The following is a 72,089-nucleotide window of genomic DNA, read 5'->3' on the forward strand; positions in this document are numbered from 1 at the left end:
GAAGTTGAGTGGGAAGCCTGGACTCTCATTTCTACTCAATGATAATGAGGTGGTTCCTCCATTTTATTCATCTCCTGGAAGAGTAGGGGTCTGCTAAAATAGAATATTTAAATAAGGTCCAGAGCTCATAACGCAATACAAAGAATACCTACGACAATTTAAAATCGCTCATCTTTCTAAAGAAAAAAAAACAGGAAAATATCAAATTCAATAAGAAAAGATACTTAAGGAGAGAGGACAAGATGGCGGAGGAGTAGGGGGACACGCTCGCCCTCTCCCACAAACACAACAAAAAAAGCACATCTACAGAAGAAATGACTCGCACAGAACAGCAACCAATCGCTGGCAGAGGAACCTAAACTCCAATAACGGCAAGAAGTTCGTGACATTATTGGGCAGAACGGGAGAAAAGAGGAGAGTGAGAGAAGGTGAATCCCAGCGGGACGGGCGCTCCCGAAAGGGAACTGCGGAGGAGAAAGGGACCCCGCACCCTGGAAAGTCACCTACCGGGCGAAAGATCAAACGAACCGGAGGAATCCCCAGATGCAGAGAAGAGTGTAGCAGTAAGTCGGAGTACGGAAAAACGGATCAAGAACCCAACGGACCATCTGAACTACGGGCACAGTCACCAAAAATTGAGACGCCTGGGTGGGGGCTGGGCACCGAATCCTCGGCTCCAGAGGTTAGTCCCCGGGAAAGGGCCGGGGGTCGCCTGGGTGGGGGCTGGGCACCGAGACCTCGCCTCTGAAGGTTGGTCCCCAAGAGGGGGCCGGGGGACGCCTGGGTGGGGGCTGGGCACCGAGACCTCGGCTCCAGAGATTAGTCCCCGGGCTAGGGGGGCGGGGAAGAGCGGAAACTGCTTGGGAGGTCTCTAAACCATTTGACGGGGCAGAGACTGCCTGGGAGACTAGAAAACAAAGCTGTCGCAGAGGAAGGGAGCAATACTCTAGGGGCGGGGAAGTGGAAAGCCACCTCAGAGGGAACCTGGGAGAAGAGCCTGGTCTGCGCCCGTGCTGGGGAGGGGAGAGAAGAATGGGTGGGTTCCCATAGAATACCCCCCACACCACAGCAAGCTTACAGGCCCGCTAGCTAGCAGAAAGCTGTGCTTCCCAGTGCATTCCCTGCCCCGACCCCCGCCACCCCCTACGCTCTCGCGGAACCTGGGGCTGCCTGCCATCCAGGAGGGCTGGCCTCAACAATTGCCTGAAGCCTACCACCGCAGGGGCTGTCCCTGCACAGGCCTGCTTGCCCTTTGGAGGGGCTACACTTCCACAGAGCAGCACCAAACACCACCAGCCCCCTAGAAAAGGCCTGCAGCCCAGAAAAGCTAGAACAAGCCTAGCCAGGCCGTGAATAGATCGGCCTAATTCTCCGACGGTTTTTCTGAGACGGGCTCCCCCGGGGAGGAGCCTCTTGGGTCTCCAAGGGCCTTGCTACCCGCCCAAGACCCCAGGGGGTTCTGAGACCTAGTGGACCAGCTGCATAGGACTGCCAGCTCCAGGCAGGACCCCCTGCAGCCCAGAAAAGCTGCAACAAGCCTGGCCGACTTGGGAAAAGATCTCAGAAGGTCTTTCTGAATCGGGCTGCCCTGGGGAGGAGCCTCTTGAGTCTCCAAGGGCCCTGCTACCCACCCAAGACCCCAAGGGGTGCTGAGACCTAGTGGACCAGCTGCATAGGACTGCAAGCTCCAGGCAGGACCCCCTTCAGCCCAGAAAAGCTGCAACAAGCCTGGCCGAATCGGGAAAAGATCTCAGACGGTCTTTCTGAGTCGGGCTGCCCTGGGGAGGAGCCTCTTGAGTCTCCAAGGGCCCTGCTACCCACCCAAGCCCCCAGGGAATGCTGAGACCTAGTGGACCAGCTGCATAGGACTGCCAGCTCCAGGCAGGACCCCCTGCAGCCCAAAAAAGCTGCAACAAGCCTGGCCGAATCGGGAAAAGATCTCAGACGGTCTTTCTGAATCGGGCTGCCCTGGGGAGGAGCCTCTTGAGTCTCCAAGGGCCCTGCTACCTGCCCAAGACCCCAGGGGGTGCTGAGAACCAAGTGAAATCTGCTACCATCGTGGGGTGGACCTCCCAGTCCTGTCTGCCCTCAGGAAGTCCTCCTTTGCTTCAAAGAAACACTGTTAGTCCCATCAACACTCCAGAAAAGCCACACTGCCTCAAAAAAGATTGACCAACAACGCCAGCCCTCAGGAAATATTCCACAGCAGTGACAAGGCAAACACTACCCGATAACGGAGAGTACAACTCCCTCAGGAGAAAGAAAACAACAAGCAAGATGAAGAAGCTGAGAAACCACCCCCAGTCAAACCAACAGGAGAACTCACCTAAAACAGTCAACAATGAAACAGATCTCTGCAGTCAGACAGACCTAGAATTCAAAAGAGAAATACTGAAAATACTGAAGGAATTAAGAGAAGATATGAACAGTAATGCAGATACCCTCAGAAAGGAACTAGAAAATATAAGGAGGAGCCAAGAAAAACTAGAACATTCATTTGCAGAGATGCAAACTGAACTAGGGGCAGTAAAAACCAGAATGAATAATGCAGAAGAACGAATCAGTGATATGGAAGATAGAATAATGGAAATCACTCAATCTGGTCAACAGACAGAAAACCGAATCAAAAAACGAAAGCAATATAAGAGACCTATGGGATAATATAAAGCGGGCCAATCTACGCATAATAGGAATTCCAGAAGGAGTAGAAAAAGATAAGGGAATGGAAAATATATTTGAAGAAATTATCGCTGGAAACTTCCCAAATCTAAAGGATACTGGATTCAAGATACAAGAAGCACAGAGGGCCCCAAACAAACTGAACCCAAACAGACCCACACCAAGACACATCATAATAAAAATGGCAAAAGTTAGTGATAAAGAGAGGATCCTAAAGGCAGCAAGAGAAAAACAGAATGTTACCTACAAGGGAACCCCCATAAGAATATCAGCTGATTTCTCTACAGAAACACTACAGGCCAGGAGGGAATGGCAAGAGATATTTAAAGTGCTAAAAGGAAAAAATATGCAACCTAGAATACTTTATCCAGCAAGAATATCATTTAAAATAGAAGGGGAAATAAAAATTTTTCCCAACAAACAAAAACTTAAAGAATACAGCAACACAAAACCCAGGTTCAAGGAAATATTGAAAGGGCTTCTCTAAACCAAAAAGAAAGGAAGGAAAGGAAAGAGAAAGAAAAGAAAAAAAAAAAAAGAAGATGAAGAAGAGGAAGAACCAGGACTGAGGAAACCACAATCAGAGAGCAGTCACTCAAATAAGCCAGCATACAGATTTAATCATGAACATGCTTCAAACAAAATAAAATTAAAAAGAAAAAAATAAAAGAGTCATCAAAACCATAAAATGTGGGCAAGGGATGTTAGGAGGTAAATAACCCTTTTTGTTTGTATGTATGTCTCTCTTCTTAATTTTAATATAATAATGAAGTGTTTGAACTTACAGGACCATCAGGCTAAAACACACAATTATGGGAAGGGGTTAGCATACTTAAAAAACAGGGCAACCACAAGCCAAAACCAAATATTGCATTTGCAAAAAATGAAAAAAAAATACACTCAAGCAGATAATAACAGGAGACCATCCAACCAAAAAAAAAAAAAAAAAAAAAAAAAGAAGAATGGAGAACCATAGAATCAACTGGAACACGAGGAAGAAATGGCAATAAATAATCATCTATCAATTATCACCTTAAATGTCAATGGACTGAACGCCCCAATCAAAAGACACAGAGTGGCTGAGTGGATAAAAAGGCAAAAACCTTCAATATGCTGCCTACAAGAAACTCACCTTAGGACAAAAGATACATATAGATTGAAAGTGAAAGGCTGGGGAAAAGTATTTCATGACAATAGACATGACAGAAAAGCAGGAGTCGCAACGCTCATATCAGACAAAATAGACTTTAAAACAAAAGACATAAAGAAAGACAAAGAAGGACACTATTTAATGATTAAGGGATCCATCCAAGGAGAGGATGTTACTATCATCAACATATATGCCCCAAACATAGGAGCACCCAGATAGATACAACAAATATTAACAGACATAAAGGGAGATATTGATGAGAATACAATCATAGTAGGAGACCTAAATACCCCCCTCACATCAATGGACAGATCCTCTAGACAGAAAACCACGAAAACAACAGAGATCCTAAAGGAAACAATAGAAAAGTTAGACTTCATTGATATCTTCAGGACACTACATCCAAAAAAATCAGAATACACATTCTTCTCAAATGCTCATGGAACATTCTCAAGAATCGACCACATATTGGGACATAAAGCGAATCTCAATAAATTTAGGAGCATAGAAATTATCTCAAGTATCTTCTCTGACCACAATGCCATGAAATTAGAAATCAACCACGGGAAAAGCAAAGAGAAAAAACCTACTCCATGGAGACTAAACAACATGCTACTAAAAAACCAATGGGTCAATGAGGACATCAAGAAGGAAATTAAAAACTACCTTGAAGCAAATGATAATGAAGACACAACCTCTCAAAATCTATGGGATGCTGCGAAAGCAGTGCTCAGAGGGAAATTTATAGCAATACAGGCCTTTCTCAAAAAGGAAGGAAGATGCCAAATGGACAACTTAACCCTCTACCTAAATGAATTAGAAAAAGAAGAACAAAAAAGTCCTAAAGTCAGCAGAAGGAAGGAAATTATAAAGATCAAAGAAGAAATCAATAAAATAGAGACTCAAAAAACAATAGAGAAAATTAATAAAACCAAGAGCTGGTTCTTTGAAAAGGTACACAAAATTGACAAACCCCTGGCCAGACTCACTAAAAAGAGGAGAGAAAGAACCCAAATCACCAAAACTAGAAATGAAAAAGGAGAAATCACAACGGATACAGCAGAAATACAAAAAACCATAAGAGAATACTATGAACAACTATATGGCAATAAGTTTGACAATCTGGAAGAAATGGACAATTTTCTAGAATCTTACAGCCTGCCAAAACTGAATCAAGCAGAAACAGACCAACTGAACAGACCGATCACTAGAAATGAAATTGAAGAGGTCATAAAATCACTCCCTACAAATAAAAGCCCAGGACCAGATGGCTTCACATGTGAATTTTATCAAACATATAAAGAGGAATTGGTGGCCATCCTTCTTAAACTCTTTCAAAAGGTTGAAGAAGAAGGAATACTCCCAAAGACATTCTATGAGGCCACCATCACCCTCATTCCAAAACCAGGCAGAGATACCACCAAAAAAGAAAACTATCGCCCAATATCATTGATGAATATAGATGCAAAAATTCTCAACAAAATCTTAGCCAACCGAATCCAACAACATATCAAAAAAATTATACACCATGACCAGGTTGGGTTCATCCCAGGTTCACAAGGATGGTTCAACATACGCAAATCAATCAGCATCATACACCACATTAACAAAAAAAAAGTCAAAAATCATATGATCATCTCAATAGACGCAGAAAAAGCATTTGACAAAGTTCAACATCCATTCATGATCAAGACCCTCGCCAAAGTGGGTATAGAGGGAACATTCCTGAATATAATCAAAGCCATTTATGATAAACCCACAGCAAATATAATCCTCAATGCAGAAAAACTGAAAGCCTTCTCACTCAAATCTGGAACAAGACAGGGATGCCCACTCTCACCACTGCTCTTCAACATCGTTTTGGAAGTCTTAGCCACAGAAATTAGACAAACAAAAGAAATGAAAGGCATCCATATAGGAAGAGAAGAGATCAAACTGTCACTGTATGCAGATGACATGATTCTATACCTAGAAAACCCTAAGGACTCAACCCCAAAACTCCTTGAACTGATTAATAAATTCAGCAAAGTGGCAGGATATAAGATTAACATTCAGAAGTCAGTTGCATTTCTGTATACCAGCAATGAAACATTAGAAAAGGAATAAAAAAATACGATACCTTTTAAAATTGTACCTCACAAAATCAAATACCTCGGAATACACCTGACCAAAGAGGTAAAGGACCTATATGCCGAGAACTATAAAACCTTAATCAAAGAAATTAAAGAAGATGTAAAGAAATGGAAAGATATTCCATGTTCATGGATTGGAAAAATCAATATTGTGAAAATGGCCATACTACCCAAAGCAATCTACAGATTCAATGCAATCCCTATCAAATTACCCATGATATTTTTCACAGAACTAGAACAAACAATCCAAACATTTATATGGAACCACAAAAGACCCAGAATCGCCAAAGCAATCCTGAGAAACAAAAACCAAGCAGGAGGCATAACTCTCCCAGACTTCAAGAAATACTACAAAGCCACAGTCATCAAAACAGTGTGGTACTGGTATCAAAACAGACAGACAGACCAATGGAACAGAATAGAGAATCCGGAAATAAACCCTGACACCTATGGTCAATTAATCTTTGACAAGGGAGGCAAGAACATAAAATGGGAAAAGGAAAGTCTATTCAGCAAGCATTGCTGGGAAACCTGGACAGCTGCATGCAAAGCAATGAAACTAGAACACACCCTCACACCATGCACAAAAATAAACTCCAAATGGCTGAAAGACTTAAATATACGACAGGACACCATCAAACTCCTAGAAGAAAACATAGGCAAAACACTCTCTGACATCAACATCATGAATATTTTCTCCGGTCAGTCTCCCAAAGCAATAGAAACTAGAGCAAAAATAAACCCATGGGACCTCATCAAACTGAAAAGCTTTTGCACAGCAAAGGAAACCCAAAAGAAAACAAAAAGACAGCTAACAGAATGGGAGAAAATAGTTTCAAATGATGCAACGGACAAGGGCTTAATCTCTAGAATATATAAGCAACTTATACAACTCAACAGCAAAAAAACCAATCAATCAATGGAAAAATGGGCAAAAGACCTGAATAGACATTTCTCCAAAGAAGATACACAGATGGCCAGCAAACACATGAAAAAATGCTCAACATCGCTGATTATAAGAAATGCAAATCAAAACTACCATGAGATACCACCTCACACCAGTCAGAATGGCCATCATGAATAAATCCACAAATAACAAGTGCTGGAGGGGCTGTGGAGAAAAGGGAACCCTCCTGCACTGTTGGTGGGAATGTAAACTGGTACAGCCACTATGGAGAACAGTCTGGAGATACCTTAGAAATCTATCCATAGAACTTCCATATGACCCTGCAATCCCACTCTTGGGCATCTATCCGGACAAAGCTCTACTTAAAAGAGACACATGCACCCGCATGTACATTGCAGCACTATTCACAATATCCAGGACATGGAAACAATCCAAATGTCCATCGACAGAGGATTGGATTCGGAAGATGTGGTATATATACACAATGGAATACTACTCAGCCATAAAAAAGGATGACATCATGCCATTTGCAGCAACATGGATGGAACTCGAGAATCTCATACTGAGTGAAATGAGCCAGAAAGACAAAGACAAATACCATATGATATCACTTATAACTGGAATCTAATATCCAGCACAAATGAACATCTCCTCAGAAGAGAAAATCATGGACTTGGAGAAAGACTTGTGGTTGCCTGCTGGGAGGGGGAGGGAGTGGGAGGGATCGGGAGCTTGGGCTTATCAGACACAACCTAGAATAGATTTACAAGGAGATCCCGCTGAATAGCATTGAGAACTATGTCTAGATACTCATGTTGCAACAGAAGAAATGGTGGGGGAAAAACTGTAATTGTAGTGTATACATGTAAGGATAACCTGACCCCCTTGCTGTACAGTGGGAAAATAAAATTAAAAAAAAAAAAAAAAAAAGAAAAGATACTTAACAGGCACCACATCTGAAATGAAACAGATGTTGAAATTATCTAACATGTAGTTTTAAAGAAATTATAAAAATACTTCAAAAAGAAATTATAAAATTTTTGAAACAAATGAAAAATAGAAAGTGTCAGTAAAGTAATAGAACATATAAATGGTAATTTTTAATTTTTTGAGATTTTTATTTTTTCCATTATAATTGATTTACAACATTCTGTCAATTTCTTCTGTAGAGCAAAGCGACCCAATCATACACATATATGTATATTCTTTTTCTAACATTATCTTCCATCATGTTCCACCACAAGTGACTAGATATAATTGCCTGTGCTATACAGAAGGATCTCACTGCTTATCCACTCCAAATGCAATAGTTTGCATCTACTAACCCCAAACTCCCAGTCCGTCCCACTCCCCTTTCTCAACCACCAGTCTGTTCTCCAAGACAATGAGTTTATTTCTTTTCTGAGATAGGTTCATTTGTTCCATATATTAGATTCCAGATATAAGTGATATCATATGGTATTTGTCTTTCTTTTTGTGACTTACTTCAATTAGCATGAGAGTCTCTAGTTCCATCCATGTTGCTGCAAATGGCATAATTTTGTACTCTTTTATGGTTGAGTAGAATTCCATTGTGTATATATACCACATCTTCTGAATCCATTTATCTCTTTATGGACATTTAGGTTGTTTCCATGTCTTGGCTGTTATGGATAGTGCTGAAATGAACATAAGGGTACATGTATCTTTTTCAATGAAAGTTTTATTCAGATAGATAGATGCCAAGGAGTGGGATTGCTGCATTATATGCTAGTTCTATATTTAGTCTACAGTGGTTGTACCAATGTACATTCTCACCAACAGTGAAGGAGGTTGCCTTTTTCTCCACCACCTCCAGCATTTGTTATTTGTTGACTTCTTAATAGATGGTAATTTTGAGCTGAAAAATAAAATAATCAAATGAAACCTTCCCTGAATGGACTCAATAACAAAATGAAACTGGCAGAGCAACATGTCAGTGAACATGAAGATAGATTGTAAAACAAAATTGTATGATAGAGACACTATAAATTAAACAAATATAATAAAATGGAGAGGGCCTCAGGAACTTGTGGGACAATAGTAAATAATATAGCACTTATGTAATTGAAGTCCCAGAATGAGATGAGAAATTGTGTGGGATAAAACAAATCTGAAAACATAATGTCTGAAAATTTCCTAAATTTTACAAAAATTAAAAATGTACATATTCAAAGAAAATAAATAAGTAAAAGTAAATGACTTTAAAACCTTGTATCACTAGAAGACTCCCTTGATGTGCTTTTTACTTTGACTCTTTTCCCTGTTACTTTAAAAAATGTCATATTTTACCCCAAATAAATGTGAGGGAGGATAAAAAAATGTACATATTCAAGAAGTTGCAAGACCAGGGAATGTAGAGTTGAGATAGAAAAAGAAAGAGACAGAGGTAACTAGTGTCTAAGCTCTTTAGAGATCAGGAACTCTGTGTCATTTTATTCTTCATTAATGCATACTGCTTAACAGAATGCTTTGTACAAAACAGGTACCTATGAATACTTTCCAGAGAGTAAAAACACTTTGATATTTTATATGACACCATGTTGCTTCTACTACCTATGGTAGTCCTAATTTGTAGAATCTGGGACTCCAATGAAGAGAGTTTATGTTAGAGTATTTCACACATAGTAGGTGTGTAACAAATACTTCGGAATTTAACTCTGGCCAAAAGGAATTTTATCATCCTGCCTTGTTGATCACACTAATGCCATTAAATAGCAGCCCTCTTATGTCAGTCATCCAGCAAAGTCCTTGAGGATGGAAGTTGTTCATCAGTCAGTGTTGTATCATCACTGAAAGAAGGTTATGGGGCTCTTCATAGTTGGCAGCTTCATACCCAACAGGGAGTCAATTCTGAATTGAGTAGTCCATATCAAAGTTAAGTGTATGGAAGAAGCATGCAATAAAACCAGGAAGACAACAGAAGATCTAAATCTGACAGCTGTTAGTCAAATGGAGACACAGAAATATCTGCCTAAGAAAAGAGCTCAGTAGAAGGGAGAGCATAGGCTAATGAATAATCACTAGGCACAGGGTCAGGAAATAGGTTCTTTCCAGGAGTTTTGTTGACTGGCTATGTGAATTTGGCCTAGTGTCTTCATCTCTTCAGCATCATATTAGATTTATGATGTGTTGTCATTGCAGTAAATGGTCTCCAATTATCCTCCCTGTCTTGTCATTCTGTGTTATCCAGTCTGACAAGCTGATTGAGGGCAAATTAAAAACATAGAATTATATTTTCAGATCTGACAAGGCCCTTTGAAGTCACTAAATATGATCTTTTTGGTAACTATTGAAAATGAGGTAACAGGTTAAAAGAGGGAAGGAAATTACCCATAGTCACCTAGCTGGTGGTAATATGAATGTTGTTAATTTCAAAGTGAAAACTAGAACACATGTCTTAAGGCTCTGATCTGGGATGCCTGCTACTGTAGCCTCTGCCTTCATAAGAAGAATCTGAAAAACAAAGGATATATGTGTATATATAACTGATTCACTTTGCTGTATAATGGAAACTAGAACAACATTTTAAGTCAGCAATACTCAACAAAACTAAAATTAAAATAAAATAAAAAATAGCCAGAAAAGTTAAAAAATAAAATAAATTAAAAACTAAAAATATAATTATTGAGTATGCCATTAGCCTGAACTTGGTTTGATCTCCTAGTCAAGACTCTTTGGCGACTTATCTCATTACCACTCCTTGATTATGAAATAATAAGAATTTGGATAAAAACAATCTTTATTTTCTAATTTAGTTGCAGATAATCATCCAATATTTGGTTGCTATTTAGGCATTTCCTCTTTGTTCTCACTGTTAGTAAAGTCTTTGCATTCTACACCTCTTTGGCATAAGGTTACAGGAATACCTTCTCTCCAAAGAGAGAAGAGGAAATATGTGAAGAATGGAAGAAATATATTTAAGGACTGCCTTAGGAATCAAAAGACAAATGAAGATGGTCTACATCATGGTTATACATTGTAAAAACTTTAATTCTTCACTCATCACTGTTTTTCAGACAAATGTAACATTGCATAGACATAAATCCTGCTTTTCTCTGTCTTCTGTCTCTAAGGCTATTCACCCTAAACAGAGGGTTGGTAGAGTAATGAAACCTTTCCTATGGGAGTCCCAGGGAACCCCTGGATATCTGTAGTGATATTGGGAAAGGGGGGCAAAGAAACTAAGATGTATTGAACATCTGCTATACTTCCATAATTTTACAGTCACTTTACATTATAATTTGTACTAATAGAAGATGATATTTTTTGAATGCTCAAGGTATATAAGCACTTAATCACTGTCATTTAATTTTCACAGAAACTATAATATAGTCATTATTCTTATAATGCCCAATTTACAGATGAAAAAACAGAAGTTCAAAATAGATAAATTGTCTGGTATAAGATCACTTGACAAATAGTAAGCAGAGTTTAACTTTAATCCCAAGTTATTTTGATTCTTGTTAACTTATGTATACCGTGTAAACTGGATCTTTGGCCTTAGCGCAGCTTCCAAGAGTCCTTTTCAGATGAAGATCTGTCGAGAGTTGAATTATAATTGAACTCTATTGACTTCAGTTAATACCAAACTCATGGAAGAAAAAAGGACACATAGGTAGTATATTCCCATTGCACAGGAAGATCCGTGGTTATAATTTGACTCCAAGAGGGAAGCCAGGTGCATTGCAACTAAACCCTGTCAGGTAAATACACTTTTGTTTTTGTTTTTTAATGATTTTTATTTTTTCTTTATAGTTGTTTTATAGTGTTCTGTCAATTTCTACTGTACAGCCTTTGAAGTGGGTAAGCAATGAGACCCTGCTCTATAGCACAAAGAACAATATCTAGTCACTTATGATGGAACATGCACTTTTGTTTTTAAATTTTATTGGAGTACAGTTGATTTACAATGTTGTGTTAGTATCAGGTGTACAGAAAAGTGAATCAGTTATACATATACACAATTTTTCCCATATAGGTATTACAGAATATTGAGTAGACCTCCCTGTGCTATATAATAGGTCCTTATTAGTTATCTATTTTATTTTGTATGTATGTGTTAATCCCATCCTCTTTATTTATCCCTCTCCCTCATGGGTTCCCCTTGGTAACCCTAAGTTTGCTTTTGAAATCTGTGAGTTTGTTTCTGTTTTATAAATGAGTTTTTTTGTATCATTTTTATTAGACTCCACATGTAAGTGATATGGTATTTGTCTTTGTCTGACTTCATTTAGTATGATAATCTCTAGGTCCATTCATGTTGTTACAAATGGCATTATTTCACCCTTTTTATGGCTAATATTCCATTGTATACATTTACCAAGTCTTCTTTATCCACTCCTCTGTCGATGGACATTTAGGTTGCTTCCATGTATTGGTTATTATAAGTAGTTCTGCAAAGAACATTGGGGTGAATGTGTCTTTTCCTATTATGGTTTTCTCTGGATCTGTGCCCAGGAGTGGGATTGCTAGGTCATTTGGTAGTCTATATTTAGTTTCCTAAGTAACCTCCACACTATTCTCCATAAAGGTTGCACCAATTTGCATTCCCACCAACAGTGTAGGAGGATTCCCTTTTCTCCTCACGCTCTCCAGTATTTATTGTTTGTAGCTATTTTTAGATGGACATTCTGACTAGTGTGAGGTGATATTTCATTGTGGTTTTTATTTGCATTTCTCTAATAATTAGTGATGAGCATCTTTTCATGTGTTGGTCATATGTCTGCATTCTTTGGGTAAGAAATGTCTATTTAGATCTTCTGACCATTTTTGATTGGGTTTTTTGTTTTTAATATATAAAGCTGAGTTACATATGAGTTACTTGAATATTTTGGAGATTAATCCCTTGTTGTTTGCCTCATTTGCAAAGATTTTTCTCCCATTCTGTGGGTTGTCTTTCTGTTACTGTTTTATGGTTTCCTTTGCTCTGTAGAAGCTTTTAAGTTTAATTAGATCCTATTAATTTTTGTTTTTATTTTCATTAGTCTAGGAGGTGGATCAAAAATACATCAATGTGAATTATGTCACAGTGTTCTGCCTCTGCTTTCCTCTAGGATTTTTATAGTATCCAGTCTTATGTTTAGGTTTTCAATCCATTTTGAGTTTATTTTTGTGCATTGTGTTACAGAATGTTTTAATTTCATTCTTTCACATGAAGAAGTCCAGTTTCCCCAGGACTACTTATTGAAAAGACTGTCTTTTCTCCATTGTATATTTTTGCCTCCCTTGTCCTAGATTAGTTGACTATAGGTGCACTTTTTATCTCTTTGAACCACTGTTTTTTTTGTTTGTTTGTTTGTTTGCTTGCCTTTTCTGGGGCTGCACCTGCAGCATATGGAGGTTCTCAGGCTAGAGGTCTAATCAGAACTGTAGCTGCCAGCCTATGCCAGAGCCACAGCAACAAGGGATCTGAGCCGTGTCTGCAACCTACACCACAGCTTGTGGCGATGCCAGATCCTTAACCCACTGAGCAAGGTCAGGGATCGAACCCACAACCTCGTGGTTCCTAGTCGGATTCATTAACCACTAAGCCACAATGGGAACTCCTGAACCACTGTTCTTGTAGCTGCCTCTGGAAATGAACTCAAGTATCTCTCAAGGTCTTTATGTGTGTGAACCACCTGCTTCAAAGGCCATCTGGGACAAAAAGTATTCTGGACTTCCATCTTATGTAGGTATGATTATTTGAGATGATAGGGTAATAGAGAAAAAAAACCTATGAATCTTTCAATTTTCAGAATCTTAGGAAATATTTTTCTTTTTATATTATGGCAAAATATATGAAACAAAATTTACGGTTTACAATTTTGTGACATTAAGTGCATTCACAATGATGTGCAAATAAATTTTGTATCCATTAAATAATAAGTCCCCATTCCTCCCTCCCAAAGCACTGGCAATCTCTCTTCTATTTTGAGTATCTATTAATTTACATATTCTAGATACCTCATGTAAGTGGAATTATGCAGTATTTGTCCTTTTGTGCCTGGCTTATTTCACTAAGGATAAAGTTTTCAACATTCACCCATGTTGAAGCAAGTATCAGAATGTCCTTCCTTTTTAAGGCTGAGTAATATTTCATTTTAAGTATATACCACATTTTGTTTATCAAGTCATCTGTTAATGAAAATTTTGGTTGTTTCTACTTTCTGGCTATTGTGAATATTGCTACTAAGAACACCATTGTACAAGTATCTGAGTCCCCGCTTTCAATTCTTTTGCTATATACTACAGAGAACTTGTAGGATCTCATGGTAATTTTATGTTTGAATTCTTGAGGAACTGTTTTCCAAGGTGGTTCCCCATTTTACATTCCCACAAGGGTCCCAATTTTTTTAAAGAGCTTTAACAGCATTCCTATTTTCTAGGGAGTTTGTTGTTGCTGTTGTTTTTAATCATAGCCACACTAATGTGGGAAAAACCAGTTTTGAATTGTACCTCCCTAACAATTAGTGAAGTTGAGCCAATTTTCATATGCTTGTTGGCCACTTGGATTCTTCTTAGAATTGTCTATTCCAGTCCTTTGCCCATTTATGAATTCAGTAGTTTAATTTTTTTTAATTTTAATTTATTTATATTTTCTGGATATTAATCCTTATGAGATATGTGATTTTCAAGTCTACAGGTTGCCTTCTCACTGTGTTGCTAAATGATTTCATTTCATGTGTCGAAGGTTTTTAAATCTGAGAAAGTCCAATTTTTCCATCTTTTATTTTGTTGCTTCTGTTTGCTTTCATAACATAGAAATTTTTGCCAAATCCGGTGTCATGAAGACTTTACCCTATATTTTCTACTCAGGATTTTAGAGTTTTATTTCTTATACTTAACTATTTCTATTTCATCCATTTTGAGTTACTGTTTTTACATTGTGGTAAAGTAAGGATCCAACTTCATATTTATTCTTGTGGATATCCACTTGCCAAACACTGTTTGTCAAAAAGACTCTCCTTTCCCCATTGAATGATCTAAGCTCCCTTGTGGAAAATCAATTAACCATACATTTGAGGGATTATTTGGGGGCTCTCTATTATATTACATTTGTTTATATGTCTAGTCTTATGCCATACTACACAGTTTTGTTTACTGTAGCTTTGTAGTAAGGTTTGAAATCAGGAATTTTGAGTTCCCCATTTGTTTCACTTTTCCAAGATATTATGGGGGTCTTTTAAGTTTACACATTAATTTTAGGATAAATTCTTCTACTTCTGTAAAAATATCATTGGAAAATTTATAAGGATTGCAGATTACTTTTGATGGTGATTAATAGTGTCTTCCAGTTCATGAATTTTAGATGTCTTTCTATTTATTTTTGTCCTATTTAACCTCTTTCAAAAGCATTTTGTAGTTTTCAGTATACAATTTATTTTTATTCTTTGTTTAAATGTATTCCTATTTTTTTATCTTTTTTTGGTGCTATTGTAAGTGCAATTTTCTCTTAAATTCCTTTTAAGACTTTTCATTGTTAGTAAATAGAAATGCAACTGATTTTTGTTTTGAAATATATTTGATTCATGATATTATATTAGTATCAAGTGTACAGTACAGTGATTCACCATTTTTACAGATTATGTTCCATTAAAAGTTATTGTGTGTGGATTTATCTTTATCCTGCAACTTGATGGACTCATCTATGAGTTCTAACCATTTTTTTTCTATGCGTAGGACAGTTTGGATTTCTATATACAAAATCATGTTATCTGCAAAAAATTGGGATTTCTATTATTTCATTAACTTGATTAATTACTCTGGATATAAATTCCAGTATTATGCTGAATAGAAGTGGCTAAAGAGGGCATCCTTCCTTTGTTACTGAACTTAGAGGAAAAACTTTGTCTTTAGCCATTGAGTAAAATGTTAGCCTTGAGCTTTCCATATATGTCCTTCATATATGTTTCCTTGTTTTCCTAGTTTATTGATGGTTTTTATCTTTAAAGCATGCTTAGTTTTTGCCAAATTCATTTTCTTCGCCAATTGAAATGATCCCTATTTTTTTCTCTAGATTCTATCAGTGTGGTATATTAACATTTTTTGACATTAACATGTTGGAGCATTATTGGAGACCATTAATGAATTCCATTTGGTCATCATATAAAGTCCTTTACATATGATGCCAAATTTGGTTTGCTAGTGTTTTATTGAGGATTTTTAATCAGTCTTCATAAGAACTATTGGTTTTTCATTTTATTTTTTTTATTTTTTTATTTTGTATTTATTTATTTATTTATTTATTTATTTTTAATATTTTTTTTTATTTTCCCACTGTACAGCAGGGGGGTCAGGTTATCCTTACATGTATACATTACAATTACATTTTTCCCCCACCCTTTCTTCTGTTGCAACATGAGTATCTAGACATAGTTCTCAATGCTATTCAGCAGGATCTCCTTGTAAATCTATTCTAAGTTGTGTCTGATAAGCCCAAGCTCCCAATCCCTCCCACTCCCTCCCTCTCCCATCATTTTCTTGCAATATCTTTGACTGGATTTGATATCAGGGTGATGCTCGGCTCATCAAATGAGTTTTTAAGTGTTCTCTTAATTTTATTTTTTTTGGAATAGTTTGAGGAAAATTTATTTATTTATTTATTTTATCTGCTGTACAGCATGGGGACCAAGTTACACATACATGTACACATACTTTTTCCTCGCATTGTGTGTTGTGATGTAAGTATCTAGACATAGTTCTCAATGCTACACAGCAGGATCTCATTGTAAATCCATTCCAAGGGCAATAGTTTGCATCCGTTAACCCCAAGCTCCCAATCTCTCCCACTCCCTCCCTCTCCCCCTGGGGCAGCTACAAGTCTATTCTCCAAGTCCATAATTTTCTTTGCTGTAGAAATGTTGATTTGTGCCATATATTAGATTCCAGTTATAAGAGATACCATATGGTATTTGTCTTTCTCTTTCTGACTTATTTCACTCAGTAGAGAGTATCCAGTTCCATCCATGTTACTGCAAATGGCATTATGTCATTCTTTTTTATGGCTGAGTAGTATTCCATTGTGTATATATACCACTTCTTCCGAATCGAATTGTCTGTCAATGGCCATTTGGGTCATTTCCATGTCTTGGCTGTTGTGAATAGTGCTGCAATGTACATGTGGGTGCATGTGTCTTTTCTAAGGAAAGTTTTGTCTGGATATACACCCAAGAGTGGGATTGCTGGGTCATATGTTATTTCTATGTATAGATATCTAAGGTACCTCCCCACTGTTCTCCATGGTGGCTGTATCAGCTTACATTCCCACCAAGAGTGCAGGAGGGTTCCCTTTTCTCCGCAACCCCTCCAACACTTGTTATTTGTGGATTTATTAATGATGGCCATTCTGACTGGTGTGAAGTTGTATCTCATGGTAGTTTTGATTTGCATTTTTCTAATAATCAGGGATGTTGAGAGTTTTTTAATTTGCTTGTTGCCCATCTGTATATATTCCTTGAAGAATGGTCTATTCAGGTCTTTTGCCCATTTTTCCATTGTATGATTGGCTTTTTTGCTGTTGAGTTGTATAAGTTGCTTGAATATTCTAAAGATTAAGCCCTTGTCTGTTGCATCATTCAAAACTATTTTCTCCCCTTCTGTAAGTTGTCTTTTTGTTTTCTTTTTGGTTTCCTTTGCTGTGCAAAGGCTTGTCAGTTTGATTAGGTCCCATTGGTTTATTTTTGCTCTTATTTATTTTGCTTTGGGAGACTGACCTGAGAAAGTATTCATAAGGTTGATATCAGAGCATGTTTTGCCTATGTTCTCTTCCTGGAGTTTGATGGTGTCTTGTCTTATATTTAAGTTTTTTAGCTGTTTTGAGTTTATTTTCATGCATGCTGTGAGGGTATGTTCTAGTTTCATTGATTTCCATACAGCTGTCCAGGTTTCCCAGAAATGCTTGCTGAAAAGACTTTCCTTTTCCCATTTTCTGTTCTTGCCTCCTTTTCAAAGATAAATTGACCATAGGTGTCTGGGATTATTTCTGGGTTCTCTCTTCTGTTCCACTGCTCTGTCTGTTTTGGTACCAGCACCACACTGTCTTGATGACTGTGGCTTTGAAATATTGCCTGAAGTGTGGGAGAGTTATGCCTCCTGCTTGGTTTTTGTTCTTCAGAATTGCTTTGGCAATTCTGGGTCTTTTGTGGTTCCATATAAATTTTTGGATGTTTGTTGTAGATCTGTGAGAAATGTCATGGGTAATTTGATAGGGATTGCATTGAATCTGTAGATTGCTTCGGGTATTAATTGTCCTAATCTAGGGCCTTGGAATATCTTTTCATTTATTTATGTCTTCTTTAATTTCCTTGATTAATGTATTATAGTTCTTGGCATAGAGGTCCTTTACCTCCTTGGTCAGGTGTATTCCGAGGTATTTGATGTTTTGGGGTGCAATTTTAAAAGGTATTGTATTTCCATATTTCTCTTCTAATATTTCATTTTTCCTATACAGAAATGCAACTCATTTCTGAAAGTTAATCTATATCCTGCTACTTTGCTGAATTTGTTGATCAGTTCGAGTAGTTTTTGGGTTGAGTCCTTAGGGTTTTCTATGTATAGTATCATGTCATTTGCATACAGTGATAGTTTTATCTCTTCTCTTCCTATTTGGATGCCTTTTATCTCTTTTGTTTGTCTAATTGATGTGGCTCAGACTTCCAAAACTATGTTGAAGAGCAGTGGTGAGAGTGGGCATCCCTGTCTTGTTCCAGATTTGAGTAAGAAGGCTTTCAATTTTTTTCCATTGAATATTATATTTGCTGTGGGTTTGTCATAAATGGCTTTGATTATGTTCAGGAATATTCCCTCTCTACCCACTTTGGTGAGAGTTTGTATCCTAAATCAATGTTGGACTTTGTCAAATGCTTTTTCTGCATCTATTGAGATGATCATATGGTTTTTGACTTTTCTTTTATTAATGCGGTGTATGACATTGATTGATCTGCATATAGTGAACCCTCCTTGTGAACCTGGGATGAACCGCAGCTGGTCATGGTGTACAGTCTTTTTGATATGTTGTTTGATTCGGTTGGTTAAAATTTTGTTGAGAATTTTTGCATGTATAGATAATTGGTTTTAATTCATTAAATGCTTGGTATAATTCAAAAGGGAAGCCATCTTGTCTGGACATTTTGTAGTTTTCAAGAAGCTTTCTGATTACTGATTCATTCTCCCTACTATTTATAGGTCAATTCTGATTTTCTATTTCTCTATGACTGAGTTTGGTAGATTGTATATTTCTAGGAATTTGTCCATTTCCACTAGGCTATACAACTTGTTCATGTACAGTGGTCCATAGCATTCTATTATAATCCTTTTTATTTCTGTAATATCAGTATCGATAATTTGAGTTGATATTGATATTGAGAATTGAGTAATTTGAGAACTTTCTCTTTTTTTCCTTAATCAATCTAACTAAATCCTTGTTCATTTTGTTGATATTTTCCAATAAACCACATTTGCTTTCATTGATCTTCTCCATTGTTTTCTATTCTTAGCTTTGTTCTCCACTCTAATGGTATTATTTCCTTGCTTCTACTAGCTTTAGGTTTAATTATTCTTCTTTCTCTTATTCTTTAATGTGAAAAACTATGTATTCACTTTTTTACACTTTTAATGTTTATATTTTCAACTATAAATATTTCCTTTCATACTACTTTTGCTGAACCCATAACTTTTGGTATGTTGTAGTTTCATTTTTATTTCAATGTATTTTCTTATTTCCAGTTTAACTTCTCCTTTTGCTAATCATGTTTTTAATAATTTGTGGTTTAATTTCTAAATCATTGTTAATTTTCTAGTTTTCCCTCCATTATTGATTTTCAGTTTCAATCCATCATGATCAAATAATTTCAATCTTTTTATTTAAATTAAGACATTTTTTGGCCCAATATGTTGTCTATCCTGAATAATGTTCCATGTTTATTGTAGAAAAATGTGCACTCAGCTGTTTGGAGTGAGTGTTCTATATACAATTTTTAGGTATAATTGGTTTATGGTGTTGTCCAAGTACACTATTTCCTCAATGAGTTTCTGTCTGATTTTCTATTCATTATTGAAAGTGATGTATTAAGGTCTCCAATTATTATTATAGAACTGTTTATTTTTCCCTTCAATATTGTTGATGTTTGCTTCATATATTCATAGTGCTTAAAATGTAGTGCTTGAATGAATATATATATATATATAGCATATATATATATATAGCAATGGTTATATAAATATATAATTGTTAAATGAATATATATATTTAAAATTGTTATATCTTATTTTGATAAATTGACCAATATATTGACATATAATGTCTTTTTTCTGTCTCTTGTATCAGGTTGTTTTACTTAATATATTTTGTCTGATAGCCAACCCAGCTGTCTCTGTCTTTTGGTTACTGTTTACATAGAATATCTACTTCCACCCAATTTTTCTTTGTCTGCACCCATGGTGTATGTAATTTTCCAGGCCAGAAATTGAATCCAAGCTACATCTGTGACCTATGCTGCAGTTATGGCAATGCTGGATCCTTTAACCTGCTGTGACAGGCAGGTCATCAAACCTGTGCTTCTGCAGCAGTGTAAGCTGCTGCCATCAGATTCTTAACCCACTGTGCAACAGTGGGAACTCCTTTCATATTTTCATATTCAAACATTTTTTTTTACATATGAAATGGGACTCTTGCAATATATCATATAGTTGGATAACGTGTTTCTTTAAATACCTCTGCCAACTGAATTTTGAATGAAGAATTTTTAATCTATTTACATTAAAGTAATTACTGATAAGGAAGGATTTTCTTCTGACATTTGCTATTTATTTTCATACCTCTTATGGCTTTTTTGTCTCTCATTTCCAACTTTACTGACTTTGTTTGTGTTTAGTTGATTTTTTTGTAGTGACATGTTTGATTCACTTATTGTTTCCTTTTGTGTATATTCTATATATATTTTCTTTGTGATTGTCATGGAGATTGCAAATCACATATTAAAGTTGTAATAATCTAATTTGAATTGATAACATAATTTAATTTTTATACAAAATTTCTATTCTCATAAAGTTCCATCCCATTTTAATTTATTCGTGTCATGAATTAAATCTGTCTACAATTTGTGCCCAATAATATAGACTTATGATTATTTTTAAGAATTTGTCATTTAAATCCCATGGAAATTTTTTAAAATGTAGTTACAAATCAAGAGTAGAATTAAACTGTATGAGAGAATTTTATATCTTCATATGGCCTTAAGTTACTCCCAGTCATCCTTTTATTTCATCCTGAAGAAACACCTTTAGCATGTTTTGTAGGGCCAGTCTAGTGGTAATAAACTCCCTTAGCTTTTGTCTGTATGGGAAAGCCTTAATTTTCTCCTTTTTTAAAAATCATATAATAAAATATACATAACATAAAATTCACCATTTTAACCATTTTAAGTTCCATGGCATTAAGTACATTCAAATTATTATACAACCAACATCACAATTCATCTCTAGAAACTTTTCATCACCTAGAACTAAAATTCTGTACCTATTAAACAGGAACTTGCATTCCTTCCACCCCCCAGTGGCAACCATTATTCTACTTTTTGTCTCTGATGTGACTAATCTAAGTTAACTTATTTAAGTGGAACTATACAGTGATTGTCTTTTTATGACTGGCTTATTTAATTTAATGTCTTCAAGGTTCTTCTATGTTGTAAAATGCCATTTTTGTGGTGATACATTTTGATTCCTTTCTTATTTCCTTTTGTGTGTAGATATTTTCCTTCTGGTTACCTAGGGAATTACATATAACATCCTGAAGTTATTTGTAATTGAAGGCCTGTTTTTTCAGATATAGTTTTTTCTTTTCTTTCTTTGGGGGGCAGCTACACCTGCAGCATATGGAAATCCAAGACTAGTGGTCAAATCAGAGTTACAGCTACAAACCTACACCACGGCCACAGCATTGCCAAATCCACGCCACGTCTGTGACCTACACCACAGTTTGGGGAAATGCCAGATCCTTAACCCACTGAGTGAGGCCAGAGATTGAACATGCATCCTCATGAATACTAGTCAGATTCATCTCTACTGAGCCACAACAGGAACTCCTGGTTTTCCTTTTTTTAAGGTCTTTAAACATATCATCCCTCTTCCTTCTGGTCTGTAAGGCTTCTGATGAGAAATTACCTGATAATCATATTGAGAATCCCTGTATGTGATAAGGCATTTGATTCTTGTCAAGATTCTTGCTTTCATTTGCTTTTCAAAAGTTTGTTTAAAACATGTCTTTTTATGGTTGTCTTTTGTTTTTCCTACTGAGAGTTTATTGAGCATCTTAAAATTATAGATTCATGTATTTTCTCAAATTTGGGAAGTTTTCAGATATTATATTTCAAAAAAATCTATCAGCCCTTTCTCTTTCTTTTTTTGGGACTGCAGTTGTGATGTCGCACAAGTCCCTGGCTCTTTTCCTTTTTCTTAATTCTTTTATTCTCTGATTCTCTAATTTGATCATTTCAATTACCCTTCTTCAAGTTGCTGATTATTTTTTTCCCTGCTCAGATTTGATGCTGAATTCCTCTAAAGAATATTTTATTTTCAGTTATTATTTTTTAATTTTGGAATCTCTGTTAGGTTTCTTATTGTAATTTTTATTTATTGATACTCTTATTTTGTTCACATATTGTTTTTGAACTTCTTTATTGTTATCTGTGTTCTCCCTTAGTTCTTTTAGTATATTTAAGACAATTTTTTAAAGTTTTTTTTTAGCGACTCAATTGTCTGGGCTCCCTTTCAGATGATTTCTCCTTTTAATGTGCCATGTATTTCTTGTTTACTTTTCTGTCTTGTAATTTTTTTTGGTTGAAAACTAGCATTTGATTATTATAACAGAGCAACTGAAAATTAGATTTACTTCCCACAGTTTGACTTTTTTAATTTTTTAAGTCTGTAGTAACCCATTTATTCTTATACTTTTTCAAATTGTTTTTATAAAAATTGTCCTTGTCATATGTGCTCACCAACATCTCCATTCTTTAGTTCATGCTCAGCTAGTGTTTTGACAGAGATTTCCTTGCATGCTATGAGCTAAAACAAACAAACAAAAACACACACAAAAAAATTAAACAAACAAAAAGAGAACATTCAACTCTCTCAGTCTTTGCAGACTGGCTCTCTGCTGAGTCAGTCCTTTAGCAAATATCTAGACTTTAGCTGAAACCAGGTATCAACTTGAAGTAAAAATTAAGGGGTTCTCATGTCTTCACTGAGCATGTGTCTTCACTGGACCTGCACATTGCTTTTGAAATCCTGTCATATACATGGCTGCTTTTGAATGTCTTAAATTTCTAAAGAGTCTTACCTCATTTTCTCCTCCAAGCCTAGATATTCTATTGTATGTCTCTACCTGTAATTCCTTGCCCCAAGTGTCTGGATTTGTAATCCTCTTGTAATGTTTACAAGCAATACTGTCAAGTTCCCACTCATGTGTGAATTTTTCAAGATAAAAACCAAAAGTTTTTCCTTCAGTCAGCTTACAGACAGGTTAGAACAGTTGTACACAATAATTTGCAAACTAAGCCTGCTTTTTTGAGAGAAGAAACTAGAAATTGAGCCACTGCTGCTCAAGACCAACATCTTTATCACAACAGCAAGGATATGGGGGAAGGGTGAAAAAAAAACAAAAGATTTTCCTACTGTTTTAAGGATAGCTTTATAAGCATTTGTGAATTTTCCGTGTTGCCGTAAACCTATTTTGTTCTCCAGAATTCCTAAAAATTGATTCAGATGCCTACAGCTTATTTTTAGTTATTATTATTTCAATATTTCTATGGGAGAAGGAGAACCAGAGTTTCCTAGGCCCTCATTTTGCTGAAGCTACTCTCTAGAGTACTTTTTTGACATAATAATTCTCACCAAAATTGTGTCAACAAGCCCTGAGAACTTAAACCCCAATTTAAAAGATATGCTGTAGATAAAGATATACTATATGCTTTAGAAGGCACATATCAGTAAATTTTAAGCTTCTTCCCAGTTAAAACATTTTGCAACCCACTCAAAGTTCCATTCTTCTTCCAGTTTAAACTTCTCGTCTACAAATGATATCCCATGATAATTATGAGGGAATGGGAAAAGCAAGCCAGTTGACCAATGTAACTCCTGTTTCCAATTCAAAGGTGTTTGCTTTTGGAGAGCACATTTTGTCTTCTTATGAGCTCTCAACATTTTGTAAAATATACAATTTGCCTATGAGCAATATTAGCAATAGGGTCCCAAAAAGATCCAAAATATTTTGTGTGCTTGGTTTGGCAGCAGCAGTATCACTTGATACCATGTGAGTCATCCCTGACATTTTATTTGATTTAGTGCTCAGTAAATATTTGTAGAATAAATGAAAATAAATAGCCGGTTATGCATGTATGAAGAAAGAACTGGAAGAAATTACATTTGCTATGGTAGTGAAATAAACTTCCTATCTATCTTCAAAAGCCCAATTCAAATTTCATATCTTTTGCAAAAATTTCTGGATCATGTGATAGTTCCATAGTTTTCTGAGTTTTCTCCATGCTGTTTGTCACAGTGGTTGTACCAACTTACATGTCCACCAACAGTGTAGAAGTGTTCCCTTTTCTACAAACCCTCTTTAGCATTTGTTATTTGTAAGCGTATTCTTGATAGCCATTCTGACCTATGTGAGGTCTTACCTCATTATAGTTTTGATTTGAATTTCTCTAATAATTAGTGATGTTGAACAATTTTTCATGTGCCTGTTAACCATACACATGTCTTTTTGGAGAAATGTCTAGGTTTTCTCCCCATTTTTCAATTGAGTTATTTGTGTTTATGTTGTTGTATGAGTTGTTTGCCCATTTTGGACATTAGGCCTTGTCAGTTGCATCGTTTGCAACTCTCATCCCATAGGTTGTCTTTTATTTTTATTGTTTCCATTGCTGTATAAAAGTTGTAAATATGATTAGGTGGGTCCCATTGATTTATTTATTTTTTGCTATTATCTTGGGAGATTGATATAAGAAAATATTTGCATGGTTCATGTCAGAGAATGTTTTGCCTATGTTCTCTTATAGGAGTTTTATGATGCAATATGTTTCAGATTTAAGTTCGTTTTTGTGTATGGGGTGAGGGTGTGTTCTAGTTTCACTGATTTACATACAGCTGTCCAGTTTTCCCAGCACTATTGGCTGAAGAGGCTTTTTTCCTATTTTGCATTCTTGCCTCCTTTGTCAAAGAGTAATTGACGGTAGGTTTCTGGGTTTATTTCTGTACTCGCTATTATCTTCCATTGATCCAAATGTCTGGTTTTATTTATTTTTTTTAACCAATACCACAGTCTTGATTACTGTAGCTTTGTAATATTGTCTGTAATATGGGAGAGTTATGCCTCCTGCTTGTTTGTTTTTTTCCTCAGGAATGCTTTGGCAATTCTGGGTCTTTTATGATTCCATATACATTTTTGGATTGTTTGTTCTAGTTCTGTGTAAAATGTCATGGATATTTTGATAGGGATCATATTAAATCTGTAAATTGTTTTGGGTAGTATGGCCATTTTAACAATAATAATTTTTCCCATCAAGGAGCATGGGATATCTTTCCATTTCTTTGAATCCTCTTTAATTTCCTTCATTAATGTTTTATAGTTCTTAGTGTATAAGTCTTTCGCCTCCTTAGTCAGGTTTATTCCTAGGTATTAAAATTTTTTGAGTGTGATTTTAAAAGGGATTATTTTTTATTCCTTTTCTAGTATGTCTTTGTTAGTATAAGGAAATGCAAATGATTTCTGAATGTTAATCTTTATCCTGCTACTTTGCTGAAATTATCAGTTTGAGAAGTTTCTGTTTGGATTCCTTAGGATTTTATATATATATTATCATGTCACCTGCATAAAGTGACAATATTATCTCTTCTCTTCCAATTTGGATATCTTTTATTTCCTTTGTTTAACTGATTGCTGTGGCTATAACTACCAATACTATGTTGAGTGAAAGTGGTGAGAGTAGACATCCTTGTCTCTTTCAGATTTTAGCAGAAAGGATTTCAGCTTTTCTCTATTGAGTATTGTATTGGCTGTGGATTTGTCGTAAATGGCTTTTATTATATTAAGGTATGTTCCCACTTATAACCACTTTAGTAAGAGTTTTTATCATTAATGGATGTTGGATTTTGTCAAATGCTTTTCTGCATCTATTGAGATGATTATGTGTTTTTTGACTTTTGGTGATGTGGTGCATGACTGTGATTGATTTGCATACGTTAAACCATCCTTGTCAACTTGGAATGAATCCCACTTGGTTATAATGCATAATATTTTTTTATGAATTGTTGGAATCTGTTGGCTAAAATTTTATGGAGAATTTTTTATCTTTATTCATCAAAGATATTGGCATATAATATTTTTTCTAGTATCTTTGTCTTTTTTGGTATCAGGGTGAATGTGGTTTCATAGAATGTCTTTGGGATTGTTTCTTCTTCAATCTTTTTGGAAAAGTTTAAGAATGGTAAGTATAGGTTCTTCTTTGTATGTTTGGAAGAATTCAACTATGAAGCCATCTGGTCCTGGACTTTCGTTTGTAGAGAGTGTTTTTATTACATATTCAATTTCACTTCTATTAATCAGTCTGCTCAATTGATCTATTTCTTCTTGATTCAGTTTTATCAGTCTGTATGTTTATAGAAAGTTGTCCATTTCTTCTAGGTTTTCAAATTTGTTGGCATGTAATTGTTCATAGTGTTCTCCTAAGGGTTTTTAGTATTTCTGAAGTGTCAAGATTTTTCTTTTTTCATTCCTTATTTTGTTTATTTAGGTTCTTTTTCTCTTCTTGAGGAGTCTGGCCAGAGGTTTGTGAATTTTGTTTACCTTTCAAAGAACTAGCTCTTGGTTTTATTGATTTTTTTTTCTATTATTTTATAAATATCTGTTTTATTGATTTCTTCTCTGACCTTTATGATTTTCTTCCTTCTGCAGACCTTAGGTTTTGTTTGTTCTTCTTCTTCTAATTTTTTTAGGTGGTAGGATAGGTTGTTGATTTGAGATTTTTCTCCTTTCTTGAGGAAGGATTCTATTGCTATGAACTTCCCTCTAAGAATTGCTTGTGAAGTATCACACAGGTTTGAATGATTGTGTTTTCACTTGAGTTTGTCTCATTTGTTGCTTGTCTTGTTATTTTTTATTAATCTTATTTAATTTAATTGTATTGTGTTATAATATTATATTATATTAATTTTTGATTTCTAGGGCCTCACCTGTGGCATGTGGAATTTTCCAGGCTAGGGGTTGAATCAGAGCTACAGCTGTCAGCCTATACCACAGCCACAGCAATGACAGATCCAAATCTAATCTGCAGCCTACATTAGAGCTCACAGCAATCTGGATTATAAATTCACTGAACGAAGGCAGAGATCAAATCCACATGCTCATGGTTCCTAGTTGTGTTCATTACCACTGAGCCACAATGGAAACTCCTGTCTTAACATATTTTTTAATTCCCATTTTGATTTCCTCGATCCATTGGTCTTGCAGTAGCATGTTTTTTGGTCTCCATGTACTCATTTTTTTCTCATTTATTTTCCTGTGGTTCATTTCTAGTTTCATGCCAATGTGGTCAGACAAGATGCTTGAAATAATTTCTACAGTCTTAAATTGGTTGATAACAGTTTTTGCTCCAGAATGTAGTCAATCCTAGAAAATGTTCCATGTTCACTGGAAGAGAATGTGTATTCCATGTTTTTCAGATGTAATCTCCTGAAAATATCAATTAAGACTAACTGTTCTATTGCGTCATTTAGGGTCTCTGTTGCCTTCTTGATTTTATGTCCAGAGGATCTGTCCATTGATGTGAGTGGGGTATTAAAATATCCTACTATTACTTTAGTCTCATCAATTTACTCATTAATATCTGTTAGTGGTTTTTGTATGTATTTGGGTGCTCCTATATTAGGGGCATACATAGTGACAAGTGTAATATCCTCTTCTTGAATTCATCTGTTTATCATTAAAAAGTGTCCTTCTTTGTCTTTCTTGATGGCTTCGTTTTAAAGTCTGTTTTGTCTGATATAAGTATTTGAGATTCCCAAATATTTGTCTTTACTGATCACATAAAATATCTTTTTCCATCTCCTCACTTTCTATTTATATGTGTCCTTTGCCATTAGGTTAGTATCTTGTAGGCAGAATTTTGTAAGCTCTTGTTTTTTATCCAGTTTGCCACTGTAAGTCTTTTGAATGGAGCACTCAGTCCATTGACATTTAAGGTAATTTTTTTAATTTAATGATTTTAATTTTTTTCCATTACAGATGGTTGAGCGTTCTGTCAATTGTCTACTGTACAGCAAGGTGATCCAGTCATACATACACATATACATTCTTTTTCTCACATTTTTGATGAATATATAGTTATTGCTATTTTAATTCCTGTTTTTCAGTTGATTATGTTTCTCCTTTGTTCCTTTCTTTATCCGGTTGAATGATTTCCTTTTATTTCATGCTTGTGTCCTCTACTTTTATTTTTTATGAATGTATTTTTTAGTTTTGATCTGTAGTTTCCCTGTTTTTCAAGTATTTTAACCCTTTCTTATATACGCTTACATTAGCCTGATAGTCATAGTCTCAAACACATTCTAAAAAAGAGAGTCTAGATTTTCTTACTTTCATTCCTCACATTTATGTTTTTGATCTCCTTTTATACATCTTCATGTTTAGCCTTTTGTTGTTCTTTGTGTTAATCATCACTTTTACAAATAAGTTTTTTTTTTCTGTTTAGATCTGCACACTGCCTTTTTCAGGTGATAACTGTCCAGTTGTTATTTCCACCATCCTGTATCTTCTTACTTCTTTCCTATTTAGAGGAAACTTTTCAGTATTTCTTTTAGAATGGGTTTAGTATTGCTGTATTAGTTTGGTATTTGTTTCAGAAATTCTTTATTTCTCCTATTTTAAATGATAATATTTCTGGGTAGCATATTATAGGCTGCAAATTTTTTCCTTTTTAGAAGGTTGAATATATATTGCCACTATGTTCTGGCCTGTATTGCTTATGTAGAGAAATCAGCAATAGTTTTATGGACATTCCCTTATAATTAACTTTTTGTTTTCTTCTTGCTGCCTTTACAATTCTCTTCTTATATTGGCATATTTATTATAACAAGTCTTGGTGTGGGTCTATTTGGGTTAAAATTCTTTGTGGAACTATGTGCATCCTGTATCTTGATATCTGTTTCCTTCAGATTTGGAAAGATTTTAGCCATATTTTATTCAAATATATTTGCAATCCCCTTTTCTTTTTATTCTACTGATATCCCTATTATGCAAAGATTGGCCTGTTTTGTATTATCGCATTTATTTCTTTTTATTTTTTTTGTATTCACTTAACATTTTATTTCCATTTTGCTGCAGTTCAAGGTTTTTAATTTCACTTAATACAAAGATTATTAATTTCTTCCATTATACCTGGTTTATGGTGTTCTGTCAATTTTCCACTGTACAGCGTGGTGACCCAGTTACACATACATGTATACATTATTTTTCTCACATTTTCATGCTCCATCATAAGTAACTAGACGTACTTCCCAGTGCTACACAGCAGGATCTCATTGCTAATCAATTACAAAGGCAATAGTTTGTATCTATTAACACCAAGCTCCCAATCCATCTCACTCCCTCTGCATCCCCCTTGGCAACCACAAGTCTATTCTCCAAGTCCATGATTTTCTTTTCTGTGGAAAGGTTTATTTGTGCCATATATTATATTACAGATACAAGTGATATCATATGGTATTTGTCTTTCTCTTTCTGACTTACTTCACTCAGGATGAGAATCTGTAGTTCCATCCATGTTGTTGCAAATGGCATTATGTTGCTCTTCTTTATGGCTGAGTCATATTTCATGTGTATATATACCACTTCTTCCTAATCTAATCATTGGTCAATGGACGTTTGGGTTGTTTCATGTCTTGGATACTGTGAATAATGCTACAATGAACATGTGGGTGCATGTGTCTTTTTCAAGGAAAGTTTTGTCTAGATATATGCCCAAGAGCAGGATTGCTGGGTCATATGTTAGTACTATGTATAGTTTTCTAAGGTACCTCCATACTGTTCTCCATAGTGGTTATACCAGCTTACATTCCCACCAACAGTGCAGAAGGGTTCACCTTTCTCCGCACCCACTCCAGCATTTGTTATTTGTGGGTTTATTGATGATGGCTGTTCTGACTGGTGTGAGGTGGTATTTGTGTTAGTTTTGATTTGCATTTCTCTAATAATCAGGGATGTTGAGCACTTTTTCATGTGCTTGTTGGTCATCTGTATATCTTCCTTGGAGAAATGTCTATTCATGTCTTTTGCTGGTTTTTCAATTGGGTTGTTGGCCTTTTTGCTGTTGAGTTGTATAAGTTGTTTGAATATTTTAGAGATGAAGCCCTTGTCCGTTGCATCATTTGAAATGATTTTCTCCCATTCTGTAAGTTGTCTTTTATTTTCTTTTTGGTTTCCTTTTGCTGTGCAAAAGCTTAAGAAATGGACAAATTTCTAGAGACTTACAGCATGCCAAAACTGAATCAAGAAGAAATAGATCAACTGAACAGACCAATCACTAATGAATTGAATATGTCATGAAAACACTCCCTACAAATAAAACTCCAGGACCAGATGGCTTCACAGGTGAATTCTACCAAACATACAACAAGGAACTTATACCCATCCTCCTTACACTATTTCAAAAGGGTGAAGAAGAAGGAACACTCCCAAAAACATTCTATGACGCCACCATCACCCTAATTCCAAAACCAGACAAAGATACCACCAAAAAGAAAACTATTGACCAATATCATTGATGAATATAGACACAAAAATTCTCAACCAAATGTTAGCCAACTGAATCCAACAACATATAGAAAAGATCATACACCACGACCAAGTGGGATTCATCCCAGGTGCACAAGGATGGTTCAACATAGGCAAATCGATCAATGTCATACAGCACATTAACAAAGTGGGATTCATCCCAAGTGCACAAGGATGGTTCAACATAGGCAAATCAATCAATGGCATACAGCACAATAACAAAAGGAAAATAAAAAACCACATGATCATCTCAATAGATGCAGAAAAAGCATTTGACAATGTCCAACATCCATTCATGATCAAAACTCTTACCAAAGTGGGTATAGAGGGAATATATCTTAACCTAAGAAAAGCCATTTATGACCAACCCACAGCAAATATAATACTCAATGGAGAAAAATTGAAAGCCTTCTCACTCATATCTGGAACAAGACGAGGATGCCTACTCTCACCACTCTTATTCAACATATTACTGGTAGTCTTAGCCATAACAATCAGACAAACAAAAGAAATGAAATGCATCAAAATAGGAAGAGAAGAGGTAAAGCTCTCACTGTATGCAGATGACATGATACTATATACAGAAAACCCTAAGGACTCAACCACAAAACTAATTGAACTGATCAACAAATTCAGCAAAGTAGCAGGATATAAGATTAACATTCAGAAATCAGTCACATTTCTGTGTACTAACAATGAAATTTTAGAAAAGGAATACAAAAATGCCTTTTAAAATTGCATCCCAAAACATCAAATACCTGGGAATACACCTGACCAAGGAGGTAAAAGTATTATATGCTGAGAACTATAAAATATTAATCAATGAAATCAAAGAAGATGTAAAGAAATGGAAAGATATTCCATGCTCCTTCCTGGGTTGGAAAAATTAATATTGTAAAAATGACCATACTTCCCAAAGAAATCTACAGATTCAATGCAATCCCTACCAAATTACCCATGACATTTTTCACAGAACTAGAACAAACAATCCAAACATTTAGATGGAACCATAAAAGACCCAGAATTGCCAACGCAATTCTGAGGAAAAAATCCAAGCCGGATGCATCACTCTCCCAGGCAATGTTACAAAGCCTCAGTCATCAAGACATTGTGGTACTCGTACCAAAACAGACAGACAGAACAATGGAACAGAATAAAGAACCCAGAAATAAACCCAGACACTTAAGGTCAATTAATCTTTGACAAAGGTGACAAGAATATCAAATGGGAAAAAGAGAGTCTTTTCAGTAAGTATTGCTTGGAAACCTGGACAGCCGCATGCAAATCAATGAAACTAGAACACACCCTCACACCATGCACAAAAAAATAAACTCAAAATGGCTGAAAGACTCAAGTGTAAGACAAGACACCATCAAACTCCTGGAAAAGAATATAGACAAAATATTCTCTGATATCAACCTTATGAATACTTTCTCAGGTCAGTCTCCCAAAGCAACAGAAATAAAAGCAAAAATACACCAATGAGACCTAATCATCGATCTCTTATATTGCTTTTTCATTTGGTTTTCTGTCTGCTGTCCTGATTGTGTGATGTCCATTATTGTATCTTCCAAGTCACTTATTCATTCCTCTGCATTATTCATTCTGCTCTTCAATGCTTTAACTCAGTTTGTATCTCTGAAAATGAATTTTCTAATTTTCTTTAGCTCCTTCTTATATTTCCCAGTTCCTTTCTAAATTAATCTGCATTACTGTTCATATCTGCTATTAACTTCTTCAGTATTATCATTACCTCCTTTTGAACTCAGTGTCTGTTAGACAGCAGAAGTCTATCTCATTTTTTCCTCCATCAGAGGAATGTTTTTTTTTTTTAAATGGGAATGGTTCCGAGCTGCTTCATTATTCTTATAATTTTCTTATTCTGTGAGTTTAGGGAAAATAACCATCTACTGTATTCTTGGAGTGCTATTTATATGAGAGATCACCCCTGGGTAGCTTGTGAGATCTTGGTATTCTTTTTTTTTTTTTTTTTGGCATGAGTGCTGCTTTTGGTTTTGCTGTTATCCCCTTGATAGTGAGTATGCCAGGCCTGCTTATGCTTCCAGGGAGATGGTGGCAATGTCCTGGGCCTATAGCCAGTGCCTAGTTTCTTGGCCCTCACAGGAAGGTAGGGGCTTCACTATATCAAGGCTTCACTATAACAGGCTGCTCCTAGTTATAGGGCCCTGGGCAGTGGCAATGACCCTCAGGGAGGTGGAAATAGTGCCCAAAGCCTTTTAGTAGTGGTAATGACAGGGATGTCCATTCTAATTCACAGGTTAACTGACTGAGCAAGGGCAATGAGTGGCACTCGGTTGCAGTGCCTTCCTATGGGGTAGTCAGAGTTGGCTAGGGCCACAGATGGTGCCTGTTTACAGAAACTTTACTGGTGGAAGGCTTCACCTGACTCTGGAGTCTCAAATGGCTGCAGTGTTTGGCACCCGCCACCCATAGCCTTCTCAAGAGTATCCTGTCACCTAAGAGCCCAAACATGGCCAGAGATTGATGTTGCTATGTTGGTCCCACCCTTCCTCCTCTCATACTTTTCAACAATGTGGTCTTTTTCCTCCTGAGGGCCCAGGATTTCTCCCAAATTCCCTTGGCTGTGGCACTATGCTCCCCAGCCCATGGCACACCACTCCATAGTCACCTCAGATTGTCTCTACATAGCCAACCCTAGTCCTCTCCCCATAACTAACCTCCGAAGCCTGAGTCTCAGTGCCCAGGCACTGCCCAAATATCTCAGGCTGTGGTGTCCTGGGCAGTGATACCAATTCCATGTGCTGCTCTCTCTCTGCTTTGCCCTCTTCTGTCTGGTTTCTGTGCTTCTTTCCAAAGCTTTGAGTTTCCCTCTCCATCCTGGCTAATATCCCTGTCAGGTAGGTAGCCTTCCAGATTGCAGATTCCTTTCCTCTTTCACAGCTTCCCATCAGGAGTGCTGATCCCAACCTGATCCTTTTCTCTCTCTCTCTCTCTCTTTTTAGAATTATTTTTATTTTTCCATTATAGTTGTTTTACACTGTTCTGTGAATTTTCTACTGTACAGAAAAGTGACCCAGTCACAAATACATATATATTCTTTTCCTCAGATTATCTTCCATCTTGCATCATCATAAGTGACTAGATACAGTTCCCAGTGACATATGGGACAACAACTATGGAAAATCATATGGAAATACCTCATAAAACTAAAAATAGAACTACCATATGACCCAGCAATCCCACTCTTGGGCATATATCCAGACAAAATCTTTTTCCCCCTTTGTTCTACCCAGTTATGTGGAGGGTTTTTTACCCTTTTTTGAGGCCTAAGGTCTTATGCTAGCATTCAGTAGATGTTTTGTATGAATCGTTCTACATGTAGATTTTTTGGTATGTGTTTGTGGGAGAAGGTGAGTGCCACATCTTACTCCTCTGCCATATTGCTCCCACACCCTGGAAGTCCTATTTTTAAAATTGTAAGAAATGCAAAAAGAAGCAACAAGGAATGGTGAAATCTTCTGTAGCTAGAAACAGCTATTTACTTTCTCTTCTTCTAGAGGAAGGGTAGAACAGTAACTGTAACCAAAAGACAGACATAGAGATACACACCCTGGAACACACATGCACATGACCACATGCCCCAAGAGAGTCAGAAAGAGAGGGGGTAGGGAAAGAGAGAAAAAGACATTATAAAAAGGAACCATCCCACCAGATGGTAAAGACAATTCAGTTGACCCAGTGCATATGGATCACTTTCACTGGACAAAGATAAGTGTGGAGAAGGACAGAGAGTGAATCTAGATATGTAAAAGGAGAATAGTTATCACTAGAGCTAGCATTTATTGAGTGACTAGAGCTGTGGTAGGTCCGTTACACCATTATCTCAGCTGATCCTCATTATATCATAGCTAGTTGGGGATTATGTTCTTATTTCATAGATGAGGAAACCAAGTCTCAGAAATTAAAATTCTCATACTGAATTGTTGCACAAATCAACATGTGGACAGCACCTCTGTTTCTTAGATTCACATATGCAGCCATTTATTCAATATTCTTAGAGATAAATAGAGAGATGAATAACAATCAGCACCTGCCCTCCAGAAGCCCACAGATCAGACACTGAGCAGGAAAGTGTGAAATAGCAAGATGACAAGGAAGAAAACAATATTTTGCCACAAATTCTTTTGAGAAGGACCTACTTAGCAAGATTTCCCACATGACAAACTGTATCTGTACCACATTGTACCATGTGCCAAACACACTACAGTCAGTATTTCTTTACCCACATTTCAACTTTATGAATTAGGCATTGCTGTTGTTTTTGTTTTGCCTTTGAGGTTCAGGATGTTGTCTAGAAGCAGCTAAGAGGCTGAAGCATGATAGGAAGGCAGGTTTTTAGTCACTACTTGCATTTATCCTTTCTAAATTTGCATGTGTTAAGTGTTGAATGTATTATCACAGTTTCATGCTGTCTATGTCTTGGAATTTTTAATATCACTTTAAAATGTTTTCACTCTTATGGTATAATTATTTTAAGTTTCAGGGGTAAAAAAGGCTTCACATGGCCTTATTGTACCAATGATTTTTTAAAGACATTTTAAAATTCCTTCTATGAAACTTTAAATGTACACCCATACCCTCAGCATTCACAGACACACTTCACTCTCACATCTACCTGGGCCTGACCCCAACTCTAGTCTCTTTCAGTTTGACTGCAAAAGTTTAGATGGAAATGAACAAAGGGAATAAAGTGAGAATTCCTGATAATACACACAGAAATATATGAGGTGCTTTTCTTTCGCAAGGTGCCAAACTTTGAAGGAACCGACACTTATATGAGGATTGAATCCTTTCACCTACACCACCTCCATGTAATTAATTAGCTTTAGTTCCATTATCGTTCTTGAGGCCACTTCTACCATATAAAGAGAACTGACTCTTCAGGACTTCTTTCCTTTTTGGGCTGAAATTTGTCTCCCTGTGGCTTTCTCCCACTTGTCTCAGCTCTATCACCTAAGACCACATAGGCCTTGTTTGTTGTTCTGTTTGTGAAAGCTCTTCAGAGATCTGAAAAAAATGGACCTGGTCCTGCTTTAGTATTCTATTCTCTAGGTTTACAGTTATACCCTTAACCAAAAGGGAAAGGCAGAAAGGCTGGGAGCCTCTACATACACACATCCAGATCCACATTTCAGCCTAGTTATCTCAAGCCTTTTCTACAACTATTACCTGATCATTCAGTCATTCCCCATGAATCATGATCTTCAGTTTTTATGAAGTAATGGTGAAAGATAAAAATGTCAGAGCCATCACACTAGGTTTAGAATCCCAGCTTTGTCACTTTGTTAGCCATGATACCTTGGGCAAATTGCTTCAATTCTCTGAATTTGAGTTTCCACATCTGTGAAATAGACTGTTTCCCACCTGTGTCAGAGACTGATAATTGTCCTTAATATCGTCTCTGATTCTACAGTAGTAGAAATTTTAGTGGGTACATAGCCATTCAGCTAAATTATAGATTTTTCATCCCTTCTTGGATGTAGGTGTGGCAATATGACTAATATATGGAAAATATATATGAGCAGAAATGATGTAAGTAGTTTCAAGTCGTAATATCTTCTGGTAGCTAGAATACATATATGATGATGGAATTGGAGAAGCTACCTTACATCTAGATTCAAGTCCTTACTCTACTAACCACATGGCAATTATCCCCCAGTTTCTGAATGTGTAAAATGGAGACAAAATTTTGAATTTTAAGAGATGTTGGGAATGTTCAGTGAAAGAATGGATTTTAACATACTTTGGGAATGGTCAAGTAATTGTTCCTATAGATGTATTGCAACTCTAATACACTGAAAGAGTCTTTGGATTTGAGGGATATCAGCTTCTTATCTCAGCCCAGCCTTTTTAGTAGCTGTGTGATTTACTACAGAATCTATAAAATTTCTCAGCCTCAGTTTCTTCCACTGTAATATGGGGAAATCACCCTTCTTCTCAGAGATGTTGAGAGGATTGATTAACATAATATCTGTGAATGTATTTGGCACATAGTGCTCAATTTTTTTTCTTTTCTAAAATAGACATCTAGTATATACAACAGTATCTGGGTAAAGACATCTGTTGGCATCATGAAGACAATTAGGTACTGGTGTAGAAGGGGGAAGTTTAGAAGATGAGCTAAAAGCAATTTTGACATCGGCCTATTGTGTTTTATTTTCTATCATTGCCCTACAGCATTTGTTTTGTTCTCTTCACCATGGGCTGAATATTAACCTGGTAGGTAATTTCCCTCATTATTTGGTGCCATGGACACTTTTATAAGTCTGGTGAAACCTATTGACTCTTATTAGAATAATATTTAAAATGCATAAAATAATAGTTTCCTGGTGGCATAGTGGGTTAAGGATCCATGTTTTCACTGTTGTGGCTTCTGTCGCTTCTACGGCATGGATTTGATCCCTGGTCTGGAACTTCCACATGCTATGGACATGGCCAAAAATTTAAAAAAATAAAATAAATGTATAAAATAAAAATTGAACATTTCAATGGAAACCATTTAAATTTAAATACATTTATCAAATTATACAGAAATCAAAGTTGTGGTAGAGAAATACCTGTACCTCTTTATTAATGCACCAAATAACAAAATCCAATAGAAGCTTTAATAATTACCATAATTTCAAATAGTGATGAACATAAATGATATTCCAAGATGAATGCAAAGAAAGGTAATGTGATATGAGCATTTTGTGATTTCTACTGTTATAAGACCTAGGCACTGTGAAAATTACTGTGGATTTTTACTTACATTCGTAATGAGTGGAAAAGCTAAATTTTAGTTAGAGACTAGTGAAGATAAAATGAATTGTTTCCATCCAAGTTCATGGATACCTGCCTTAGACACAAGAGTTCTTATAGCAAAAATTTTATCATATTTTATCATATCATTTAAGGCAGATCCAAAGTAGAAATGGACCTTAGATGTTATGTATTCTCTCCATTCCATTCCATAGCTTGAGGACACAGAAGTGAAATTATTTAAGGTCGTACAGTTAGATAAAGTTTGCAAAGCTAAAATCTAGGCTCTTGACTAGCATGTAATTCCAGTAATTCATCCAAAATAATTTTGAAATTCAAACATGTGATGGTCTTTCAGTATTAGAAATATAAGTGATTGGCATTAAGAGCCAGCATGGGCTCTCTATTTATGTCATGCTAGACTTAACTGATTTTATTTCAGTTAATATTACTAGGATTACCAGATTAAAAGTTTAATATAATGTTCTACCAGAGGGTATATCAATTTTAGCCTGGTATTTGACAAAGTATCTAAGGATTTCCCTGTTGATATGACTGATAAGTATGCAGTTGACAGCATATTTAGGGGACTTGTGAATGACTGTAGCCTCGTAACCAAGTAAAAAGTCAATTGTGTCAATCTAGGTAGTGTTCCTTGTAGTGTGCTGCAGTTGTTGGCTGTTATCTCTCACTCATTCAACATTTTTATTAATGGTTTTAATGAGGAGTCTAATAGTAAATAACATCAGATTTCAGGATGCTGGTGCAGACAGATGCAAATGAATGTATTAGGAGATTAATTCAAGATATCAGAAGGGGTCCACAAGCTTCAGTAATGAGCTGAATAAAGGCAGATGTAATTTGAAGAAAGATTTGTGTGAAGCCCTAAATTTGGTCTTGAAAATTGTATAGGCAAAGAATGGGAAATACTGGCAAGTGGAGAAGAGTAGAGGAAGGAGTTATCACAGCAAGGCTATGAATGATAGTCCCTAAAACTTTAATAACTTAATGCAATATAATTTTCTCACTGATGGAAAGTTTAATAAGTGGTGATGGAAAGAGGTTTGATTTCCACACAGTCACTGAGGGACTCAAAGTGATAGAGGTTCTGTCATGCTCAATGCATGGTTTTCAAGATTTTCCTGGAACTCAATTACCTGGTGGCAGATGAAGGAAAAGTGAGGAATATTTATGTTGCAGTTCTAGAAAGGGTGTGTATCACTTCTACCTATATTATACTTGCTATTATTAAGATAAATTGCCATACATAGCAGCAAGTGATGCTAGTAAGTGTAGTTTAGATGTGTGATGAGAAGGAAAGCACAATATGAACAGCCAGGCAGTCTTTGCCTCAGAACCTTAGGCCAAAATGGCTGGAAGGGGTTATGTATGATACTCCTATTCTCTTCTGCCCTAGCTTCACACTTTAAAGTAGAAACAGTATAACTGGAAGGGAGTGAGTAGGCTGGGAGTAAGTTGGATTTCAGGTTTCAAAAAGAGTGTTTAAGGGAGCTTGAGCTGCTTGACCTGGAAAAGAGAAAGATAAGGGGTGCAATGCCTGTCTTCAGACCTCTGAAGAATTGTCACAGAGAATAATGAGAAAATGGGACCTCTGTGTTTCTGAGATGTAAAGTTGGGACGTATGGGTAAAAGGTAATTAGGTTCAGCTCAAAAAAAGGAAGACATGTCCATAGATGGAATAAGCTTCTCTTGAATATAATAAACTATTCAATATCAGAAGTGTGAAAAGGCTGGATGAGTCATCTCTCAAGGATAATGTTGAAGTGGAAATGATTCTTCCATTGTGTACAATATTATACTACCTGATCTAAGACTTTCCAAGACTAAGCTGCTATATTTCTACATACATTCCATGCTGTAGTCTCAGGCTTATTCCTCTGAAGGGAAATGAAAGCTGAAGAGAAATGAATTGAAATGAACTTTTATGAAAAATAAAAATCAAGAAAATAGTCAACATACATTCATCATAAAGCTCTGCAATAATTGCAACCTACAAACTGAAGACTGACAATAGAGTATGTCTTTTAACATAGAACTTCATTGCAAGTTTTAAAATGAAATGCTTGACTACCTTTTCAAAATATGGCAATTTCAGGAATATCATATCATGTAGCTGCCGTAGGTTGCAATTGATTCCAGGTGTCAGGTTGGAATATATATTAAATTTAGGCTGGTGGTTTCTGGCATAAATTATCCTGCAAAATATACTTACAGAATAAGGGATATACAAAGCAATCATTTTAGATAAATGAGTCCCTACTATATTATCAAAAGAAAGTAATCTAGTTGCAATGAAAGACGTGAGCAAAGGCCCTGAAGTTACGCTTTTCACATGTCAGGATTTTATCATGGACTATAACTCAATATAAACAATTACTCATGAGAATTTAGGGGAGAGTAAGATAAATTTTAGCAGGAAAATCAGGGATATATTTATGAAAAAGATGACTTTTGACTTGAGTCTAAAAGATGAGTTTAATTTTCTTAGGCACTGATAAAAAGACCCATTCATTCATTCACTTATTCTTTCATCCAATAATTCAACAAGCACTTATCTACAAGAAAATGTTTCAGGCTGTAGGGGTACAGCTTGTACTTGTGAATCTCACATTCTAGAGCAATATACAGGTAAGAAAGAGGTTTTTAAAAAAAAAATCCAATGATAATACTTGCTTTAAAGAATGTGAGGTAGGGTAATGGGTGGGAAATTATATCAGGTACGATTTTATAGTCCTTTAAAAAGCTTGAATATTAATCTAATTAAAACAGGAATCCATTGGAGGATTTTAGGAAACACCACCCTTTCTGTTATTTGGAAAGTGTGTTGAAAGTGGGCAAAAGTAGAAGGGAGACAAATTAGGATGCTGCAATAGAAGACCAGAGAGGTGGGGGAAGAGATGAAGAGAAGTATTCAGACTTAGTGCATCATTTGGAAGTAGACTTAAAAGGACAGACTAGTGGGTATAAATAGAATGGGACGCTTATTTTGGGATATACTTTTTACCTAATCTCTAGACAATCCTATGAGGAAGGTAGAATTACCCCCACTAGATGCATGATATATGCTCTAATTTATGTTAGAAGGGTATAATATATATATGCTCGTATATATATATGAATATAATATGCTCTGATTTGTTTTTAAAAGTTCTGAGAGTTTTCTGGTGGCCTAGCATTTAAGGATTCAGCATTGTCACCACGGTAGCTCTGGTTCAATCCCTAGTCCAGGAATTTCTGAACACTTTTAAATGAGGAAAATAAAAGTTCTTTCACTTTCATTATCTAGACATCCATAAAACAACTCTACAATAGATACAGCAAGCACTGTATTTAACAGGTGGGGAAATTAAGACTCAAAGATATGATCATGATTTGTATTATTTATCATTGATTTTTTTTAAAAAGTGTTTTTGTTATTTCCCCAATAGAATTTTTTCCACTGTACAGTATAGTGACCCTGTTACACATATATGTATACATTCTTTTTTCTCATATTATCATGCTCCATCATAAGTGACTAGACAAGAGTTCACAGTGCTGCACAGCAGGATCTCATTTCTAATCCATTCAAAAAGGAATACTCTGCATCTATTAGCCCCAAACTTCCAATCCATCCCACTCTCTCCCCTCCTTGGCAACCACAAATCTATTCTCCAAGTCCATGATTTTCTTTTCTGTGGAAAGTTTCCTTTGTGCCATATATTAGATTCCAGGTATGTGATATCATCTGGTATTTGTCTTTTTCTTTCTGACTTACTTCACTCAGGATGAGAATCTCTAGTTCCATCCATGTTGCTGCAAATGGCATTATTTTGTTCTTCTTTATGGCTGAGTAGTATCCCATTGTGTATATATACCACATCTTCCTAATCCAATCATCTTTCAGTGGACATTTACCTTGTTTCCATGTCTTGGCTATTGTGAATAGTGCTGCAATGAACATGCGGGTGCATGTCTTTTTTAAGGAAAGTTTTGTCTAGATATACGCCCAAGAATTGAGTTGCTGGGTCATATGGTAGTTCTATGCATAAACTTCTAAGGTACCTCCATACTGTTCTCCATAGTGGTTGTACCAGCTTACATTCCCACCAACAGTGCAGAAGGGTTCCCTTTCTCTATATCCCCTCCAGCAATTGTTAACTTGTGGACTTATTGATGATGGCCATTCTGACTGTTGTGAGGCAGTATCTTGTGGTAGTTTTTATTTGCAGTTCTCTGAAAATCAGTGATGAAATGAAAAAATGCTCAACATACTTATACATCTCAACAGCAGAAGAACAAACAACCCAATGAAAAAAATGGGCAAAAGACCTGAATAGACTTTTCTCCAAGGAAGATTTACAGATGGCCAAAAAGCACATGAAAAAATGCTCTTCATCCCTGATTATTAGAGAAATGCAAACCAAAACTACCATGAGATACACTGTCCATTTTTGCTGTTGTTTTAATTACCATTTGGATCCCCAAGGGGTAGGTTTATTCCATTTCCCGATTATTATAGGCCTACAGGATGAGTTATCCTTGGTCCCACTGAGAACAGTGTTTGATTTCTTTCAAAGAATATAGGGTTTATCTAGGAAAAGACTTGTCCAAAATACCTGATAGGGCATGGTGATATATGTAAATGAGGAGAAATATAAGTACCAGTACTCTATAAGTCCCTAGGGCTCCCACAGTGCCCTGTGCTCCCCCCATCAGGGCACTGATAATATTATTTATTTCTCTTCTGTTTCCTAACTTGACTTACCTCAAGGAAGGGTAATCTAACTCAGTATTTGTTGATGGCATTAATAAAAATTATAAAAGAATCTTGAAATTTAATCTACCACTTCTGCTTTGTAGAGTATTATCTATAGTGGCATAATTTAGGTAATAAGACCTTTGCAAATTTGGACATTCAGTGTTCTGCCTCAATACTATGGTTCTCTCAACAACTTCCCAACTTGGTAGCAAAATGTGGGATATATTATTTTTGTAATAACCAGAATTGCCTTGCTGGAGTACTCTACTTATGATCTGTAATACCAGCTCAGTCAACTCACTCTCTTTTTCCTTTTTAGCCCCATCCAAACAGTCATTAGTCTGTACTGAAATTGTTTGTTTACTTGGCATTTTCTCACTTGAATCGAATATTCCCCATGCCTCTTAAAATCTAAGACTGTGTCATTCATGTGCACATTTCCAGAGGTTCCATAATCTGGAGCAGATAAGGCACCTAGTATCTGTTGAACATTCTCCCACCCTGCTGAAATAAAACTTCTCCTAAGAGCCCTCTCTATTTCTTCCAGTGTCTCCACTTATTCTCCTCACACTGACTTTACCCATGATTTGCTCTCCACTATAGTAGACAGACATATTGCCTTTCATAGCCAAACTTCAAAGAGAAGCCCAAACTCGAAGTCCCTATCCCACATCACTTGTGTTCTTGCTGCTATAAAATATAGCTTGAAACTGCTAATCAAATGAATCTTCATTCTTAAAGGCTCTGTTTAAAGACTTCTTGCCAAGTATGTACTCTTTTTTAATTAAAGTATAGTTAATTTACAATGTTCCTTCAATTTCTGATGTACAGAAAAGTGACCCAGCCACCCATACACACCTTTTTTTTTTCATTTTCCATAATATTCTTACCCAAAACCAGGTACAGTTCCTTGTACTGTACAAAATGAAACTATGACTAATCTTTTTTAAATGTAACAATCTGCATCTACCAACTGCAAACTCCCCTTCAGTACTCCTCTCCCCTCACCCCTGGCAAACACAAGCCTGCAGTCCATTTACATGATCTGCTTCTGTTTTGCAGATAGATCATTTGTTCCTTATTTTAGGGTCCATATATTAGTGATATCATATGGCATTGGTCTTTTTCTTTCTGACCTACTTCACTTAGTATTAGAGTCCCTAGTTCCATCTATGTTGCTGCAAATGGCATTAGTTTGTCCTTTTTATGGCTGAATACTATTCCATTCTGTATACATACAACATCTTAATCCATTCATCCATCAGTGGACATTTAGGTTGTTTCTGTGTCTTGGCTATTGTTAATGGTGCTGCAATGAACATACAGATGCATGCATTTTTTTCAATGAAAGTTTTATCCAGATATATGACCAGGAGTCAGATTGCTAGATCATATGGTAGTTCTATATTTACTTTTCTAAGGTACCTCCATATTGCTTTCCATAGTGGTTGTACCAATTTTCATCCCCATCAACAGTGAAAGTGGGTTCCATTTTCTCCACATCCTCTCCAGCATTTGTTTGTTGACTTGTTAATGATGGCCACTCTAACTGGTGTGAGGTGGTAACTCATGGTAATTTTGAATTGCCTTTCTCTCATAATTAATGATGTTAAGCATTTCTTCATATGCCTGTTGCCCATCTGTATGTTTTCTTCGTAGAAATGTCTATTTAGGTCTTCTGCTCATTTTTCAATTGGGTTTTTTTTTTGTGGTTTATTTTTTTTTGTTTTTGTTGAGTTGTAGTTGTTTGTACATTTAGGAGATTAAACTTTTGTCAGTTGAATCATTTACAAAGATTTTCTCCCATTCTGTGTGTTGTCTTTCTGGCTTTTTTAATGGTTTCTTTTGCTGTGCAAAAGCTTTTGAATTTAATTAGGTCCCATCAACTTATTCTTGTCTTTATTGTCATTATTCTAGGAGGTGTGTCAAACAAGATGTTGCTATGATTTATGTCAAAGAGCATTCTGCCTATATTTTCCTCTAGGAGTTTTATAGTATCTGGCCTTACATTTAGGCCTTTAACCAATTTTAAGTTTATTTTTGGGTATGGTATTAGAGAATGTTCTAAATCCATTCTTTTACATGTGACTGTCCACTTTCCAAGCACCACTTATTGAAGAGACTATCTTTCCCCCACTGTATGTTCTTGACTCCTTTGTCATAGATCAGTTGACCATAGGTGCTTGGGTTTATATCTGCATTTTCTATCCTGTTCCATTTATCTGTTTTTCTGGTTTTGTAGTATGGTCTGAAGTCATGGAGCCTGATTCTTCCAGTTCCATTTTTTTCTTTTCAGTAATGTTTTGGCTATTCAAGGTCTTTTGTGTTTTCATACAAATTTTAAAATATTTTATTCTAATTCCCTAAAAAAATGCCATTGGTAATTTCACAGGGATTACATTGAATCTGTACATCGCCTTAGGTGGTATTGTCTTTTTGACTATCCAAATTGGAAAAGAAGTAAAACTTACTTTTTGCAGATGACATGATACTATACCTAGAAAATCCTAAAGACACTTCTAGAAAACTGTTAGAGCTCATCAGTGAATTTGGTACAATTGCAGGATACAAAATCAGTACACAGTAATCAATTGCATTTCTATATACTAACAATTAAAGATCAGAAAGAGAAATTAGGGAAGCCAAACCTTTTATCATCACATCAAAAACAGAAAAATACCTAGAAATAAACCTACCTAAATAGATTTAAAAAAAAACCTGTACTCTGAAAACCATAAGACACTGATGAAAGAAATCAACGATGTCATAAATAGATGGAAAGATACACAATGTTCTTGGATTGGAAGAATCAATATAGTCAGTTCTCTTTTTGATATGCTTCCTCTTTAAGTCCTTTGTAGTATTTGAGAGTAAGGATTACCTTTTTCCCTCAATATTCCTCCCTTATAATATGTACAATGGGGAGTTCCTGCTGTATTGCAGTGGTCTAAGGGCCTGACTGCAGTGCCTCAGGTATCTGCAGAGGCATGGGTTTGATCCACAGCCTGTCTCTGTGCAGGTGGTTAAAGATCCAGCACTTCCACATCTGTGCTGTAGGTCACAGCTACAGCCTAGATGCAGTCCTGGACCTGGGAACTTCCATGGGTGCAGGGAGAAAATACATACATTTTATGAGAGAGAGAGAGAGAGAGAGACTTATTTTTCTTGTCAGATTATTTACTCCACCAAGAAAGAAATCAAGCCTGTCTTGTTGACTTCTGTGTCTGTAATATGTACACATAGTAGGCACTCAAGAAATATTTATTGAATGAAATAGTTTTGACTGTCAAGTTGTGAGTTCAGTGCACTATGCCTTTAAAACTAGCAGAAGATCGCCTAGGAAGGTAGGGATCCTGGGCTTCTGAAGACTTCCTGTCACTACAGAACGGTTTAATTTCATATGCTGGGGACTTTCCACCAAAATTATCCCTGCTGGATTGAATTTTAGATTCTTTAAATTTGGAATCCAGTTTGGTGTCTAATTTTCTCTCTCCTCTTGCTTCCTCACTCACTCACCTGTATAAGATTGGCATGCCATATATCATTTCTTGGTATCTGACCATATTCAGTTTGTTTATTCTATTCTGCCTCACTATTCTTGTCAAGTCCTTGAACTTCTCAGGACCCCATTATTCTCTTTACTCTAAGAATGGCTCTTGAATTGGGCCAGTTTGAATGGAAAGGACAATTTTTCTGAGCTGAATTCCAGCTTTTTAAATAAAGAATATGAACCACTTCTATCTGAAATGCACATTTAAATTTCAAAACATTTTTAGATATCAATATTCACAAAATTATCTCATGGATCTTATCATGATATATTATCATGGATGTTAGATAACATAGTGAAAATTTGAGGTAAGGGTTCACATGACATCAGCAAGATGGCAGAATATTTCTCTACCCCAGTGTGCCCCCATGGAACATTGATTTGGATCTCTCCTCTGTGAGCCCAAAATTTCATTGTAGAAGTTCTAGCACACCACTGAAGCAAAAATTATCCAAGAAAATATATATTGAAGAGTGTGAAAACGTTTCACTTTTTTAATTCAAAAAATTGTATTATATTTATAGTTATACAACCATCATCACAACTTAATTTTAGAACACTTACATCCCAAACCCCCAGTCCATCCCTCCTCCTAAACCTGTCTCCATTTGTAAGCCAAAGTTTCACTTTAACCACAACACCCTTCCCCAGAAGTGGCATAACTCAGTTCCAAAGTAGACCTCCTCATCCTGTAAAAAGATATAGCATAGTGAGTGAGTGTCTGGTTTTCCCAGCCAGGTGGGTGTTGCCCAAGAGCCCACACCTTTCTATTATCATGCAGAATTCTGAGATGATCAGAATGGACAGGGGTTTGGGAGATCATATGAGCACACAAAAAAGAAGGCTCAGAACTTTTCAAAGGCTATGGATCCCACTAACTGCTTCATGCACTCCATCAGGAATTCCAACCATAACCTCTTGGGAACACATCACCTGTGAACACCACCAACTAGCCCATGATAATATCTAATGTTCTGCACACATCAAGCACCACCTTTGGCTAGACCCTTATGTGTATCCCAGCAGACATCAAATGCAAGCCTTTGCAAAGGGCTCACAAGTATGCAGATAAAGCCAGCTTGACTCAGTGAGATCGGAAGACAGCACACAAACCTGAGCATTTCAGGGAAATTGAAAACAGACAGGTTATTCTCAGCATCCAACCTGATTTTTCATAATCAAAAGAAGGCATACAATATTAAGGATGATTTTCCAAGAGTAAATAAAAAATGTGGAGCAGACACATCCCTGGTATATGTCTGAGAGAGCCTCAGAATCTCTCTCAAGGCTGGTTAATGAAGATTTACTTTCCTGAATCCAGCTGTAAAGATGGGAGGAGGCAATTGCTTCTACAAATGCAGACAGAAACACGAGATTTCAAGGAATATAACAAAATCAAGGGAACACAAATCCCACCAAAAAACATAATAATTTTCCAGTAACCAACCTCAAAGAAATGGAGATCTAAGAATTGCCTGATGAAGTAGTCAAAACAATTATTTTAAGGAAGCTCAAAAGCTACAACAGAACAGATAAATAAGTCAACAAAATCAGTAAAACATACATCCACAAAAGATAATTTGAACAAAAAATAGAAATCATTACAGAAATTCTGGAGATAAAGAATACAGTGAATGAAATAAAAAGGCAATAAAAGTCATCAAGAGAAGACTTGATCAAGCAGAAGAATGTATGAATTATAGAAAAATTCATTTAAAATTATCCATTTTGGAGCAGGAAAATGAATAATAGAGCACAAAGAATACCTATGGGATAAAAGGGACAACATCAAAAAAGTAATATTTTTATTATGGGACTTCCAGAAGGAGAAAAGACAAAGAGTCAGAACATAAAGTTTATTTAAGGAAATAATGACTGTGACACAGCATTGCCCACCAGAAGTACAAGACTCAGTACCACCCACTAATAGGAAGGCAAAAATCTCTCCTACCAGGAAGCTTGCACAAGCCTCTGGACCAACCTTACACATAAGAAACAAGAGGAACTACAATCCTGAAGCCTGCAGAAAAGAGACTGCAAATGCAGAAAATTATACAAAAATAAGATGGCATAGAAGTACTTTTCAGAGAAAATAACAAGATAAAAACTCAGAAAAGCAACTATGTGTAATACAAGTAGGCAATCTATCTGAAAAATAATTCATAATAATGATACTAAAGATGACACAAGATTTTAGAAAAATAGTGGAGGCTCAGAATAGGAAGAAAGAAGAAATGTTTTAAAAAGAGCTAGTAGAGGTAAAGAACAAAGATGAATAATATAATAACTGAAATGAAAAATATACTAGAAGGAATCAATAACTCAAGCATAACTGAGGCAGAAGAAAAAATAAGTGAGCTGGAAGAGACAGTAGTGGAAATCACTGCCACAGAAGAGAATTTTTTTAAATGAAGGAATTTAGGACAGTCTCAGAGATTTCTAGATACCATTAAACACACCAACATTCACATCATAAGGGTCCCAGAAGAAGAAATAAAGAGGGGGGCATGAGTTATTAGATTATAGACAGAAACTCCCCTAACATGAGGAAAAAAATTCAGGAAGTGCATAAAGCCTCATATAGGTAAACCCAAGAAAGAACATAATGAGAAACATTGATTGAACTGACCAAAATTAAAGATAAATAGAAAATATTAAATGCAATGAGAGAAAAGCAACAAATAACATAGAAGGGAATCCTCATAAGGTTGTCAGCTTTATTTTTAATAGAAAATCTGCATGCCAGAAGGGAGTGGCATGATATATTTAAAGTGATGAAAGGTAAAAATCTAAAACATAATACTCTACCCAAAAAGGCTCTTGCTCAGATTCAATGGAAAAATCCAAAGCTTTACAGACAAACAGAAAGTAAGACAATTTAGCCCCATCAAATAAGCTTCACCAAAAAAAATTGTAAAGGAAATTTTCTAGGAAGAAAAGACAAGTAGACAACTAGAAACAAGAAAGTTATGAATGAGAAAGCTTACTGGTAAAGGCAAACATACGATAAAGGAAGGAAATCATCCACACACAAATTATTTTTTTGCCTTTTTTTTTCTTCTTAGGGCCACACCCACAGCATGTGGAAGTTCCCAGGCTAGGGGTCCTATTGGAGCTGTAGCCACTGGCCTACACCAGAGCCACAGCAATGCAGGATCTGAGCCATGTCTGTGACCTACACCACAGCTCACAGCAACACTGGATCCTTAACCCACTGAGCAAGGCCAGGGATTGAACCTGCATCCTCATGGGTGCTACTCAGGTTTGTTAACCATTGATCCATGATGGGAACTTCCATATCAAATATTATATCAAAACTAGTAATTGTGAGAATAGAGTACAAATGCAGGATATTAAAAATGCATTTCATATTAAAATATCAGTAACTTAAAACTAACTTGTATAGATATAGACTGCTATATCAAGACTCATGTAAACTGCAAACCAAAAAACTACAAAGATATACACACACAAAAGGAAAAACTTGCCAAACACAGTAGTAAGGGTGGTCATCAAGCCACAAGAGAACAAAAGAGGAAGTGAAGATAAAAGACCTACAAAAGCAAACCCAAAGCAATAACAAAATGGCAAAAAGAACATCCATATAATTACCTTAACATAAATGGATTAAATGTTCTATCCAAAAGACATAAACTGGCTGAATGGATACAAAAACATGATGCATATATATGATGTCTATAAGAAACACACTTCAGATCTGGGACACAAACAGACAGAGAGTGAGGGAATAGAAAAAGCTATCCCATATAAATGGAAACCAAAACAAAGCTGGAGTAGCAATACTCATATGGAACAAAATGGCTTTAAAATAAAAACGGCTTAAAAAGAAAAGGAATACCACTACATAACAATCAAGGGATCAATACATGAAAAAGATAGAACAATTGTTAATATATATGGACCCAACATAGGGACCCCTCCATATGTAAGGCAGATGCTAACAGCCGTAAAAAGAGAAAACAACAGTAACAAAATAACAGTGGTAGATTTTAACACCTCACTTGTATCAATGGATATCTGGAAAGAAAATCAATAAAGAAATCTAGAAAAGTAGAGCTGGAGGAATTGAGCTCCCTGACTTCAGAATATATACAAAGCTACAGTCATCAAAACAATTTGGAAACAGCACAAAAACAGAAATATAGATCAGGGGAACAGGATAGAAAGCCCAGAAATAAACTCATGCATCTTCAGTCAACTAAACCATGACAAAGGAGGCAAAAATATACAATGAAGAAAAAACAGTATCCTCAATAAGTGTTGCTGGGAAAACAGGACAGCTGCATATAAAAGAATGTAAGTGGGAGGGATCGGGAGCTTGGGCATATCAGACACAACTTAGAATAATAGATTTACAAGGAGATCCTGATGAGTAGCATTGAGAACTATGTCTAGATACTCATGTTACAACAGAACAAAGGGTGGGGAAAAATGTAAATGTAATGTATACATGTAAGGATAACTTGATCCCCTTGCTGTACAGTGGGAAAATAAAATTAAAAAAAAGAAAATGAGGTACATATATATACAATGAAATATTACTCAGTCATAAAAAGGACAAAATAATGCCATTTGTAGCAAAATGGATAAAACTAGAGACTCTCATGCCAAGTGAAGTAAGAAAAAGACAAATGTCATATGATATCACTTATGTATGGAATTTAAAATATGGCAAATATTTTATCTAAAATATGGCAAAATGATCCTATCTATAAAACGGAGGCAGATCATGGCCAGGGAGAACAGACTTGTGGTTGCTGGGGGGTGGGGGGAGCAAGTGGGATAGAAGATGAGTTTGGGTTTGGTGGGATGGGCAATAGGGTCCTATTGTATAGCACAAGAAACTGTGTATGACTGGGTCACTTTGCTATACCAGAGAAACTGAAGAAACATTGTAAATCAGCTATACTTTAATAAAAAAATAAAATGGAAAAAAAAGAATGTAACATCATATACAAAAGTAAATTCAAATAGATTAAAGACCTAAATGTAAGGCAAGATAGTCTAAAACTCTCGGAGAAAAACATAGGCAAAACACACTTTGACATAAATTGCAGCAATATCATTTTGGATCCACCTCCTAGAGTAATGAAAATAAAAACAAAAATAAACAAATGTGACCTAATCAAGCAAAGGAAAGCATTTTTAAAAACAAAAAAAAAGTAAGTCAGAAAGACAATTACCATATGATATCACTTATATCTGGAATCTAATATACGGCACAAAGGAACATTTCCACAGAAAAGAAAATCATGGACTTGGAGAATAGACTTGTGGTTGCCAAGGGGGAAGGGGAGGGAGTGGGCAGGTCTTGGAGCTTGGGGTAAATAGATGCAGAATGTTGCCTTCAGGATGGATAAGAAATGGGATCCTGCTGTGTAGCACTGGGAACTTGATCTAGTCACGTATGATGGAACACGTAATATGAGAAAAAGAATGTATACTTATATATAAAAAAAAAAGACAACTCACAGAATGGAAAAAAATCTTTGCAAATGCTGCAACCAACAAGGCCCTAATCCCCAAAGTATAAAAACAACTTATACAACGTAACAGTAAGAAAACAAACAACCCAATAAAAATGGGCAAAAGACCTGAATAGACATTTCTTCAAGTAAGACATAAAGATGGCCCTTAGGCACATGAAAAGATGATCAACATCACTAATTATTACAGAAATGCAAATTAAAACTACAATGAGGTACCTCCTCACACCTATCAGAATGGCCAGGATTAATAAATCTACAGATAACAATTGTTAGAGAGGGTGTGGAGAAAACATAACCCTCCTACATTCTTGGTGGGAATATAAATTGGTACAACTACTATGGAGAAGAATATTGGAGAGTTCTAAAAAACTAAAAGTAGGACTACCATATGATCCAGCAATTCCACTCCTGGGCGTATATCTTTCTTCTAAGAATTTTACTGTTTAAGATTTTATGTTTAAGTATTTAATCTATTTTGAGTTGATTTTTATGTATGGTAATATCAGGGTCTGATTTAATTCTTTTGCATCCCTAACAACATTTATTGAAAGTTTTTTTTCCCCATTGTGTATTCTTGGCACTTTTGTAAAAACTTTGTTGACCATTTATTCTTGAGTTTATTTCTAGGCTTTCTATTGTTACATTGATCTATGGGTCTGTTTTTATACTAGTTTCAAACTTAAAAAAATTACTACAGCTTTGTAACTTGGTTTGAAATTGGGAAGTGTATTGCCTCCAGCTCTGTTCTTTTACAAGATTTATTTGAGCATTTGGGTTCATTGGGAGTTCTATATAAATTGCAGAATTTTTATTTCTGTGAAAATTGCCTTTCGAATTTTGAAAGGCATTGCATTAAAATTGTACATTTCTTTGGGTAGTATAGACATTTTAACAATATAAATTCTTCCAATCCATGAACATTAGATAATTTCCATGTATTTGTTTCTTTTTCAGTTTCTTTCATTAGTGTTTTATAGCTCTGAATGTATGTATATCTCATCTTTTTGGTTAAATTTTTTCCTTAGTATATTATATTTTTGAAGGAATTTTTCTTGATTTCATTTTCAGATAGATCATTGTTGGTGTCAAGGAATATAATGATATTTTATGTTGATTTTTTTATCCTTCAGCTTTACTCAATTCATTTATCCCAACAGGTTTTTGGTAAAGTCTTTAGGGTTTTCTACATGATAGGTTCATGTCATCTGCAAACAGACATCATATTTTGCTTATTTTCTGATTAGGATGAAATTTATTTCTTTTTCTTTCTGATTGATCCTGTTAGTACTTCCACTACTATGTTGAATAGAAGTGGTGAGAGTGGAATTTTTTTTACATCAGATCTTAGAGAAAAAATATTTCAGTTTGGGGACATTGATTATGAGGTTAGCTGTGGGTTTTTCATAAATGGAATTATGTTGAGGAAATTTCCTTTTTTCTAAAGAATGTGCTAATAAATTTTATTATGCATAGATGGTAGACTTTGTCAAACTGTTTTTCTATATCTATTAAGATGATAATTTGGCTTTTACCTTTTATTTTGTTAATGTGGTGTATCACTTTAATTGATTTGCTGGTGTTGCATTACCTTACATCACAGGCAAAATCCCACTTGGTCATGGTGTGTAATTTTTTAATGCAATATTAAATTCAGTTTGCTAGTATTTTTATAAAGGATTTTTGACTCTATGTTTATCAGAAATACTTATTTTTTGTTTTATTTTTTGTGATATATTTCCCTGCTTTTGTTTCAGGGTAATGCTTGCCTCATAAGTTTAGAAGTATTATCTCTACATTTTTAGAAGACTTTAAGAAGGATTGGTATTAATTCTTCTTTTAACGTTTGTAAGAATTTGACCATGAAACCATCTGGTCTTGGACTTTTCTGTGTTGTGATATCTGTGATTATTACTTGAATATCCTCATTTGTTTATGGTCTGGTCAGGATTTTCTACTGTATCTTTATTCAATATTTGTAGCTTGTATGTTACTAGGAATTGATTTCTTCTAGGTAATCCAATTTGTCCATGTATAATTGTTCATAATAGGTTCCTTATGATCATTTGTATTTTGAGGGATCCATCATAATTATCTCCTTTTCATTTCTTATTTTATTTATATCAGTTTCTTTTCTATTTTTTCCTAGTTAAGATAGCTAACAATTTGTGGATTTTTTAAAAACCCGGTTAGTTTTAATTTTTCCATTTTTTTTCAATTCTCTATTTGATTTATTTCTGCTCTGGTCTTTATTTTCTTCATTTTGCTAAATTTATGTATAGTTTGTTCATTATATTTTGACATGAAAAGTTATGTTGTTTACTTCAGGCCTTTCTTCTTAGTTAATGTAGTATAGGTTTGCTATGTATGCTATTCTTGCTTAACATTCTTTTTTATATTTTGGCAATTGGAATATATATCCCTCTACTTTCTGGCCTGCCAGGTTTTTACTGAAAATTCTATTTCTAGTATTATGGGGGTTCCCTTGTATTTAATAAGTTGTGTTTTTCTTCCTGCTTTCTAAATTATCTCTGTTTAACTTTTGACAATTTTATTATAATATATTTTTGTGTCAGTTTGGGGGGGGTTCATCTTACTTTTTTGTTTTTTGTGATTTTTTGATCTGCATATCTATTTTATTCCCCAGGTTTGTTAAGTTTTCAGCCACTATTTCTTTGAATAATCTTTCTGGTCCTTTCTCCCTCCCTTTTCTTCTTATGGGTCTCACACAATGTATATGTTGGTCCATTTGATGCTATCTCATAAGTTCTTTAAGCAATCTTCACTCTTTTTCTTTTTGTTTCTCTAATTAGTTAATTTACACACATCTCTCTTCAAGTCTAATGATCCTGTTTTTTAAATTTGATCTCTTCCCCTGTTGAACCCCTCTCTACTGAAATTTTCAGTTTCATGATTGTTTTTTTAATGTTATTTCCCCAATACAATTTTTTCTACTGTACAGCATAGTGACCCAGTTACACATACATGTATACATTTTTTCTCCCATTATCATGTTCTGTCATAAGTGATTAGACCTAGTTCTCAGTGCTAAACAGCAGGATCTCATTGCTAATCCATTCCAAAGGTAGTAATCTGCATCTATTAATACCAAGATCCTAATCCAGCCCACTCCCTCCCTTCCTCCTTGGCAACCACAAGTCTATTCTCCAAGTCCATGATTTTCTTTTCTGTGAAAAGGTTCATTTGTGCCATATATTAGATTCCAGATATAAATGATATCATATGGTATTTGTAATTCTCTTTCTGACTTACTTCACTCAGGATGAGAGTCTCTAGTTCCATCCATGTTGCTGAAAATGGCATTATGTCATTCTTTCGCATGGCTGAGTAGTATTCCATTGTGTATATATTCCACTTCTTCCTAATCCAATCATCTGTTGATGGACATTCGGGTTGGTTGCATGTCTTGGCTATTGTGAATAGTGCTGCAGTGAACATGTGGGTGCATGTGTCTTTTTTAAGGAAAGTTTTGTGTATATGCCCAAGAGTGGGGTTGCTGGGTCATATGGTTGTTCTATGCATAGTTTTCATAGTTGTTTTATTTTGCACTATTATTTTTGTTTATTACTCTTTAGACATCTTTTATCTCTTTGTTGAACTTCTCACTTTGTTCATGATTATCTCTCCTGATCTCAGTGAGAATTTGGTGTGGGGGCACATTGTTTTGAGTGATCAAATAAATTACTTAAATTCACTCTGTTAGGGTCAGTTTCTTCATTTTCTTTAATTCTGTGTTTGTTTATGCACCTTGAAAAACACAGCCACCTTTTCCAGTCTTCACAGGCTGAACTCATGTAAGAGATAAACTTCACCAATCATGCTGGGCAGAGATTGTCAGTGTCTCAAACCTTTATGTTTGTCCAAACTGCAGTCTTTTTTGTTAATGGTCTCCAACAGATTAAAGTATGTCGAGTTCAGGTATTGCCTCAAAGGTGGGGGAAATGCCTGCACACTAGTTCAGGTTCCTGGAGGACTACTAATTTCTTACGCCATCAGCTCCCCAATGAAGGCTAATTGGAAGCCTGATATTCATGCAACACCTGGGAATGTCATGCCATTAGATATGAGGTCTAGCCACTTTCAGGTAGAAACTCGAAGCTGGGTGGTTTGGCCTATTCACTCTGTGCTGAGCTAGAGGGAAGAACCACTTGGAATGCTTGTACATGCATTTAATATAGCCTCCTTGTTCTCTGTGGTCCCAGAGGACACATAAATACTGATCCCTATCATCTCCAGAGCTAGATAATTTAAGAGCCAGCCCCTTGTGTGGTGATCATAAAATTTGGGATGCAAGATATGTGGCCAAGCTCCTTTCAGGAAGAATTTGGAGACTTAGTTTGATTGCTAGGGTGAACCTGGGAAGAGAAGCTTAAGGAATTTCTTCTGTCTATTCAGACTCTTGGGAGATTATTAGTTGCTTTCTCTGTCAGTCTCAGATAAAGTCTTGTTAGAGTTCTGACCTTTGAGTAGCAGTTGACAAAGTACGCATTCAAACCATTTCCAGGAAGAGACTGGGAGCTGTGCATTTTTGCCAGATCCCTCTGTACTGAGCCCAATGAGATAAGCAGAGGAAGTACCCACATATCCATTTAAATCTATTTTTTTGTTGTTTTCTGTGGTCTCAGGGGATTCAAGAATGGTGCACCTCATTAGACCTCAAAAACTAGATGATTTGACAGCCAATGCATAGCATGGCAGCCATAAATATGTGCTAGATATGCGGACAAGCCTTTCCATAAAGAACCTGGAGAGTTGGTTTTATCATTGAACTGGGCCAGAGGGAGAAGCACGGGAAGCTCCTACAAGCTTTTTTTGGCTCCCAGAGTAACAAGCTCTTAGGCTTCCCTGATGTAGGTTGATTTGAAGTCTGACCTCAGGAATCTGATAGGAAAATATGCAAACACCTTATAGGAAAGAACTAGAAGCTGGAAAATTTTGCTTACTCCCTCTGTAACGAGCCCAGGGCTCTTGCATCCATTTAAAAACATTATTTTGTTTTCTGTGTTCCTAGGGGACTCATAAATGCAGAGCCCTGTTGGTGCCCAGATCTAGGTGATATAGGAGACAGTCACTTGTGTTGTAGCTGTAAAAGTTGGAGTCTTGAATGTGGAATCTAAACTCTTTCATTTTTACAGAGAAGCTGGAAGTTTAATGTTTCCTCTTGATTGTAAACCACTTTGCTGTGGGTGGAGTTTATGGTAAAATTATGTGTCAGCTTTTCCTACCCATTTCTATGTGGGCACTTTCTCAGTCACCCAATGTGTCATAATTTCTCAGTTAGTGTATATTTCTGTCAAAGGGTACATATGATTACTCAGTGCAACCATGAAAGGAGGTGCTGACATTACCTCTCTTACGTTAAATATAAATGTATGAAATTTCCCAATATACATAACTATAGGGGCTGAATGGGTAAAAACTAAGATTTACTTATATACTATCTACAAGAAATTCACTTTAAGAGCTCAGACTGAAAGTGAAGAGATGGAAAAAGATTTCATGTAAATAGTAGCCAAAGAAAGCAAAAATATATATACTTATATCTGATAAAGTAAACTTGACAAGTAAAAATATCATCACAAGAAATCAAGAAGGTTATTATATAACAACAAAAGGTCAATTCATTTGAAGAATTATCACAATTATTATTATATAGTGCCAACATCAGAATACTTCAATATATAAAGCAAATATTAACAGAACTAAGGTAGAAATAAACAGAGATTTGATTTAGATCTGAAGACACAAAGGAGTTGAAAATAAAATTATATAAAATTATTTAATGCAAATATTATCTAAGACATTAGGGAGAACTATATAAACATCAGACAAGATATACTTTAAATTTTAAAAATCTTACAAGAGACAAAGAACATTACATATTGATAAAACTGTCAATTCACCAAGAAAAGGTAACAATTAGAGTGATACATGTACCAAACCACAGAGGCCCCAAATATTTGATGCAAATATCGACAATATTTACAGGAAAAATAATTTTACAGAAATATTATGAGAGTTCAACACACCAAATTAAATAATGGATAGAAAAACAAGACCGAAAATTAATAAGGAAATGGAGGACTTGAACAACACCATAAACCAATTAGACCTAATATATATATATACAGAGAACTCTCAATGCCCAAGAGCACCCAACAACAGCCTGCTGTAGCCACTTTATACAGCATATTACTGGAAATATTAGGTAGAGAAATTAGTCAATAAAAACAAATAAATGATTGTAAAGGAAGAAATAAAATTTTTGTTCACAAATCATGTGATCTTATATGTAAAAACACAATCTACAGAAAAAAAAAATGATTAGAGCTAACAAACTAATTTCCCAAGGTTACAGGATACAAAATCAATACAAAATTATACTTTTCTATCAATAAATGTCACAAAAGAAAATCAAGAAAAATTCCATTTACAATAGTATTTAAAGAGTAACATGCTTAGGAAAATTTTAACCAGGAAATGTAGAGACCTGTTCATCAAACGTATAAGTTTTTCTGGAAAAATAGCACATAAATAAATGAAAACACATCTCATCTTAATGCACTGTAAGACTTAATATCATTTGCATGACAATATTTGCTCCATGGAAAACACAGATTCAATGTGATACCTATTGATATCTCAGCAGTGTTTTTTGCAGAAATAGAAAAACTTCTAAAAGTTTTATGTAATCTTCAAGGAATCCTGAATATCCAAAATAACCTTGCAAGAGAAGGACAAATTCAATGGACTCATACTTCTGAGTTTCAAATCATACTATAGAGCTACAGTAATTAAAATAGTGTGGGGGACTCCCTTTGCAGTGCAGCAGAAATGAATCCAACTAGGAACCATGAGGCTGAGGGTTTGATCCCTGGCCTTTCTCAGTGGGTTAAGGATCCTGCAATGCTGTGAGCTGTGGTGTAGGTCACAGATGCAGCTCAGATCTGGCATTGCTGTTGCTGTGGCATAGGTGGGCAGCTGTAGCTCTGATTAGACCCCTATCCTGGGAACCTCCATATGCTGAGGGTGCAGCCCTAAAAAGACAAAAGACAATAAAAAAAAGTGTGGTACTGCCATAAGGATGAATATACAGACTAATGAAATAAAAGAGATCCCAGAAATAATTCCTTATATATATAGTCAATTAATTATTAGCAAGGGGAAAGAAAAATCTTGTCAACAAAGGTATTGGGAAAACTAGATATATACATACAAAATGATTAAGTTTTATCCTTTACCAGTGCCATGTACAAAAATTAACTCAAACTGGATCAAGGACCTGAACGTTAGAGCTAAAACTCTAAAACTGTTAGAAGAAGACTCAGTGTAAAAATATTCACCACATTAGATTTGGCAAGGATTTCTTGGATAAGACACCAAGGCATAAGCATAAAAGAAGAAAAAAATAAATTGAACTCCATCAAATTTAAAAACTATGCATTGAAATCCACCACAAAGAGAGTGAAAAATTACCATAGAGTGGAAGAAGATATTTGCAAATCATATATCTGATAAGGGATTAATCTTAAGAATATATAAGGTATTCCTACAACTGTACAGCAAATAATCAAACAACCCAATTCAGAATTGGTAAAAAAAAAAAAATACCTTGACTAGCCATTTCTCCAAAGAAGATAAACAAATGGCCAAAAACATAGGAAAACGTATTCAAAATAAGTAATCATTTGTGGTAAAACTATAATCCTGATGTGTTGCTGGTGTAAATATAAAATAGTGTGTCATCATGGAAAAAAATTATGGTGGTTCCTAAAAAAGTTAAACAGATTCAGCATTTGATCCAGGATTTCTAGTTCCATTTATTCTTCCCAAAGTATTTAAAGCAGGGACTTAAATATATTCCTGCACAACACCATTCCATTCTAAAGGTGGAAATAACCCAAATGCCTATCAGCAGATAAACAGATAAACAAAATATGATATATACATGCAATGTAATATTAAGTGTTAAAAAGAAACTAAATTCTGATAGATGTGACAATATTGATAGACCTTGAGGATATTGCTCTAAATTAAAAAGCCAGTTACAAAGGGACAAATAATGTATGATTCTATTTATATGAGCTAACTAGGGTAGTCAGATTCATAGAGGCAAAAATTAAAATAGTGATTGCCAGGGACTGGGAGGGAAGAATGGGAATTATTGTTTATGGGTACTGAAATTATTCTTAGGATGATTGAAAATTTTTGGATATGAATGGTGTAAATAGTTACACAACAATGTGAATATACCTAGTGTTATTGAACTGTACACTTAAAAATGGTTAAAATGGTAAATTTTGTCATATCCATCTTGCTGCCACAAAAAAGGTAAAGAGCAATATTCCTAGAATGCTGCCATTTGAGTGAAAAAACAATAACAAATATTTTAAAATAATGTTTAAGACTTCAAAATGTGAAAATTATAGTATTTCCTTATAAAACATTAATATAATATATTAAAAAGATAGTAAGAATCACAAGTAATTACCCAATAATAAATTATCACTCAATTTTGACATGTATATTTGGGAACCTTTTAATGTGTACAAACACACGTAAGCTTATGCAATAGAGGGAAAATTATGACTTTTTTTCATTTATTTATATATTGGCATTTTCCATGTCAATGTGTAAAGATTCATAACATGATTTTAATGACACCATAATATTTCATTGGTTGACTATGACATATTCATTCCACCCCTCCCATACATTTTTGCTTTTTCTTTTTCAGGGCCACACCTGCAGCATATGGAGGTTCCCAGGCTAGGGGTCAAATTGGAGCTGTGGCTGCAGGCCTAAACCACAGCCACAGAAACACCAGATTGGAGCCACATCTGCAACCTACACCACACCTCACAGCAATGCCAGATCCTTAACCCACTGAGCAAGGCCAGAGATTGAACATGCATTCTCATGGATACTAGTCAGATGAATTTCCACTAAGCCACAGGGCAACTTCCTATATTTTAATAACAGATTAATTATTTTTTCTTTTTAGGGCCACACCTGTGGTATATGGAATTGCTGAATAGGAGCTGCAGCTGCTGGCCTATGCCAAAGCCACAGCAATACCAGATCCAAGCTGCATCTGTGACCTATGTGGCAGCTTGAGGCAATGCTGGATACTTAACCCACTGAGAGAGACCAGGGCTCAAACTCTCATCCTCATGGATACTGGTCAGGTTCTTTACCCACTGAGTCATAATGGGAATTCCAACAGATTTATTAAGGTATATTAACAATTTAGTATTTTTAAATTGTACAATTCTGTAGTTTTGACACTATTTACAGAGTTGTACACCCATAGCCACAACTGTAGAACATTTTATTCACCCCTAAAGAAACCTCATTCCTATGAGTAATAATTTTTCATTTCCACCCAACTACCTTCAACACTAGGCAATCAATAAGCTATTTTCTGTCTCTATAGATTGGCATATTCTGACAATTTAGATAAATGAACTCATATATATGTGATTTTTGTAAATGGATTTTTTTCACTTAGCATGCTATTTCCAAGATTCATGCATGTTATAACATATATCAGCAACTTATTTCTTTTTATGGTTGAATAATATTCCTTCATTTTTATCTATTTGTCAATTGAAGGACATTTGACTTGCTTTTACTTTTTAGTTATTATAAAATATTCTGCTATTAAATATTTATGTACAAGATTTTGTGTGAAAATATGTTTTTAATTCTCTTGGTTATATACTAGGAGTGGAATTCCTGGGCCTTATAGCAACTGAATGTTAAATCACTTGAGAAACTGCCAAGTTGTTTTCCAAAGTGGTTGCAACATTGTATATTTCCACTAGAAGTACACTAAGTTTCCTATTTCTCCACAATGTCACCAAAACTTGTTATTATCTCATCTTTTGATTATATACCTTTAAGTTTCTCTCTTTATCTTTAACATTTGTCATTTTAATTACTATATATCTTGGTATGTGTCTATTTGACTTCATTTTGTTTAGAATTCCCAATGCTTCCTTACCTGAATATTTTTTCTAACTTCAGGTTAGGGAAGTTTTCAACTATAACTCCATCAAATATATTTTTTGCCTTTTTCTATATCTCTTATCCATCTGGGGCTTATAGAATGCAAATGTTAGTATCCATTTTTTTCTTTTTAGGGCCACACCTACAGCATATGGAGGTTCCCAGGCTAGGGATCGAATTGGAGCTACAACTGCCAGCCTACACCACAAGCACAGCAATGCAGGATCTGAGCCACATCTGAGACCTACACAGCTCATGGCAACGCCAGATCCTTAACCCATTGAGTGAGGCCAGGGATCAAACCCACAACTTCATGGTTTCCAGTTAGATTTGTTTCTGCTGTGCCACAACAGGTACTCCAAATGTTAGTATCCTTGATGCTGTCTGATATGTCCTTTACAATATTTTCTTTTTTTTTCTTAATACTGTTCTGATTGGGTTATTTACGTTATTTTATCTTTGGTATGTCTTATGCATTTTTCTGCATCACCTAATGTGTTGTTAATTCTTTCTAGTTTAAATTTAATTTCAATTTTTTAATTCTTCAGTTCTAATTGATTCTTTTTTTTTAATTTCCTAGTTCTCTGTTGAAGTTCTCACTATGTTTGTTTATTCTTGTCCTGTGTTGATTTAGCATTTTATTATTACTGCTTTGAATTCTTTATCAGGTAAAGATTTGTTTTATAAGGATTTTTCTCGGGTTTTGTTTTGTTATTTTGTTTGAAATAAATTATTCTGTCTTTTCATTCTGTTTACCTTCTCTGACTCTATGAGATTAAGTTGAAATGTTACATATTGTGGTCTTGAAGCTGTATCATTGTGTGGGAGCATCCCTAGCAGACTCCCTGTAGCCAGTGGCTTTGGTGAGAGAACTGAATCTGATGTGAGCTTGGGCTACATATTTTTCTAGGAAGCCCTGCATTAGGGGGATATAGGGCTAGAGTTATATGAACCAGAGCCAGATATCAGCTGGATCTTCCTCTAGAATCAATTGCAGTTTCTGCTCTATGGGGTGGGGGGGGAGTCAGGGCCTTGAAGGACTAGTGTAGGCATCCTGTGTTAGTTGGTCTTCTATCTGGCATGATGGCAGTCTCTGGGTGCATGGCCAGGGCCTGGAGGTTTTGGGCTGAACTTCTAGATAGTTTTGCTTTTTTTCTAGTTATGTGCATCCTGGGTACAGGCATAGCTGAGTGATAAGGGGTTGAAGCTTGACTACTGAGCTGGATCTGCTCCTTCCCTGAAGCATGTGTGGGTATGCATAATGGCAATAGCTGCCTCTGCCCTGATTAGAGGCAAGGCTAATGTGTGACCTGGCTCTGTTCCTTCCTCAGTGCATGTGTACACATTGTCAATGACAGCCTCTGCCTTGATAGAGGCAATTCTATAGCAGAAGGAGCTGGAGCAGAGACTTGGTGAGAGTTAGAGGATGTGCTGGTGCAGTCCTGGCAGCCGATCAGAGCACAAGGATGTTATCAGTCTGATGCCTCTATGCTGGGATTAGGAGCAAGCAAGTCTGTGTGTGCAAATTTCAAAAGTGGAATCTCGGTATTTTATAGCCCTCTGGTAATCCCACTTGTTTTCAAGCCAACCAATAAGGTTTATCTTCCTAGTGTCACACCCAGGGCTAGAGTGTCTACTACAGGGCTTTAACATCTAACTCCCCAGATGGAAGATCCCAAAGCCTCTGAATTTCCCTTTCTCTTCTGGATCAAACACTAAGAGTGTGGGATCCAACTAGATCATTTTCCTTACCATCATACCATCTCCATTACATTCTTTCTTTACAGTCTTGATTGTAGAAGACCCATTCTGTTACTCTTCAGGTCACTTTCAGTAAGAGTTGCTATATATGTAGTCCTAGTTTTGGTGTGTTCGTGATCAGCTCAGGGTCTTTTTATCTGCCATCTTGATTCTGCCTCCAAAATTTTTACTCCTTCTGAATTGGTTCTACCCAGTATGTTGGATCCAGAGCCTGACCACTGATTGATTCCAACATCAGGTAATTTCTAAATCCTAGAGCTCTGCCACACTCAATGTCTACTTACTCCATGATTTCAGGGAAACCACTTCATTAAATTTAAAGGAAAATCCTGGTATAGCCAAATAGAATTAGTGGGATTATGGACTGAATGTTAAAAGACAAGAATACCACCATAATCTTCCCATAAAAGAGGAGAAAAATGCTATTGGTACACAGATTGGATTACATGCTTCTTTTCAAACCATACCCTTCATATCAGAGGATAAATGTAACAGTCTAAAACAAAGTATTTTGGCTTGGTAAGAATGATGCAGGCCTCTTCTATAGAAGATGGATACCTTGAGTATTCTTCTGCCCCCAAGCTATCCCTTATACACCTTCCCTGTTCCCTTCTCTATAGGATGACATGAAGATTTCTTCAGTTTCTCATCCATTGATTTTATGTAAAACAGGCAGAGAGGCTTAGTAGGAGAAAGTATAATTTCAAACATACATCCAGCTTTGTCTTGTGATTTTGAAATGATGTGACCCTTGGCAAATTGCTTGACTTTTCTGATCCTTATTGTCCTCACCTGTACAGAAAGTAGAGCTAACAAACAATGCTGGAAAAGAGTTTAAAAAATCCACTAGATCTCTTGCTGATGTGCTCTTCAGCCATTGATATTATGAATGTGAAAACTATCAAGATTACAAAATACCAGTTGTGTTGAATTTCCTAACATAAATGTGAGCCAAAGTAGTAACTATGATTGAAAATACATGAAAATATTCAGACACAAAGGGCCATGAGAAATAGATCTCTATGATAACAGTAGGCATAATGAGGTAGTGATTTAATAACTTAATAACAAGCAGACATAATGTAGAATTTGGGGTTGTTTTCCTCCTGTTTTCTCCTCTTTATGTGATGTTCTAATCATAGCACTGTTTATAAATAGATATATGAAGAATCTCATGATATAGCTGCAGGAAACAGTTTCCTGAGTTTGGAATCAGAAATGGCATATGTTCCTAATATACGTATTGCAAAAATAATAGTAATAATAGCAAAAAGAGGAGTATTCCTCCCAAATAAACAAAATGGTAATCATTATCTTCACATTATAGAACTATTGAGAATTAAATTAGTTAATGAGTATGGATAAACTAAATAATTTATATATAAAATATTTGTCTCTGTCTCTATTTTCTTTTCTCATCTCTCTTCCAATTGGGTTCCATATCCTGATGCAATACCTTGATCTGATGGGCCTTGTTATTTTCAATACCAAGATTTATGCCTTCACTTAGAAGGGGATAGTGGTAAATAGAAGCAAATACATACCAAAAAGCACATGAAAAAAATGCTCAGCATCACTAATTATTAAATAAATGCAAATCAAAACTACAATAAGGTATTAAGTCACAGCAGTTAGAATGGCCATCATCAAAAAGTCTACAAACAATAAATGCTGGAGAGGATATGGAGAAAGGGGAACACTTCTACAATCTTAGTGGGAATAAAAATTTGTCAAAATACTGAGGAGAAATCTATGGAGGGTTCCTAAAAAATTAAATGTATAATTACCATATCATCCAGCAGTACTGCTCCTAGGCATATATACAGAGAAAACCATAATTAAAAACCATACATGATCTGTGATGCTTATTGAAGCAATATTTGCAATAGCTGCAACATGGAAGGAAGCTAAATGTCCTTCAACAGAAAACTGGGTAAAGAAGATGTGGTAGAGGATTGGAGCTCAAATTCTCTCCTAAAATCAACAAAATTCACAACTAAAGGCTGAGCAATCTTTGACCAAATGGAATGGAAACCTTCAAAAAGGTCTCCTATTCCAGAAGACAAAGAGGAGGCCACATCAAGAGGTAGGAGGGGTGATTACATGATATAAGCAACCCCATATTTCCTGCGTGGGGATCCCCACACGCTGTAACTAGTTCACAGACACTCACCTACAGGAGTGAAAGTTCTGAGCCCCACATCACACTCCCACATATGGGGATCTGGCACTGGGAGAAAGAGCCCCCAGATCATCTGGCATTGAAGGCCAGTGGGGCTTGTGCACAGGAACTCCACGGGACTGGGGGAAATGGAGACCCCATTCTTAAAAGCCGCACACAGACGTTCACATGCACTGGGTCCCAGGACAAAGCAAAGTCTCCATAGGAATCTGGGTCAAACCTGACTGCAGTTCGTGGGGACCTCCTGGGAAAACAGGGGTGAATGTGGCTTGTTGTGAGGGAAGGACATTGGAAGCAAAGCTCTCATAAATATTCAGCAGCATGCCTTTTTCTGGAGGTGGCCATTTTGGGAAAATCTGGACCCACCCATCAGCACTAAGAACACTTAAGGCAAACAACAATCCAGGTGGGATCACAGCCCCACCTCTGAGTAAACAGGATGCCTAAAGTCCTGCTAGGCACAAGGTCGCCTCTAATCACATCCAGAGACAAAGCCCCACCCACCAGAGGGATAGGAATTAGCTCCACCTACCAGTGGGCAGGCATCAGTCCCTCCCAGCAGGAAGCCTACAGCAAGCCCCTGTACCAACTTCAGCCACAAGGGGGGCACACACCAGAAGTAAGAGAGGTTACAACTCTATTATCTGTAAAAAGATCACCACACCAAAAACCTATAAAAATGAAAAGACAGACAACTATAACTCAGATGAGGGAGAAAGGAAAAAAACCCAGAAAAACAGCTAAGTGAACAAGGATTCTCAGCCTCCAGGAAAAAGACTTTAGATTGTTGATGCTGAAGATGATGCAAGATATTGAAAATAAACTGGAGGCAAAGATGGATAACTGACAGGAAACACTGAGCAAAGAGATACGAGATATAAAACTTAAACAAGAAGAGATGCAAAATACAAAAACTGAAGTAAAAAATTCACTAGAAGCAGCCAACGGTAGAATATAGGAGGCACAAGGTTGAATAAGTGAGGTGGAGGACAGATTAGTAGAAATTACAGATGTAGAACAGTAAAGAGAAAAAAGATTGAAAACAAATGAAGAGAGACTCATAGAACTCTGGGACAATGTGAAACACACGAACATTCATATTATAGGGGTGCCAGAAGGAGAAGAGAGAGAGAAGGGGACAGAAAAAATATTCCAAAAGATAATAGCCGAAAACTTCCCTAACATGGGAAAGGAACCACTCACTCAAATCAGGAAGCACAACCAGTACCATATAAAATAAACCCAAGGAGGAACACCCCGAGACACATATTAATCCAACTGACCAAAATTAAAGACAAAGAGAAAACCTTGAAAGCAGCTAGGGAAAAGAAACAAATAACATACAAGGGGACCCTGGTAAGGTTATCAGCAGATTTTTCAGCAGAAACTCTGCAGGCCAGAAGAGAGTGGCATGGTATACTTAACGTGATGAAAGAAAAAAGCTCCAACCAAGATTACTTTACCCAGCAAGGCTCTCACTCTGATGTGAAGGAGAAATCAAAACCCTCACAGATAAGTAAAAGCTGAGAGAATTTAGCAACACTAAACCAGCCTTACAACAAATACTAAAGGAACTTCTCTAGGCAGAAAAGACAAGACTGCAGCAGGAAACAAAAATACCACAAATGACAAGGCTCACCAGTAATGGTATATATACAGTAAGGATATGAAATCATCCATGCACAATTATAAAACCAAAATCAGAAATCATGAGTAGAGGAGGGTACAAATGCAGGACACTGGAGATGCACTTGTAATGAAGAGAATGACAACTTAAAACAATCTCATATACATATAGACTCTTATATCGAAACTTCAGAATAAGTGCAAACCCCAAATCTACAATTGATACACAAACAAATAAGAAAAATCAACTCAAATACAACATGAAAGATAGTCATCAATCCAGAAGAAGAGAGAACAAGAATAAGAAAAGAAAAAAGAGCAACAAAAACAAATCCAAAGCAATTTTAAAAAGGCAATAAGAAAAACATATCAGTAATTACCTCAAATTTTAGTGGACAAAACATACCAGCCAAAAGACATAGATCCATAAAAAAGCAAGATCCATATCTATGCTGTCTTCAAGAGACCCACTAGACTTCTAGGGACACATACAAATTGAAAGTGAGGGGATGGAAGAAAATATTTCATGCAAACGGGAATCAAAAGAAAGCTGAAGTAGCAATACTCATAACAGACAAAATAGACCTTACAATTAAGAAAATTTTAAAGTACAAGGAAGGTCACCACATAATGATCAAAGGATCAATCCAAGAAGAAGATATAACAATTTTAAATATCTCTGCACCCAACATAGGTTCACCACAATAGATAAGGCAAATGCTAACAACCTTTAAAGGACAAATTGAAAATAATACAAGAATAGTGGGGGACTTTAACACCCCACCTACACAAATGGACAGATCATCCAGACAGAAAATCAATAAGGAACACAAGCCCTGAATGAAGCATTAGACCAGATGGACTTAATAGACATTTATAGGACATTCCATCCAAAAGCAACAGAATACACTTCTTCTCAAGTGCACATGGAACATTCTCTAAGATTGATCACATCCTGGGCTACAAATCCAACCTCAGTAACTTCAATAAAATTGAAATCATTTCAAGCATCCTTTCTGACAAATATGCTATATGACTGGAAATCAACTACAAGGAAAAAACTGCAAAAAAAACACAAACACATGGAGACTAAACAACATGCTACTAAACAACCAATGGATCACTGAAGAAATCAAAGAGGAAATTAAAAATACCTAGAAGCAAATGACAACAATGATATGACACTCCAAAACCTATGAGATGCAGCAAAAGCCGTTCTAAGAGGAAAGTTTACAGCAATACAAGCCCACCTCAGGAAACAAGAAAAACCTCAAACAAACAACCTAACTTTACACTTAAAGCAACTAGAGATAGAAGAATAGACAAGATGTAAAGTTAGCAGAAGGAAAGGAAATCATAAAAATCAGAGCAGAAATCAGCAAAATAGAAATGAAGAAAACCATAGAAAAGATCAATGAAATGACAAGGTGGTTCTTTGAAAAGATAAACAAAGTTGATAAACCTTTAGCCGGACTTATCAAGAAAAAAAGAGAGAGAACTCAAATCAATAAAATTAGAAATGAACTAGGAGAAGTAACAATGGACATCACAGTAATACAAAGGATCATAAGAGACTACTATATGCAACTATATGCTAATAAAATGGAAAACCTAGAAGGAATGGATAAATTCTTAGAAATGTACAATCTTCCAAGACTAAACCAAAATGAAATAGAAAAGATGAAGAGACCAAATACAAGAACTAAAATTGAAACTTTGATTAAAAAATTTCGAAAACACAAAAGTCCAGGACCAGATGGCCTTACAGGCAAATTCTATCAAACATTTAGAGAAGAGATAACACCTTTCCTTCTCAAGCTATTCCAAAATTGCAGGGGAAGGGATACTTCCAACCTCATTCTATGAGACCACCATCACCCTCATACCAAAACCAGTCAATGATACCACCAGAAAAGAAAACTACAGGCAAATTTCACTGATGAACATTGATGCAAAAATCCTTAACAAAATACTAGGAAACTGAATCCAAAATACATTAAAAAGATTGTACAGCATGATCAAGCGGGATTTATCCCAGGGATGCAAGAGTTCTTCAGTATCTGCCAATCAATCAGTGTGATACACCACATTAACAAACCAGAAAATAAAAACCATATGATCCTCCAAATACATGCAGAAAAAGCTTTTGACAAAATCCAACACACAGTTCTGATAAAAACCCTCAGAAAGTAGGAATAGAGGGAATCTACCTCAAAATCATAAAGGCCACATATGACAAACCCACAGTGAACATCACTCTCAATGGTGAAAAGCTGGAAGAATTCCCACTAAGATCAGGAACAAGACAAGGATGTCCACTCTCACCACTACTCTTCAACATAGTTTTGGAAGTCCTAGCCACAGCAATCAGAGAAGTAAAAGAGATAAAAGGAACCCAAATTGGAAAGGAAGAAGTAAAATTATCACTAGTTGCAGATGACATGATACTATACCTAGAGAATCCTGAAGACTCTACCAGAAAACTGTTAGAACTCATGCATGAATTTGGCAAAGTCACAAGACACAAAATTAATACACAGAAATCGATGGCATTTCTATATAATACAAAGAAAGATACGGAAAGAGAAATTATTTTACCATCACCTCCGAAAGAATAAAACACCTAGGAGTAAACCTACCTAAAGATCCAAAATACTTGTAATTTGTAAACTATAAGACATTAATGAAAGAAATCAAAGAGGACACAAATAGATGGAAAGTACACCATGTTCTTGTATTGGAAGAGTCAGTATTAAAAAAATGAATATACTACACAAGGCAAACTACAGATTCAATGCAATCCCTGTCAAATTACCAGAGACATTTTTTCACAGAACTTGAGAAAAATATTTTAAAGTTTGTTTGGAAGCACAAAAAACCCAGAATAGCCAAAGACATCCTGAAAAAGAAAAATGGAGCTGGAGGAATCAGGCTCCCAGACTTCATACTATACTACAAAGCAACAATCATCAAAACTGTATGGTATTGGCACAAAGACAGAAATATAGAACAGTGGAACAGGATAGAAAGCCCAGAATTAAACCCATATACCTACAGCGAACTAATCTATGACAATGGAGGCAAGAATATACAATGGAGAAAAGACAGCCTGTTCAATAAGTGGTGCTGGGAAAATGGACAGCCACATGGGAAAGAAGGAAATTAGAACACTCCCTAACACCATACACAAAAATAAACTCGAAGTGGATTAAAGACCTAGATATAAGACCAGACACTATCAAACTCTTAGAGGAAAACATGTGCCCAACACTCTCTGACATAAACAATAGCAACATCTTCTCAGATCCACTTCTTAGAGTAATGATAATAAAAACAAAAATAAACAAATGGGACCTAATTAAACTTAAAAGTTTCTGAACAGCAAAGGAAACTCTAAACAACACAAAAAGGCAACCCTCAGAATGGTAGAAAATCTTTGCAAATGAACCAACTGACAAGGGATTAATCTCCAAAATTTATAAACATCTTCTGCAGCTCAATACCAAAAACAAACAAACAAACAAACAATGCCATCGAAAAATGGGCAGAAGATCTAAAGAGACAATTCTTCAAAGAGGACATACAGATGGCCAAAAAACACATGAAAAGATGTTCAACATCACTCATTATTAGAGAGATGCAAATCAAAACCACTCTGAGGTACCACCTTACACCAGCCAGTATGGCCATCGTCAATAAGTCTAGAAACAGTAAGTGCTGGAGAGGGTGTGGAGAACACGGAACTCTAGTACACTGTTGGTGGGATTGTAAATTGGTGCAACCACTGTGGAAAGCAGTATGGAGAGTCCTCAGAAAACAAAAAATAGAACTACCGTTTGACCCAGCAATCCCACTCCTGGGCATCTTCCAGAGAAAACCACGACTTGCAAAGACAAATGTACTCTGATGTTCATTGCAGCACTACATTCAATAGCCAAGACATGGAAACCACCTAAATGTCCATTGACAGAGGAGTAGATCAAGAAGAGGTGGTACGTATACACAATGGAATATAACTCAGCCATTAAAAGCATGAAATACCCACATTTTTAGCAACATGGATGGACCTAGAAATTATCATGCTAAGTGAAGTCAGCCATACAATGAGACACCAACATTAAATGCTTTCACTGACATGTAGAATCTGAAATAAGGACACAACGAACTTCCTTGCAGAACAGATACTGACTCACAGACTTTGAAAAACTTTGAGTTTCCAAAGGAGACAATTTTGGGAGTGGGGGGATGTGCTGGGGTTTGGGTTGGAAATCCTATAAAATTAGATTGTGATGATCATTGTACAACTAATAAATTCAGAGTCATAAAACAAAATGTAGTAATGTCATACAGTGGAATATTACTGACATAAAAAATAATGTCATTTGAAGCATCATGCTTGGAGGATGGACATACAAATTATCATACTAAATGAAGTCAGTCAGAGAAATGTAAATATTATATGAGATCACTAATATGTGCAATCTCATACAAAATTATATGGAAGAACTAACAAAACAGAGACAGACTCAAATATTTTGTTTTGCTTTTCTTTTTCATGATGTTATGGATTGTATTTAATTTTTATGTTTATACGATTTTTATTTTTTCCATTATAGCTGGTTTACAGTATTCTGTTAATTTTCTACTGTACAGCAAAGTGGCCCAGTCACACACACACACACACACTTTTTCTCACATTATCTTTCTCCATCACAAGTGACTAGCTATAGTTCCCTGTGCTATACAGCAGGATCTCATTGCTTATCGATTCCAAAGGCAATAGTTTGCATCAAAAAATCCCAAATTCCCAGTGCATCCCACTCTCTCCCCCTCCCCTTTGGCAACCACAAGTCTGTTCTCCAAGCCCATGATTTTCTTTTCTGTGGAAAGGTTAATTTGTGCCGTATCTTTGATTCCAGATATCAGTGACATATGGTATTTGTCTTTCTTTCTGACTTACTTCACTTAGTATGAGTCTCTAGTTAAGACTCAAAGATTTAGAAATCAAATTTATGGTTACCAAAGGGGAAACATATAGTTAGGGGGAGAGATAAATTAGGGGGTTGGGATAGACATATACACACTACTATATATAAAATAGATGGGTAACAAATGCCTACCGTATAGCACAGTGTAATCTATTCAACATTGTCCTATATTGGAAAAGAGTCTGAAAAGGGATTCTGCA

The sequence above is a fragment of the Sus scrofa genome, chromosome X (genome assembly GCF_000003025.6).
Source record: "Sus scrofa isolate TJ Tabasco breed Duroc chromosome X, Sscrofa11.1, whole genome shotgun sequence".
In the NCBI taxonomy this organism is placed as follows: domain Eukaryota; kingdom Metazoa; phylum Chordata; class Mammalia; order Artiodactyla; family Suidae; genus Sus; species Sus scrofa.